Source organism: Thermobia domestica, chromosome 13, assembly GCF_964235325.1.
Source record: "Thermobia domestica chromosome 13, izTheDome1.hap1.1, whole genome shotgun sequence".
NCBI lineage: Eukaryota > Metazoa > Arthropoda > Insecta > Zygentoma > Lepismatidae > Thermobia > Thermobia domestica.
This window is the reverse complement of record NC_137466.1, coordinates 16,783,799-16,855,887: the sequence shown is the minus strand read 5'-3', so window position 1 is coordinate 16,855,887 and position 72,089 is coordinate 16,783,799. Positions and strand designations below refer to the sequence as shown.

At 35.7% G+C, this 72,089-nt stretch overlaps 1 protein-coding gene across 1 annotated transcript; it reads left to right on the top strand.

The window, feature by feature from the left end:
• The first annotated feature begins 35,071 nt into the window (after nucleotides 1-35,071).
• Nucleotides 35,072-51,606, top strand: LOC145667508 (uncharacterized). Its single transcript, XM_081734984.1, has 8 exons — nucleotides 35,072-35,213; nucleotides 38,679-38,840; nucleotides 41,630-41,788; nucleotides 44,493-45,088; nucleotides 45,336-45,393; nucleotides 47,442-47,573; nucleotides 48,337-48,571; nucleotides 50,389-51,606. The coding sequence occupies exons 1-8, from the start codon at nucleotides 35,076-35,078 to the stop codon at nucleotides 50,562-50,564; spliced, it is 1,656 nt and encodes a 551-aa protein (XP_081591110.1). The 5' UTR covers nucleotides 35,072-35,075; the 3' UTR covers nucleotides 50,565-51,606.
• Nucleotides 51,607-72,089: the final 20,483 nt, after the last annotated feature.

Below are 72,089 nucleotides of genomic sequence, written 5' to 3'. Positions count from 1 at the left end.
CCGTGTCACTTAGGATGGAGAAGATTGATGGCTCAGTAGTACATATGATGTGAGGACCACAATTCAATCCCAAATATACTAGTGTTCCCCAAATAAGATTTTCTCGTCTAGTCAATTTTTTTATAGAATTCTCGTATCGTCTCGGTTTTCGAATAATTATTTCTCTTTCGTCTCGATTATCTTAAAAAAAAATTCCGTCTCCTCTTGTCTCGTAAAGTAGCTTATGTTCTCGATTCAGAAGAAATAATCTCACTTTTATGTTGCTTGATGGTAATTGAAGAGAGTACTACAAATGTTTTGAGATCAGCCCTATGTAATTGGGAGAGAGACGAAGCTAAATCAAATAAAACGTGAATCGTAGCTTTCTTCTTGAGAACCGAGATTATATGAGACATAGATGGTAGATTTACAGATTAAAGTGAAATTCGAACCCGAGCTCTCATACAGAAAAGGTTCATGCACTAGTCATTAGACCAACAGTTAGGGCTAAAGTAATAACATATATATATATATATATATATATATATATATATATATATGTGTGTGTGTGTGTGTGTGTGTGATTATCGCGAACTTTACTAAGATTGTGGCTTAAGTCAATAAAAATTACATGATGTAACCAACACTCATAACCATTAGCGCGAACAGTGCCAAATCATCATAATCGAATTGAGAGTAGAACTAAAAAGGAATAAAAAAAACCTTCGCATTCGAATACTTTGACAGAATCCACATATACGATTGTTCATAATTATTACATAGCGTGCAATTATATATACAAAGTTGTCACATTATAATAACAGTTTTTTGTCTTTAAACTGTGGAGTATGCAAGAGAATTTTGGTGTTTAACTTCTCGTAAGATATTATGGAAAAATAAATATGTATTATGTTAGGATTATATATATTCAAAATTCTCACTTTGTATTTCACTATTGAACTTTCTATCATATGAACTACTAATTTTATTACATACAGTATGTTACCTGTCCTTTTTTCGTCTTACTCTTATAAGTTCTCCTAGTAGAAGTTGCATACACACGTTTCGTTCGCGATGCCCTTCCACTTTTCATATCCTAACACATTTGTGATACCCCGAATTATCAATCAGTGACAACACCAGAGGGGAATAGGAGGACGAGCGTCCGTCTCATGAGACGACACCTGCCCTCTGCAGACAAAATTTTATTGTGAAATAGGTAAGGTAATAAAGTAATATAAAATTACCTTTTTCAAATACAAAATTTTGCTGTGTCTGTTTTTTTTTCTGTTCTTCCGCTTACTCCCACAAAATTAATTAAAACTGCCTTCGTTACTGTTAAGAATGCTTGAGTTAGTTCCTGTGTCAATGTATCCGAATTTGAAATACTCTTCAGTGAATGTTTTATAGGTTAAGAAATAGTTACTGACTTAGTAAAGCAATCGATGCAATTTAGTTCACTATTGTTCACTGCGTAGGTATTTAAGAAAGATCTGGAAACGCCTGCTAAATCGTAGTGTGAAATATGCTAAATGAAAAGTGTTCAAATACATATCCTTACATATTAATGTCTGATAGTTGCATAAGAATTTGTGATTAATATTGAAGAGTTTTTATTTTGACTAGGGAAATAACGTAGATACAGGGAGTAAAAGCACAGATTTGAAGCATCAATGCACTGTCATCTCTGAAAAGATTCGTATTCTCAGTTTTTTTAAATTTTATTGTCTTATATGGTAAGTTAATAACTGCTAACAATTGCTACTAGCGCTTTTCACTCTTCAGGAATTTAACACGACGTGTTCGCAGGACACTTTTCTAAGTCCTAAATGTATGCGTGAATTATTTCATTCGTCTCATTGTCCTGATTTCAGAATGGAAATTGAATATGCTGAACGTGAATATGTTTCGCTGTCGTCAATCAAGGGTCGTAATAAATGTAAATAAGGTTCTTATTATTAAATAAAACACAGAAGTATCTATTCCACGTATAGCACAATATAATACAGTAATTAACCAACATGATAATCACTAATGCCCGCAGGATTTCTTCGAACGGAAGGGGGCAAAGGTCGATATATAGCGTCTTTCGATTTATTGCCCTATATATATTAAAAGTCATAGTTTATCATTGATAGCGTATATCCTCTTACTTTTTAAAATCGCCACAGTAGCCTATTAGTCAGAACATACATCTCCAGATATAAGTAGAGAGAAGAGAAGGAAGTAGATATGCTCAGTGGCCAAACTAGTTTTACTGTGCCCTGGTTCGATTCATTCCATTGGTGATCGATTTGTTCATACCTCCCTGTCCCACGCATTTCAGCTGCTGCGTTATATATATATATATATATATATATATATATATATATATATATATATATATATATATATATATATATATATACAGGGTGGTCGTGCATGAATGTCGGAAAATTCGGGAGATGAATCTCCAGGTAAAAACAAGCAAAAAATGTCATATGAACATTGGGTGAATGTGGCTTCGTTTGGACGCTAGAGGCGTCTGAAATATCACCTTCCGAGGCGGCAATTTGCAATATCTCAAGAACGGAGAGAAATACGAATGTCGGGTCAAAACATATCAAAGGAAACCCCATCCGAAGAATCCAATTATGTATAAGTGATGGCGAAACAGTGGCGGCGCCAGGGGAAGCATAAAGAAAGTGAATGAAATGCGGAGAAAGGTGAACAATTTACAGTGACAAACTGTAGGAGCGGATGTTATATGGAACATGCAGCAACAAATGTTAATGAACAAAGGCAACAATGGTTACGCTGTAGGGACACTATGAGAGGTGGGATGTTGAAATACAGTATAATTTTAACGGAGAGAAATAGAAATATCGGGTGAAAAGATATCAAACGAAATCCCATCCGAAGAATCCAATTATGCACACGTACTGCGGAACAGTGGCGGCGCATGGGAGCTGCAAAGAAACTGTTAAACATTCTTAGTGATGAAATGTGCATATTGTAAAAAACACGGATGGAAGATGAGACCCAGTGTACTGTAAAAACAAGAGGTATTGTACTTAGCATGGTCAACATCATGCCATTGTATAGCAGGTGTTCAATATGTCCTCCTTGTTCTTCGAGACAGACAGTTACACGATGGCGTAAGGATTCTCTGGCTGGTGCCAATATCGCTGGCGTTTGCCGTAATGTGGCAAATGCAGCACATACACGCTGGCGAATATCTTCAACATCATGCAGGGGCCGTGTATGCATGAGACTCTTCACGTAACCCCACAGGAAAAATCTAGGGGATTCAGGTCGGGTGAACGTGAGGGCCATGCTTGTCTTCCACCACGACCTATCCGCCTGCGTGGAAATGTTTTGTTCAGATATGCACGAATGGTGTGATATGAGTGGGCAGGGGCGCCATCATGCATAAACCACATACACTGTCGTGTCCTCAGTGGCACATCTTCAAGCAGAATAGGTAGGTTCTGAGTCAGAAACTGGAGACACGATATTGCGTTCAATCGCTGTGGTAAGAAGTGTGGTCCCACAACGTTGTCGCCAATAAAACCAGCCCACACATGCAATTGGAAACGCTGTTGATGCTTCGTCTCTACAATTGCATGCGGGTTGTTGAGTGCCCATCGATGGTCATTGTGGAAATTTGTGATGCCATCCCATGTGAATAATGCCTCATCCGAAAACAATACTAGTGTTAGAAAGGCTGGTGGCAGCGGCGGTATAACCAACGACAGAAACGTCGTCGGGTTTCATAGTCACCATCGTATAACGCATACGTTCGTTGTACGTGGTATGGTCTGAGATTATTACTATGCAAGATGCTTAGCACGACTTGATGCGAAACGTTTTCCTGCCTTGCTATTCGTCGGGAACTAATACTCGGGTTCCGGGTCACATGTCGGAGTACCCTCTCTTCCAGTTCGAACGCGTCGTCTTCTCGGAATGTCTGTGTTGGGAACGAATGACCCAGTGTCCCGCAATCGCTGATGAATACGAATAAACATTCCCGGTGCTGGAATTTGTCGATCTGGGTAGCGTTCCGCATATAACCTACGTGCTTCTTCTGCATTACCTTCCGCTAAGCCGTACATCAAATGCATATCTGCCATTTCGGCGTTAGTGTATACTGCCCTATTCATTGTGGTGCATTATACATAGCACTTGTCCGTCCCGCGCTTGTCAACATCAACACTGTTTCACACGACACAAAGTAAACCACATTCACATACATATGGATCACTGCCCTGCCTGTAGAGTTTAGCACTAAAACGCTTGTGCTGTTACTGTCATTGCCCCATTCAGTACGAATGAACTGTGCGCTGTCCTCTGCACCTTCGATGCGAACGCTCTCGTTACCCACGCTTTCACTACTCCTATAACTAACTCTACTACGCGACGCTCTGCACGCCCCCTTGTTCCACCTACTGTAGCTATTCGGTCCTCTGTCATCGGACATGTATCATATAGTAGGGGGTCTACACCTAGAGTTGTATTCCTTGTTTCCTGACTGCTTTCAAATACTTGTGTTTTCACCAATTTCAACTTTTCTCCGCGTTCCATTCACTTTCTTTGTGCTCCCCCAGGCGCCACCACTGTTTCGCCATCACTTATACATAATTAGATTCTTCGGATGGGATTTCCTTTGATATCTTTTGACCCGACATTCCTATTTCTCACCATTACAAAGATACTGTATTCCTACAATCCGCCTCCCATAATGTCCCTACAGACTAGCCGTTGTTGCCTTTCTTTATTAACATTTGTTGTTGCATGTTTCAAGTAACATCCCCTCCTACAATTTTTCAGTGTAAATTGTTCTCTTTTCTCCATGTTTCATTCACTTTCTTTGTGCCCCACTCTAGCGCCGCCACTGTTTCGCCATTACTTATGCATAATTGGATTCTTCGGTTGGGGTTACCTTTGATATGTTTTGACCCGACATTCGTATTTCTCTCCGTTCTTGAGATATTGCAAATTGCCGCCTCGGAAGGTGACATTTCAGACGCCTCTAGCGTCCAAACGAAGCCGCATTCACCCAATGTTCATATGACATTTTTGCATGTTTTTACCTAGAGATTCATCTCCCGAATTTTCCGACATTCATGCACGACCACCCTGTATATATATATATATATATATATATATATATATATATATATATATATATATATATATATATATATATATATATACTAACAGTATACAAAGTTATTTCACTACATACTTAACTCGTAACTACTATCGTGGGATCAAATTTGACCTCAGCAAACACATTTCTACCTGTGGACAAAATCTATATATTTTGTTTCACTGAGGCTTCAGTCGTCTATTCTCAGTTGACCTTGCTAGAGGGCCGCGGTGGCTCAATGGTAGAGTATTCACCTCTGGTGCATGGGGTCTTGGGTTTGATCCCAGTCCGCGCAAAGTGAAACTTGTGCTGGATAAACACCGTATGCGTGGGTTTTCTCGGGGTTCTCCAGTTTCGTCCAACTTTTATTTCTCATTATCGCCGCCTCCTTTAGCCTAGCCGGCATAATCGTGGGTCGTAAAACTTAACGGTTGCATTTTTTCAGTTGATCATGAGATCTCGTAGCGACTTGTTGTTCGTGTCCATGCGCTTTGTTGTTTCGATGGTTTCGGACCTGTGGGGTCGAAATTTTCCCCAGGATAGTACTTGCGCTATACGTTTCCTGAATTACATTTTTTCTGTGGTTTTCTTGAGGAGTGTTACAGGGAGGTGTGGAGAACTCGGAACTGGCAGATTTGCAGAAGGTGGTTTCTTGCAATTTTCTATAGAATATCAGACGTTGCATGCTTAAATAGCCTTGTTTTTTTTACCATCTTTCCAACGAACCAAGAAGACTTCAGAGACGAGACTTCATGAGAAGTATTGTGATGACTCTCATTCAAGATCACCTAAAAGTAAGAGGCGAATGCAGGACAGTCGGCAGTCATTGTTACGACTAACTGATGGGAACATCAATGAAGACCGTCCGCAAACAGATTCTCCAGCTAAAAGGAGGAAATGTGCTATTTGTCCTCGAATTGATTACAAAAAACGTTCTTGGATTTGTTCTATGTGCAACCGAAATGTGCACAAGGGTCAATCAAGAAAAATCACTATATGTACTGTCTGTCGGTAGAACAACTAAAGTGTCTATATTTGTTCTGTGTCTAATGGGTATGTGATTAAGACACATTTAGGGGTCGTCCACATATTACGTAACGCGGCAAGGAGGGAAGGGGGTTCGGCCTTGCGTTACGAAGTGTGACAAGCGAGAGGAGGGGCTTTAGGTCTTCGTTACGTAACAGTTTTTTCTGCTGTATTTTATATTTTTATTCTTAGATTTATATGCAATCTTTTAATCAAATAATTTTATTGTTTTCTTTTTATAAATTAGCTAGAATACCCGTTTTTCATACGGCGACAATACGTTTCATTTTTATATAAAGGGCACAAAACTGTCACCATCAACTTACGGACTCCAAAAACTATGGATTCGACACAAATATCGGTCATATTCGATCATTTTTATATATCTCCCCTTCCCCAAGTTGTACGGTCAAATTTTAATTTAAACGGCATCGAAACTGTTACCGTTCATCTCAGCGACCCCAAACACCATGGTCTCGACTCTAATATCGGTCATTTTCGAACATTTTGTATATGCCATCCTCCCCTTTACCCAAGTTGCGGGGTAAATTTGGATTTAAACTGCATCGAAAGTGTCACTGTTTATCGCAGCGACCCCGAAATCTATGCATTTGACACTAACATCGTTCATTTTCAATCATTTTTATATATCCCCCTCCCCCAAGTTGCACCTTCAAAGTAAAATGAAAAAAGACATCCCAGGTCAGAACTTCATCTATGTTGAAAATTTGAACGAGATCGGTCAGATGGTTAAGAGTTATTAAGTTACAAACATAGTCACTTTCATTTATTTATATATATATATATATATATATATATATATATATATATATATATATATATATATCGATATAGATAAATACATATTTCTAACGTTTTGGAAAATTGCGAACTATAGCCTATATAAATTGAATCATACAGAAGAGATTCGAAGACGCACTAGACACCAGCGTAAATGGAGGCGAAACCTGCATATATTACAATACAATAAACCTCCGTTTTGCGGCTATCGCAGCATTGGATTTAGGGAACACGCTTTTCCGGAGTTAGTTGTTATTGATCGTAACCACCGCCTGAAAATGCCCTCATGTTCCCACTCGTATTGCTATTTCTGAGAATGTTATCTGAAACCTTTGATTTGAATCATTACTCACTCTATTCTTCTAAGGGGTTTTGCATGGGAAACAGAAGAAATTCTTTTTCGTGAAATTTTATTTTCCGCGATAGAACGATCCAGGACTTGTAGATCAAAATAAGATATTAAAGAACCTAATTCGTCGGATATTATCTCGTACTAAATTTTTTGAGTTTTGAATTTGAATATTTCTGAAGAAATTGAGTTTATTCGCATTCTCGCACTGATTTAGGACAAGAAGAATATGAAAAGAGGTAAACTGAAGTCCGAAGTCCAAGAAAGATGCTCGGAAGCTTGTTCACAAACGAGATGTCCCTGCTTCTTTACATGCGCAGCCACTTTAAATCTGTTGTCGACGAGGAAGGGAAACTGGCGAACTTCAAATGCACGAAGCATCCTGGATCCCTGGAAAAGAGATCGATGATACTTCTTTAGATCGTGTTCCACCTCCATCTTCCTTGTCAGTATTTTCTCATTGTCATCATCTGACAGAAAAGGATAGGTGTGATCTCCTTGAGAAACGACAGTATGCAGTTTTGAAGAATTAGGACTGTTAATTAAGCAATCTTATGGGGTTAAAATATTATTACCATCCTACCATTTTCTAATACGTACCGGTACTTTGATTTATTGGCGAAAAACACTAAAAATATATTCAGAATAAAAGCATTTTGGAATAAAAGTTCTGCTATTAAAAATAGTTTTTATTATAATAACTCCCAAAATAAGCAAAATTGGTATTTCATATTTTAATTTCAATACAAATAATGGGGTTAAATCTGACCCCACGATTTTACTTACGCAGTATAAAAATAACGATATTAGTAAAGAGCTAATATAAATTAGGTTAATAGGAAATTAAATTAAAAATAGTTTACTCTACATAATCTAATTTAAGAAAAATAATGATAATAATAAAATAAAATAATGCAATAATAAAAAGATGGTAATAAACTTAAAAAAAATGGTAATCCTCGATTCTCTCGTGTTGAACAACATGGCATTCCTCAATGCTGCCTCTAGAAGGCGATAAATACGTATTATGAAGCACTCCAGTTCACATTTTTGGTTAGCCAACCACATATCAAGAAATGTCTCAAATTTATTTTTCAGACCTGCTTCCCCCTCAAAAATTCCTGGATCTGTCCGCGATATCGGTTGTTGCCAATTAACTGATAATAGTCATAGCGTACCTTTTGAAATGTTTTTAAACGCTCTTTGCATAAGAAATAGTTTTCCGTATTCTTTATTTTTTCCTTTCTTTTTTTTCGCCCTTTTACTGTGTTGGAAAGGGACTCCATGAGCAGTGTTTGACACGCGACCCGCTCGGGAGAGTAATCCTCATGGAAGTACGTTTTTTCGCGCTCTACTCTAGCCAGCTGTTTTACGCGCTATCCTAGCCAGTTGTTTTAAGTTGGCCGCAAAATTTATATCATGAACAAGGGGAACAAAACGAGCCCTGCGGCGCTTCTAACCCGTTCCTACTAATACTACTACTTATCTGCACAAAAGTAAGTAAATCACTTTTTTGAGTATTATTTTCATATTATTTTAATTTAAAAAGTGTTACAAAAATATAAAAAAATGTAAAAAAACTTTTCTCGAGCCAGGTTTGAACTCACGCCAAAATATATTTCCATTACTAGCATGTAGCGCTAGCCCACTCGGCCACGAAGACCGACAACAACAAACATTTCATTTCTGCTATTTAATTGCAACGTGGCAAGAAATGGATAACGTTAACCAATCAGAACTGTTTTTCGTTCTACTTCCGGGAGCATTACTCTCCTGAGCTAGTCCTTTTAGCACAAGCTATGTGCGAACAGCGAGCAGATCTCAAGTTGAATGTTTTCAAGGCCAAGGCCACCGACACATTTTGATAAGTGCACTGTCACGTGACTCACACTTAGGGAGTGAGTATGCCACAGCAGTTGCATTGTGTGTTTCCGTATGATACTGAGATATTTCTTTGGCAGGAAAATAGTTTTGTAAGAAACCAAAGACGACTGAATATAAAAACATTTAAAAGGTATACTCGGCCTGCAAGACTTACATGCCGGGCTTTACATTGATGAATAAGGACAACCACTACCACAGTACATGTTGTAGCACGAAAGTTGTAGTCTACGTGTCTGCTATGAGTTGGTCAGCTGTGTTTATACACATCAGGCTTGACTTTCGTTCGTTGAGTACAGCACCTGAAATCCATTCATAATTCGATATAAGGGTTTCAACATGTGACATTCTTGTGGATTGTTTATATCTTTTAGCTACTAAAGTAGTGTCTTCATTATTCGATTTAGAAAGAATAAATAAAGCTTTTTACTTTGTGTTTTCTGTTTTTCCAAGTCTAGAGGCATTGTAGAACACGTTATGTATGGTTTCACGCCTTTCTGCATCGAGACATAGGAGGTGGTGACGTCAAAACTTTAAAAAATATTTTGTTATTAGGCCGATATTTATCTTTTTTTATTTTTTGGCGGATTTACTTTTGCACCTAGAAGATTGAAATTTTGCACAAACATAGCCTATCGAACAGTATTTATCAGATTTTTTCCAGATGATCTCTGCGTTAACACTGGCGGTCCATAGGGGCAAAAAGGTAAAAAAATATTTTTAACCAAAAATTTTTTTCGTGATTTTCCGCCTTACACGATGCACGATGGATACATGTGAATGGTGTCGTTTGAAAGGCAGAGAATTATGAAGAGAATTATGTACGACCCACGATCCTAGGATAAATAGGGATACCTCAAGGAAATTTCTACACAAGATCCTGTTTTATACGGGAATCTGGGGTATTATGGATATATTATTTTTTTGGCAGACTTAGTTTTGCACCTAGAAGATTGAAATTTGGACAAATATTCACTCCACCGAATAGTATTTATCAGATTTCTTTCAGATCTCTGCGTTAAAACAGGGGGGTCCAGAGGGGCCAAATATTAAAAGGATATTTTGACGAAAAATCTTTTCTTCGCGATTTTCCCGCCTTAGATACATGATAGAGACATATGAATGGTACCGTTTGAAAGGTAGTTCTATTCTCAAGAGTGTGATGGCCAACCATGATCCTAGAATAAACACGGATGTCTCAGGAAATTTTTTTGCCTGCCATCAGGGTCTTTTGCGGTAGTCTGTGTCACTGTGGGGATTATTGATAAATTAAATACTTTTCCTGCCCTTACTATTCAAGATAGAAACTTGAAATTTTGTACACACATATAGTATTTTTCAGTTGATTTTAAGATGTCTGCGTTTACACGGCGGTTCAAGGGGACTAAAAACATTTTTAAAAATCAGAGAAAAATTCTGATTTCTCTCAAAATTTCTCACTTCAGGAACACAATAGGGAAATGTAAATGGTACACTCCGATTCAAAAACATTGCGACAGCTAACGCCGTGCAGTTAGGCCACCAAATATACATCTTCTTATCCCATAGTCGTGTCAGGTAAAGATACCTCTCTCTCACTTCCTTTCTTCTCTCCCATACTAAAATTAGCTAACAACATGAGCGCAATTCTTATTTCAAACTATACATGTATTACTATAGATAAAATGAAATAACAAAACCGAGACGAAACAAGATTCATAGTTTGATGTTGGGAGAAACTGAAACACCCACAATGAAAAATTGAAACCAATGAATGTCTATTACACAGAGATTGAGAAATGAAGCAGAGAGAGAGGGAGAGAGAGAGGAGAGGAGAAGAAGAAAAAGTAACGAGAGAACAGATAAAACTGTGGAATTCAAACGTAGTAAGACAATAACCTAACATTATAAAGTTCCGTTTCCAGAAATCCAACAGTAATAGAGAAATAACGTTTGTTTTTACATAGTTGTTCAGAACTATTCCAATATATAGACGATGCTTTAAACATTTATGTTACTTTCATAATGGATAGCATACCCAATTTCAAGTAGAACTGTAGATCTCCGAGACACTTCTAGGATAATGTCAAAGGTTTAACACACACGCTTTGTTTCCGCGTGGTTTGATTGCAAATTCGGTAGTGTTCGTTGGACGTAATGATCCAAAATACATTCTAATATATCCAGTAGATAGCGTTGGTCATATCCTCCATTTCAGACTACTAATGCAAACTGAACAAAAAACGAAACGAAAAGAAAAGAGAAAGAAAGAAAAAAGAGAAAATTGAAGAGTGCTATTGCTAAATATCTATCAGATATAACCTATATTAAAAGTCCAAACTGTATCGTAATGGAAAGCTACAAATGTTGGAAAGGAAAACCTTATATTCCTCATAGATGTAGCATCTTTCAAATTTCAACGTGAATAAAACACATTGAATTATAGGATGGGAACAAATATTGTGTCGAACTAGTATAAATAAAATTTTGTTTTCAAATAACCAAAGAGGTATCATTTTCTAGTCTTTTCCGAAGAGTCATCTGTTCCGAACATCCAGCATTGATTTCATCTCTTCCGAATATAACGTAATTTGCACAAAGAGAAAGAACACGCTAAGAGCTCATACGCATCATCGTGTCAGTCCTATGATGTTCGTTAGGTTATAGACCACCACTGGATCGAGGAATTTAAATCCGTAGTGACCCGGTAATTCGACTGAGACTCGGTAACCCAGAGGATAAGAAAGAGATTTTACTTATTTCCTTGCGTTTAAACAGTATTTCTGTCAGAGATGACTAGGACCGTTCATGTTATCACCAGAGCACGAAAAACACGACGCCGAAGTTAACAGTTAATTAGATTCCCCGGACCAGGTATATCGGGCTTCTGCTCCGTTTTAAGTTTGGAATATGAAGTGCATGTATGTGTGAGAGGGAGAGAGGGAGAGAAGTGAAAGATGCAAAGACAGGATAGGGAAACGTCAAGAAAGAGAGAGAGGGACGGGACGAATATAAATATGAAGCATACTTACTATTGCAGTGCATGATATAGAACGCACACACTATTTTCTCGAACTATCGCGAGTGATGCCTTGTAAGTTCTCCACCAAAAGATGAATCTCTGTTTGCAGCCATTATTTTATGTGAAAAAATCATACTAACTGATGGGGAATCGAACCAATATTTTTCATTTGGAAGTCTGACACGTTACAACTACACCACCGCTTGCTTTAGCCAAACTTTGTTTAACAAATGGTGCAGTGTTTCTTTCTCTGAGAACGATAACACGAAAAGTGCATACTGCAGATCAGTTATGTCTTTGGAATGTCCTGGTAATTCCTTTGCCCTTTCCCAACCAACATTCGTAAATCGTCTCTATCATGATACAGGTGTTTGCTTTCATATTCTTACGTAATGCTTGTCCAGTATGATAAGTCGATTCTTCACAATCACTCTGTTACTCGTAGATAGCAATATTATTCATAAGGCCATTGTGTTACCCCTACACTATCATGCCATCTAAAATTTCAAGACGAATATTACTTTCTTTAGCCCTGATCTTTGGAACGAATCGGCTTCTTCCTGTAACGTTATTTGCAACAAAGTGCACAACGAAATTGATTTGTTCGACGGCCTAGAGAGAAATAAGTGCCCACTGATTAAAAAAACTTACAATCGAGGAAAGAATGAGAAAATAAAATTGCAGTAATTTCTCCATGCAAGTTCAAAAGTACGCAAATAATAATAATAATAATAATAATAATAATAATAATAATAATAATAATAATAATAATAATAATAATAATAATAATAATAACCTATATTATAAAATTGAAAGTAACTATGTTTGTGGCTCCTAATCTCTATAAAGCTTTGAACATAGATAAGGTTCCGATCTGGGACTACTTGTGTCATTTCAGGTTTATGGTGCAACGTAGGGGCCGGTGAGAGGGTGATACATGTAAAAAAAAACTGAAAATGAAAGTGGCTGTCTTTGTGACTTCATCACTCTTGAACCATCCGACCAATCTCAATTAAATTTTCAACACAGATTAGGTTCGGGCCTAAGATGGCATTTACCTATTTACTTTGACGATATAGCTTAGGGTTGAGGAGTGGGAGAAGTTAAAAAGCATAAATAAAAGTTGATAACTCGCGAAACAAAGGATCCATCGCGATCAAATTTGTAACATAGGTGAGGTTCGGGACTGAGATGATTTTTTTTCATTTCACTTTCTCGGGAGAACTTGGAGAGGGAAGTGGGAGTGGGAGATATATAAATAAATTAATTAATTAAATTAATAAAACTTAACTCTTGAACCACCAAACCAATCTTGATCAAATTTTCAACCTAGATGAAGCTCAAACCTGAGATGGTTTCTGTCATATCACTTGGACGCTGGAAGAGATGGAGGGGGGAGCGACATTTAACAAAGAACGAAAATTTACTGGTATAAGTGGCGAATCTGCAATTTTTCGAGTCGCTGTGATTAACAGTGACACATCTGATGCTGTTTAAATCCAAATTCAGTCCCTCTACTGGGAGGAAGGGGAGACATAAAAATGATCGAAATAACCAATATCAGTATCGAATTCAGTTTTCCGGCTCGCTGAGATCAACAATGACACTGCAGATGCTGTACCCCACAACATAGTGTGGGAGGAGATATATAAAACTCACCGAAAATGACCAATATCAAAGAGGGCTTTACTAATACTAAATAGTGACTGAGTAACGGACCATATTACGAATGATGGTTGGGAAAGGGCAAGGGAATTACCAGGACATTCCAAAGACATAACTGATCTGCAGTATGCACTTTTCGTGTTATCGTTCTCAGAAAGAAACACTACACCATTTGTTAAACAAAGTTTGGCTAAAGCAAGCGGTGGTTTAGTGATAACGTGTCAGACTTCCAAATGAAAAATATTGGTTCGATTCCCCATCAGTTAGTATGATTTTTTCACATAAAATAATGGCTGCAAACAGAGATTCATCTTTTGGTGGAGAACTTACAAGGCATCACTCGCGATAGTTCGAGAAAATAGTGTGTGCGTTCTATATCATACACTGCAATAGTAAGTATGCTTCATATTTATATTCGTCCCGTCCCTCTCTCTCTTTCTTGACGTTTCCCTATCCCGTCTTTGCATCTTTCACTTCTCTCCCTCTCTCCCTCTCACACATACATGCACTTCATATTCCAAACTTAAAACGGAGCAGAAGCCCGATATACCTGGTCCGGGGAATCTAATTAACTGTTAACTTCGGCGTCGTGTTTTTCGTGCTCTGGTGATAACATGAACGGTCCTAGTCATCTCTGACAGAAATACTGTTTAAACGCAAGGAAATAAGTAAAATCTCTTTCTTATCCTCTGGGTTACCGAGTCTCAGTCGAATTACCGGGTCACTACGGATTTAAATTCCTCGATCCAGTGGTGGTCTATGCGTATGAGCTCTTAGCGTGTTCTTTCTCTTTGTGCAAATTACGTTATATTCGGAAGAGATGAAATCAATGCTGGATGTTCGGAACAGATAACTCTTCGGAAAAGACTAGAAAATGATACCTCTTTGGTTATTTGAAAACAAAATTTTATTTATACTAGTTCGACACAATATTTGTTCCCATCCTATAATTCAATGTGTTTTATTCACGTTGAAATTTGAAAGATGCTACATCTATGAGGAATATAAGGTTTTCCTTTCCAGTATTTGTAGCTTTTCATTACGATACAGTTTGGACTTTTAATATAGGTTATATCTGATAGATATTTAGCAATAGCACTCTTCAATTTTCTCTTTTTTCTTTCTTTCTCTTTTCTTTTCGTTTCGTTTTTTGTTCAGTTTGCATTAGTAGTCTGAAATGGAGGATATGACCAACGCTATCTACTGGATATATTAGAATGTATTTTGGATCATTACGTCCAACGAACACTACCGAATTTGCAATCAAACCACGCGGAACCAAAGCATTTTGTGTTAAACTTTTGACATTATCCTAGAAGTGTCTCGGAGATCTACAGTTCTACTTGAAATTGAGTATGCTATCCATTATGAAAGTAACAAATGTTTAAAGCATCGTCTATATATTGGAATAGTTCTGAAAAATTATGTAAAAGCAAACGTTATTTCTCTATTACTGTTGGATTTCTGGAAACGGAACTTTATAATGTTAGGTTATTGTCTTACTACGTTTGAATTCCACAGTTTTATCTGTTCTCCCGTTACTTTTTCTTCTTTTCCTCTCCTTTCCTCTCCCCCCTCTCTCTCTGCCTCATTTCTCAATCTCTGTGTAATAGACATTCATTGGTTTCAATTTTTCATTGTGGGTGTTTCAGTTTCTCCCAACATCAATCAAAGAATCTTGTTTCGTCTGTTTTATTTCATTTTATCCAAATTAATACATGTATAGTTTGAAATAAGAATTGCGCTCATGCTGTTAGCTAATTTTAGTATGGGAGTGAAGGAAGGATGAGAGATAGGGGTTTCTTTCCCTGACACGATTATGGGATAAGAAGGTGTATATTTGGTGGCCTAACTGCACGGCGTTAGCTGTCGCAATTTTTTGATGCGGAGTTTACCATTTGAAAGGCTGCTCTATTCTGATAAAACGAGGTATGAAGCACGATCATACGATAAATAGGGATGATGCTGAAGTCGCTTTACTGAATGTCTGTAATTTACTTTTAAACATAGGACACCCTGTAAAACAGAACATACTCTGTCTCAAATAGATGATGTGTCACAAACGAGTTCACATTCTCATTTGTAGGAATATTAAGGTCTAAGTTAGTCTAAAATCATAACCTTTTATATTTAATAATATTGTGTGATATGCAATATGGCGGAATTCAAGATGGGTTCGAAGGTGACCCCACTCCAAATCAATGCAATAATGCCAATTGTAACATATTTGCTTCCATCCACGCTCGTCGTTATTGTTGTTCTCTCCCAATACTTTTGACTGACCCTGTATACAGCTCCACATGTGTCTTCTCACTGCAAAATTAAACTAATCTTTTTCACAGAATAGTTTTCATACTATTCTTTGATCCAGGGCTAGAAATTGAATTTTAGAACTAAGGGGAAAGTGAATAATATATAAAGTTTGATTAGGCTATGTAACGAGAATACAAACTCCGAAAGACGGGAGTGCAACCTTACTTTAATGGAGAATGACTTAAGCAATAGCATTTGTTGCAGAACAATCAACAACCAAACAAAACTTATATACCATTCAAATTTCCTATTTGTTACTAATAACTACAGACATTTTTCCTTTTGCACAAACACTTCAACTTACCAAAGCGACAATATACACTTGTGTATACCTGATTTCCACTCGTGCTTTGATCTCAGGCTTTTTAGCCGTGGAACCGGGCCCTTTTGACGCGGGACCTTTTTCACTCGGAACTATTTTACGCGTGGCACTTTCTACTCGAACTCTATTGGCACGGGGCCGTTTTGACTCCGGCCATTTTGACCAGGGCACTTTTGAAATAGCGCCCTTTTTACGCGGGCTCATTTGTCGCCGACTCCTTATCTGGGCTCATTCTACCCGGGGCCGTTTTGACTTAAACTCTTTTGACTCGGGCCTTTTGGTCGCCGAGCTCTTTTGGCAAGAGCCCTTTAGACGCGGGACCGTTTTTGACTAGGGCAGTTTTGTCATGGGGCCCTTTCGACCGGGACCCTTTTGACTCGGGCATTTCGGTCCTCGCACTTCTGACATAGAATATATATTCACCAGCTGAAATGCGTTGGGCAGGGGGAAGTTATGAGTAAATAGATGATCAACGATCAAGGGCGCAGTAAAATTACTTACGCAACTGGTCATATCTCTTTGTTTCTCCTGATTTCCACTCCTGATCTTAGGCTCTTTCGCCGTGAAATTATATTTGCCGGGCTCTTTTGACGCGGAGCCTTTTGAGTCGGGCCTTTTTGACGCAGGGGTCTTTTGACTCTTCTCCTTTTAAAGGGGTCTTTCTGACTCGGGCTTTCTTTCGCGGTTCCCTTTCGCCTGTAACCCTTTTGACATGGGACCGTTTTGAACCTTGTCTTTTTTGAGGTGAGGTCCCTTTTGACCCGGACATTTTTGATAGGGTCTTTTTGTCGCGACGTCCTTTTTATTCTGGCACTTTTGACAGCGGAGCTGTTTTGATTCGGATCCTTTACTCGCAATGCCCTTTCGACCAGGACCCTTTTGATTCGGACATTTCTGTTCTCGCCCTTTTGTCCGAGCCCTTCTAACCTAGAAATATATATGAAATGCGGGCGGCAGGGGGAAGGTATGAGTAAATAGATGATGAACGATCAGGGCACAATAAAATTAGTTACGCCACTGGTCATAGGTATCTTTCTCCTGACCTCAGGTTTTTTAGCCGTGGAATTGTATTTGCCGACTCCTTTGACGTGGGACTCTTTTGACTTGGCTCCTTTTGACACGGGGCATTTTGACTCGGGTCATTTTGACGCGGGACCGTCTTGACCTGTGCCATTTTGAAGCGGGGTTCTTTTTGATCCGGCTTTTTTGACATAAAACCCTTTTGACTCGGCCTCTTTACTGGCGGGGATCTTTTGACCCGTGTCCTTTTGAGCGGTGTCCACTTTGTCCCGGTTTTTTTTTACATAGTTCCCTTTTGACTCGGACTCTCTTCCCGCGATGATCTTTTTACCCGGGCCCTTTTGACGAGGGGAACATTTTCACGCAGTGCGTTTTCGACTCGGGCACTTTTGTCGCGGGGCCTTTTAAAACCGATCCCCGTTTCGACTCGGGCCTTTCTATCCTCGCCCTTTTTCGGGCCCTTCTGACATAGAACCATATATATATAACGCAGCAGTTGAAATGCGTGGGACAGGGGGCGGGTATGAGTAATGGATTATCCAGGGCGCAGTAAAATTAGTTATACCACTTTTCATATCTCCTTCCTTCTCTTTCCTCTACATTATATCTGGAGATGTATGTTCTGACTAATAGGTTACAGTGGCAATTTTAAAAAGTAAGAAGATATACGCTATCAATGATGAACTATGACTTTTAATATATATAGGGCAATAAATCGAAAAACTCTATATCGGTCTTTTTCCCCTCCCCCCGTTCAAAAAAATCCTTCGGGCGTTAGTTATTATCATGTTGGTTAATTACTGTATTATATTGTGCTATACATGGAATAGATACTTCTGTCTTTTATTTAATAATAAGAGCCTTATTTACATTTATTACGACCCTTGATTGACGACAGCGAAACATATTCACGTTCAGCATATTCAGTTTCCATTATTTCTGAAATAAGGACAGTGAGACGAATGAAATAATTCATGCATACATTTAGGGCTTAGAAAAGTGTCCTGCGAACATGTCGTGTTAAATTCTTGAAGAGTGAAAAGCGCTAGTAGCAGTTGTCCGCAGTTATTAACTTAACATATAAGAGAATAAAATGAAAAACTGAGAATACGAATTTTTTCAGAGATGATAGTGTACTGATGCTTCAAATCTATGCCTTTACTCCCTATACCTATGTTATTTCCCTAGTCAAAATAAAAATTCTTCAAAATTAATCACAATTTCTTATGCAACCATCCCTTCCTTGGAGTACTGCGCGGTCACATACCCGTCACGGCGATGTAAAGGCACTTTTGGCGACGAGGATACAACCATGTACTTGATGTATTTGGATTCTGACCAATCAAAGATTATGGCGGAAGATTTGTACATAGTATGAAACTTTTTCATCCGGACGTTATGATGTACCAACGATACAATCAAACAAAGTTCGTGTCCGTGCTAATGAATAAGTTCCGATCACCGCGATACATTGAATTGTTTCAGTTTGCGTTCCATAAGACAGGTTACCGAACAAATTATATATCTTTTGAATCATCTGTCAAATTTGCTTTTCGCTTTGGTTATGCGAACTGTTCCGTTGACAGATGCAATGCAATTGTTCATATAAAATGTTCATGGTGCAGTTCATGTTCAGGAAATCTTTTTGCCTGCTTCATTTCTTCATAGAACAGAAAAACCAGTGATCAATTTTTCCTCTTTAACTTATCATTATTGTGAACAGTATAGTCATGAATTTTAATTAACAAACCCACTAGTTATTGTAAAACAGTATTTTTCTGTTACCACCGATAGATTTAAATTCGTATGTCAATATTTGTTGCTAATAATGTTGCACTTAACGCGTTCAAATGCGCATATATAAAAAAAAAATTATATAAATTTCCAAGTTGAATCTCTGGAAAAGTTCTAAACCATACAGGAGTTTTATTAGCTTGTAGTAATCAGCATGAATTGGTCCTTCAAATGCAGTACCGTGCCGTAAGGGGAGCGAGCGGGACGTCGGCCCCGGGCGCCGATGTAAGGGGGCCCACAATTCGAGAGGAAAAAAGAAAAGATATAATAAAATGGATGAAAAAAATGCTCAAAATCAAGGAAAAGCAGGGTCTATTTTTGAAAATTTCCTTACGCTTCGCGCCAACCTTGGCGGCGCGTTGCGGCTGGTTTGTCGACTTCACTCATATGTAGGGGGTGAGGGCGCCGTCGTATACTCTCGCCTCGGGCGCTAATTTTCTACGGTACGGCACTGTTCAAATGGCATGCTTAGTTTCTCTGCGAGTGCCTTCTCCCGAACTTCCCTTATCAGTTACGTGTTACATGAACCATTTGGCTTCGTAGCTTCGATGTCAGCTGCTAGATGGCACGCATAGTAACTAAAAACAAACAAACAAACAAACAACTCGTATCAATATTCTTGGGTCAATACTACTTTTGTACAGTCCATGGAGACGATGAAGGAACGTACAAGAAGAACATCGATCAAGGAGGAGTGTTTTAAAGAAGAACAAGAATTTTAGGAGTGATAAAAAAAATGGATCAAAAGATTGCAATCTTGGCCAAGAATTAGTTTTTTATCAGGGACCACAAAATTTTTGAAGGGGTCCTAAATCGAGTTTTCGTATTTTCTACGGAATAGGCACATCGTATAGAGTTAACTGATAGTTTGGGTTTGGCTACGCTATTTGTAGTTCTCCAGATATAAGACATACAAGAAAATTTTTGATTGAAATATATTGGATCTTTTGCTCCAAAAATAAAAGTGTCCATATTGACATTGGTCTGTGGTTTATACATTACAGTTGTTTCAAGACTTTTGGGTCGCACCTTGTATATACAGAAATAATGCTTTATTTATACATTATGGGCAGGCGTTATTTATTTATTTATTTATCACGTGTTAGTTTTGGGCATTATCTGCAGCTACGGTCATAAACCTATCACATATGAGGGAAGACGTCCCTCGGGAAAGGGAGAATTAAGGAAGCAGCCTGGGACCTTATGTTAGGTACCGTAACGGCATTTGCCTGGTGTGAATGAGGAAAACTCAGGGTAAACCTCACGCAGGATGATCGAGTGTCCCCACCGGGAATCGAACCCGGGACCGCTCACGCTTGTTCTGAAAGGATGTGAGATTGGGTGTTTCAACTCCCTCTTGATAAATTCCATAAGAATATATATATATATATCAACGCTTTGTTTCCCAGCACCCGCAGCCTGTTTCCCTGTAAATAGGTATTTCCACTAAAATACGGATTGAATTTATATTTAAATTTAAAAAAAGTAAATGTAAAACATCGATATAAAATGATAATTAAAACATTTCTTCAACCATGTTTTATTATTTGGATATATCAAGTCAAGAAATACCGTCCAAATTCTTTCGGAAAAAATACGCGATTTTATTGGTCCACTTCATAGGTGTCCTTGAAGTCGACGTCTGCCTTTGCTCACCATAGATAGTATAAAAAACTGGATAATTATATCTTTAGACGATAATGCAGACAATAGATCTAGACTATCGATATAGTTAGGGAAGAAGGATTTCTGAAAACTAATCCATCGCAATACCAGTTACTGTCGAGCGTAAATAAAATTAAGTAAATACCAAGAATACTAAAGTAGGTGTATTGGGTTCCTTACCCACACCAAGAACCGCTCATGATGAGAGGGTATGAATTGACCTGAAAAAGGTTAAGTTCCCACTGATCTAGTGACTAGTGCACGTGGTCCCGGGTTCGGTTCCCGATGGTGGAGCACAAAATTTAATTCCATCATTATTAGCTTTCAGTAATGATATGTCTCCTTTAACCTAAAGGGCATAATCGTAGGACGTTAAACTAATTTCATTTTGTTTTTACAAAGATAACCTCAGATACATATTATTATTTGTTTATCGATCTTCTTTCGATCGATCTATGACGTCATTGCCGGAACAGGTAGTAATTTGAAGGGGTAAGGTCAGAACTTTATGACGAATGTGGCATCAGTTTGATGCCATTAAGTTTCTGTAGTTCTTGTTGCGTTTTCCTAACCGAGTGTAGTTCTGCGTTACCCTTTTGCAGCAGGGCGAGCTTTCGGGTCACCAATGCATGATTTTTTGGCGTAGTGCAGCAAAGACCCGCTTTAACTGGGATGAGGGGAAATGTCCCCTTCAATCTTGAAACTTTGGGGACTGTTCCTTCCAATAATACGATTTGAAATGTGTTTTTTTGGGAAAAAATGTGAGGATTTATGTCTGATTGCCACAAAGGAAAGTAAGATGAAATTGATGTCCCCCAAAGCCTCAAATCTGCCCGCCTGCCAATGTTGAAGACAACTCTGCTCCCTGATCCTTCACAGGATTGTTTTTTCAACTTCACAAATATTTTGAGCATCGCTTTACAACAACAACAACAAAAGTCTTACTTGTGCCCCCCCCCTTCCCCCCAATGTTGAAGACAATGTGCTAGTTCCACTACACATAGAACATGACTTTATGCTCTAAACCGCCCTGTTTGACGCCAGTTCTGAAAGTTAGCCATTGCTTAACCACTTTTTTTTTTCGACATTCGGATTTCAGAGAAACCAATTTCTCGTTGCATATGACAGTCCATTTCAGGAAACGTAAGTTACATTACGCGGATTTTGCAGCACTTTTGGTAGACGTCCATTTTACTCTAGGCCTGAGCTAAGATCAACTCAAATAGAACAATTCGGCAGCTCCTGGTGGTTTTCTCCAGTTCGTGCAGGTGACACACTCCAGGGGCGGATCCAGGACTGACTTCTGGGGGGGGGCGGTGGGTTGTCATACTGCTACTTTTAAGGGGTCCAAATTTTGGGATGGGTTTTATTTATATATATAAAATAAGAAAGTTTCCTGATCTGGGGGAGGTGGCGATCGGGGCGATCGCCACCCCCTGAATCCGCCCCTGACACACTCGTAGACTGGGAAGTGCCGAGTCGGTTTGACAATCCTTTATGTTTTGCTGGTGGATGCATTTTCCTCAATGACGTGTCGTATGATCTCAGAATCTGTTACTCTGGGTGGCCGGACCTGCGCTGATCTTTGGCATTTTTACAATCTGCACAAATGTTTTGGAACCAACGAATTGCTGTGCTGTTGTCATTGTATCTTTCTCTTTAGGGTAACAAATGTTTTGGGTTGCTACCGCAGCGTTATGCTCGAGTTCGAACTCGTGGAGTAACAGTTGACATATCAGACGTTGAACATTTATTGTCACTGCGACTTAAGCGGACCGTAGATACTGATGCAGTGGTGGCCTCCTTGTTAAACAGTCCGCTTGTCACTTGGGTCAGTTTGATCTTATATTTACGCTCAATCGCGGCATATACACGTGCCTGATGTTTGGGTTGTGGAAATATTACAAGACTTATGACTTACTCTTGTAATAGGGTCTAACAAAAGTCCTGAGCCAGCTATGTTATGATTAAAGATACGAAGAAGTTTTAAGAGAGATGAACTATTGGAAATTCACGATTTTCAATCTAAAATTGTGGATTTTTTTAATTGCTCCAGCCGTTTGTAGTCAACACTGCTAAGACACCCTATGTTGAATGAAAAAGTAACGTTTCCACTTCAGTAGGATGTTCAAGAGGAATGTAATGGCACAAAAAAGTGAGACGGGGAACGTTCACGTTATTACGCGATGGAATCTAGAACACCTCTAATCCGTTTTCCAACAATGCTATATTGCTGTTATGGTGAGGGCCCAAAGGAACATTGTGAAATAGGCTACGTTGTTTGATTGTCTAAACAGGGAGAATGGATTATTTTCATAATATTAAAATTTCCCTTTCCTTGGATTCGCTATTTGAACTTTCCATTATTAAAAATACGGGAACAAGTGTTCAATCGTTTTTGACAATTTTGCTTCTAAAGTAAAATTTCTGCAATATTCAAAATTCAGATATTCATTAAAATTTATTCTTCCCATGCAAAGAACGTGCACTTGTGCTCGTAATAGAATAAAGTATTGTGCGCTATTCTGCAATAGTAGGCCCTAATGCTTTGTTTTAGCACTTCGATATTTCTTGTTATAAGCAAGGGTAAAAGTGCGGGGGAACGCGGGGAGACGGCGTCCCCCACCTCGAAAAAAATATGTACAGCGTTCCCCCAGTTCCTAAAACATTACAATGGACAAAAGTAGGCAGAGGGAACGGCATGAAGTCATGTCGCTACCTACCGTCCTCCCATCTTTTCAGATCCACTTTTACCCCTGGCTATGAGTGAAGTGGATAATTTGAGTTCGTGTTTGAATGATGAATAGTTAATTCCAAAAGATTTTTACTTGTTCATTTCAAGCAGTAATACTCTCTATGAAACAGAAGCAATGTTATATATTTTCTCTTGCATTGCGCAGTCAACTGTAAAATAATATATTACATGAATCACCACTTTCCGATAAGTTATTTCAGCCTTCCCATTTCAAAACTCCACGCTACATTACTGTTTACCAGCGTGGAGCCCAAACGGCTGGTGCGATTGGAAAAATTTCACTATTTTAGATTAAATACCGCCTATTTTCAACAACTTTCTATGCTTTCCATTTTCCGTATCTTTACACATAACGGAGTTGGTCTTTGACACCGAACTTTTGGTACACCCAGTATATCGAATGTCCTGTTTAATACGATTTTTTATACGTGAATAAAAACTATGATTATATTCTGTTTTACATAGGCAATCCTCAGCAAAAGAAATAAACCGTATGTTTGTTGCTATGATAGTATAATTTACTTTGCTAGTCTACAATTGGTTTTAACAGTTTTTATTTCAAAAATGCGTTTCATTGTTTGAGAGCTAAGAATGGGTATATCGGATATCGTTATTCTTTTATTTACAATGCTATGGAAACTACCATTGCAGTGTAACTCGCAGAAACGAACGTCTAGATGGTATCGGAATCAAGATCAGTGAGTGAAGTAATAACTTTTGTGTCTTTTTTAAAAAATGGTTTTGATAGAGACGGAAGAAGATGTTGAAATTCGTTGATAAAGGTCAGATTAAGCTAGCTGAGTATTAAAAGTAAAATGTAGATTATAATTATCTATTGAACTTAGGTTTACATGGTAGTTTAGGCCTAAAACTATAGATGAAGTACATCTTGTACATTAGTGTAATATCTAAAGCGCAACTTTTCTGCTAGTATAGCTGTGTTTAATCAGCTAATAGTCGATTCAGTAGTTTTGTAGATTAAAACTTAGCTGTATCTTACAACTATAATCAGCAGAAAATGCATTACGTATTTTCTTAGTGTTCTTTACATGTTGTAGATTTAGGCCTAATTTATGGCTTTTAGTGTGGTGCGGTGGTTATTTCATATTTCCTTTCGGTGGCAATTTACATTGAATAGGTGAAAACTTCATAGAATAGGTTAAATCAAGATTTCTTCAACGTTAGGATTGCAAGAGGCGCCTAGGAAATCAATATGGAAGGTAAAAAAATTAGTTTCTTTTTTTAAAAAATAAGTATAAATTTAGAAAAGAAAGATAGTTAGTTGCAGGTAGGGACGCCTGCTACCAGATACAATAGAAGGTGAGGGAGGGTAATTAATAAATGCTGACAATTGTAGTTATAGCCATAGTTGTTGAGATCTGCAGTTTCTGAGGTATGGAAAAGACCTTGAATTGCTTAGTACTCTTACATTTGTACAAAACAGTGAACTCTCTCGTAGCGAAGAGGTTAGCATACACGCCTTTGGCGTAGAAGACCCAGGTTCGGTTAAAAGGGAATTACCGTGACCTCGTATGTTTCAACTTTTTTGGGCTTAAAATGTAGATTTCGATGAGTTGTGTCCAATGGCATCATTTTTTGATGTCTGAAACCGATCGATTCAAGGTCAAATTAGAGTTCATAAATAAAAAGTGAGACAAATTAGGGAATGCGAACCAGTGACTAATTGGGACAAAATGCATGGCATTCGATTCGAATTCACACGTACATGAATAATTGATATGACATTTTCCCGAAAATTAACGAAAATCTGTAATTTTGGATCTTGGATTTTCCTTAATTTTCGGGATTAAAATAGAATTTTCGGTAAAATGGTATATCAATTATTCATGTACGTGTGAATACGAATCGAATGACATCCATTTTGTTCCAGTTAGTCATTGGTCCGCATTCTCCAAATGATCCAACCTTTTATTTTTTGACTCCTAATTTGATTCTGAAGCTGTCGGTTCCAGAAATCAAAAGTGATGCCATTGGGCACAGCTCATTGAAATTTACATTTTAAGCCCAAAAAGGCTGAAAAATACGGGGTCCACGATAACTCCCTTTTAACCGCGTTCGTGTTTGAGAAAAAAAAAAAGAAACTTACGATTTGTTAAATTGTAGATAGAAAAAAGTAAAGATCATATTGAATCCCATTATGGGGCAAGGGCGCAAATATCCGATTTTTCTTTCGAAAAATCCAGGAACTAGTGACACCAGAGGAGTGGTGATGAAGTCGGACACTCTTCTGGTGACTGCATCCATCCCTGATTTCTCTCCAGACATGTTGTATTGTAATGTACGTCACGTAATATAAAACTACCTTTATCGGTATACAAAAGAATATGGATGTTACAAACTTGAATTTATATATACATTAGGTGTATAAATTAGAATTATTGAAGTTGTAGATATCTGTAGTTCCTTTGCTGTTGGATAGACAACATATAAGTAGCCAGTGTGTTGATAGTTCAATTAGTTTTATGTTTCTTTCCATAAAGTAATTCTCTAGACCAAACAAAATGTTAGTGATCTTATTGATTAAGTTATAAAATAATTATTTCTCTTGTTTATGTTTTTGATTTTTTGTTCTCGGTGGACAAGGTGAAAACTGTCTCCGAAATACTGGGAAGTTTCCAGTGATTTCCAGACGGAAGGATCCTTGCAGAGGGAACGCAATGTTAAATATAAGGAGAGGTTGTATAGTCGATGGTCTTAGTTCCTTTCAATTATTCCTCCTCCCCTTTTTCATAATTTGGCCAAATAACCAACTTTCATGCTTGATTTTCTTAAAGATATAAAAGAATTTTTGAAAAAAAAAAAGTAGCTTTTAGTAGGAGTGCATTGACGTAAAATAATACGCCTCACGATTTGTAAGTGGTAAAATGTGTGACGTAAAATAATAGCCCCACTCTTTCTCCCTCCCCTCCTCAATTGCAGATCTGAGAACTCATTTCAAAAGTAAAAAGTATAATTTATTACTTCCCTAACAAATGTACTAACCTTTATTCCACTAGTTTGTTTATATATCCAGTATGTTACTAATTTCAGAATAACTTTTATTTTCCGAAAAATAAAACTGCATTTGTACAGTAAACAACATTACAAACAAACTAAATCTTATGTCCTCAGACCTGTGCAGTTGTAAGCTCTTTGGAGTTTATTTTCTTTCACTAAATTTTGCCGGTTGTTGAAAGAAAACATTTGTTGTGTGTGACACAAAATATTTTTCCTCCCTATTATCCGTATTTTCTCCTTCGACAACCAGTACTGGAATCAACCCCCCTTCAGCGGCTCATACTAGTATATATGTATGTTCCAAGTGACTTATTCCTAATGAATACAGGCCTTTCGTTTTCGTTTGGGTAACATGAAAATTCTCCGAATTAAGACATTTTATGTTTGATAGTTAACTCAAAATATTGTATTCCATTCATAACACTTGCAGTGCGCATTGGAAATCTTTCTATAATGGACGGACATCATAGTGCTTTCCCGACCGAACGCTCGAATTAACGATTATCCACAATGGTAGTAGCATGGATCGTCCTTGGTTGTACTACTTGGAAGCTGTTGTCCTTTGAAATACGTTTCATGACGGGACTGACACTTAACTGTTGTTACATTTAAAAAAGAATGTAATAGACTTTTCCCTTTATAACGAACAGCTTGTGCACATACTGAACTTATGCACAAGTATATAGGTGTTCTTTGAGTTTGCAACTATTTCTCAAGTCTGTTCATAGGAGTCCATTCTCAAAGTATGCTTCCCACAGCCCTGCGACTCCGCAAGGACTCTACTACTTCAATATCTGTACATAAAATAATGGTAAATACCTCAATTTAATTTTGAAAAAAAATCCAGGAAATCGTACACATGTTCCTCTCCGTAATAGCACTAACTTTGTTCAGGGCGAAAAATTTCCGGTCGCCAGGTCGTCATTGGCGACCAGTGTTCAGTAGGAATGGTTTCTGCTTTAACTCGCAGGCCTGCACAGTTTCTGTTTCGCACGAAAATAATTGTCACCGAGCGAGAGAATGTGAAGCCTTCACAACAGACATGGAGAGGAAGTCTTCACAACGTTGTAATTCACCCCTCCTTTCCCACCCTCAATCGAAATGATTTGCCTCCCGGCGTACCAACGCGAGGGATCATTTCCCTCGCTGTTTGAAGGTAGAACAGCTGGGGGGACAGCCCAGTACCTAGAATAGATTAACCAATCATGTTACGATGTCAGTGATAATAAATGCATAAAATATTTTTTTTTTAAATAGATATTTGCATGAAATACCATTATCACTGCAATATACAACTGGTACTTCAGTGGAGAGAGAGAGCGTTACACAAAGTCTTAAGGTAAGATATTTTTTTAACATGTATGTGAATTGTCCAGTTCAAAATTGATTATCCTGAATCTAATTGTCTGGTTTTGAAATTTTATGCCCTGATATAATCCAAAGACCGTCGAGGAGGGGGACCTCTCATAATTTGTACGTGAGAGATACTGACGACCATGATTTTTGGATTCGCAAGTGCTTCTGACTTTGAAATTTTGCGATGTGTTTTGTTCCTTTAGGTGTAGACACTAACCAACAGATTGGATGTGACTTGTAACTTAAAGTTTTCGATTTCCAATTTATATACATTACATTTATCTTATTTTTTTGGTAAGTTATTTATTTATTTATTTATTTTCATTTTACAGTAGTTTACCCACAGGTTGATAATTAGTGTTAGAATATAGCATGTAATTTCATTAGTTTTTCTTTTTCCTTTCTTTTTCTTTTTTATATCTTAAAGTTGAAATTTCGTCATGTATTTGTGGTTTATTTTCAAATATTTTTATACGTGTTATTGTTTGATACATTTTAATTCTCCAATATTGTATAGTCTTAAAATGTCATCTCGTTTAGGTTTTCCTTTTATACAGCCCAGTCATAATATCTTGGTTGCTGAAAAAGGTAGAAATTATACCTGAAATATCAAAGCAAATGGTTACCCAACCAAATTAATAAGACAGTACCTAGGGATTATTATTTATTTTCGATCAAGCGGTGTTAGTTTATAACAAAAGCTTATAAATTTCCTTGATTTTAGTATCTCAGAAATCAAGGCATAGTGTTCGATCTGTATGTAATATGAATCAAAAGGGATGTGCACGTTTCTGAAGTTGGAAAATTGAAAGGGGAGGTAAAAACTAGCTTAAGTATTTCAGAAACAATAACAACATGCTAGAAAAAAATTCACACTTGTACTCATAAATAATAAAATTAGATCATTTCAAAGTTAAAAAATGTGAAATTTTCGTATTTTAGCGGTGCTCTTATTAATATTTTAGAAAGAATTATTTCGAGAATTAGTGATGAATCAGTGAGATTAGATCCTTCATTACACGAAAACTCGATTTTTTCCCAAATTAAAATAAATAAATAACTTAAAGTTATAAGACTTCCCAGATTAACTTTTCTTTTCGTATTAACCATTGTTCAGTGGTCTAGATCCAGTTTAGATTTAAATCATTCAAGTTCGTTTGAAGTTGTTGTCCCGTTTATTGTATAACAACACGTTGTGAACTATTTATTTCTTTGAAGAATTCTTTGACAGTAAACATTAAAATTTCCGGTATACTTAACAAACGATGTATTCAGAATTAATTCTAATAAACACAACGTGAACATTTCACTTTCTGGCATTATTATATAATTGTTCATTTTATCCGTTATTCTTGTGAACTTAAGTAATGTAGGGTTTTAAATGAGATTATAGAAAATAGGACGGAAGATAATAATGGTCTAAGCAAGTCATAACCTGCTTTCTTGAATTCCAACTTACTAGCTAGCAACTTTGGTTTGTTTCTCATGCTAAAATGTCAATCTGAAGGGTTGTAGGTGTCCTCGATACATACAATGATTCCATTGATTTATGTCTTTTATTAGCAGCGAGGCTGTATAGGATGAGATCTATCATTTAAATCGTCATCATCATCAGCATCATCATAGGCATTCTGCTATTATTGGCAGGTCACTTGCAGCAACTGAGAAGCTTCCATGCTTCACACTCTTTCGCTGACCTCTTCGTCTTCACGTACGATTTTTCTGTTTTTATATCGTCCATTAATTATAGTCTCCATCGCTCCTCCTCTCTTTCCTGCCACCATACCCTCTATTGTCCCAACCATTTTTCTTCCTCTTCTTAATAATATCTAACATTGTTGTTTTCTCCCTTACCATTTCTAACACTATCTCATTCGTTTTCCGCTCGATACAGCTAATTCTCTCCGTTCTTCTCCACTTCCATATTTTGAAAGCTTTCAGTCGTTTTTTGTCATTTTTGCGTAATGCTCATGTTTCTGACCCATACAGTACAATATTCGACACGAAGCATTTTATGAGTCGTCATTCCTATCCTTGTTTTTATTTCACGTTCATATTTCATATAATTATTAATAATACTACCCAGGTATCGAAAACTAGTCACCTGTTCTATCCCCCCCCCCCCCCGTCCTCCTACTTCTATAATTTAAAGCTTACTTATCAATATTTCTGCACGTGTTCCTTAGCCCATGCAAGATCTTAGGGAGAACAATGAAGTGTATGCCCGATCGGGTTGTGTGTCATCCGACGAGTTTTCATGACTTACTTGAAACAGCTTTCTTTGACACTGTCTTTTCATACAGAATAACCAGTCTTAGATGGGAGTTGATCAGTGTTCTATGTCGTATTGCAGCATTATGTTTGCCATTTTAGAATATTCATAAGTTCCAAGACCGCTGCCAGTTCTCCATTGAATAGCGTCTCTCTCTATTGCGGTTAGGGTTTTCTGGTTATGTAACGTGAGGTACACCAGCCCACGTGAATTCCTATAAGTTTCCGTTGATATCTTATTCAGCTTTTCCATATCCTGATTGTGATGTGTTTCTAAGAAAATCATTTTTCATTTGAACTTTTCTTTTATATCTGCTACTGCTTCTAAAGATAGTAGGAACAATTATAAAATGACTGAAGGAAAGTTAGATGCGACACGATACGGGTTTATCTTTCGAGCTGTAGTGTCCAATAAAAATAGGTTGGCAATTAAATAATCTAGAAGTAATAAAATCTTTAAAAAGAAAAATATTTTTAAATGCTTTTAGGTATTTTAAAGTTTCTGTATTATTTATTACATAACGTGACTTATAGATAATTTTTATATTGTTTTTATATATTATATGATTTTTATGTCTTATTTCATTGTGAACAATACAATTTGGCTCTTTCTTCCTCTTGATTCCATGCCAACGCCTATAATTTGAGTTCTGTGTTTTCTAGTGTGAAACAGAAGAAAATATAATAGTTTACATACAGCCTGTATGTAAGATGCTATTTTCTTTTGTTGATGACTATGCATAATGTAAACATCATTTCTGTTTACATTGTATAAAGAATAAATTTCTCAAATCTGACCCCATTGAAGGGCATTATATGAATAATGTCCTCCATTCACTTGATGCCTATGAATACTTAGAACATGGCTTGAATATCCACCTTTTTAATATCCATAGATACTACGAGTAAGGAAGTATATTAGACTTATATTGCTTTTGTTATGCACATAATTGGGTTATTTTCTGTCTCTTTCCACTTGTTGCTTTAATTTTCTGTATATACTTACTTTAATAAGTGTTTATGAAGTGTGATTTCTTTAGTGCCAATTATGAACGGATTAAGTATATATATATTTCTTTTCCAAATTCATTGCAATGTTGTCTGGTAATATTATTCTTCCTGTTTTGTGTGTAAAAATTTTTCGTACTGTCCATTTTTCTGCGTTAAATTATTTACAGTATTTTTCTTTATTACCATTTCTTGTTATTGTATTTGCATTATATTTCTATCTTATTTGTATATTCTGTAATCACTAGAACATCACGTTAAATTTAAGTTACAGATATGCATAACTGTATTTATTATGAATATTTATTCAAAGTAGTTCAGTGTTCAGGAGAGGTTTCTTTTCAGCGTTTCGGATAACTCACTTTACTAAAACTTTGTACTCTGTCTTCTCGGAGTAAGGTTTCGTTTCAATACAGGTTCCTTAGGAATAAGTTGAAAAACTGATGATTTCTTATTTGTTTCTAAATTTAATTTTCGTAGTAATATACCCTTGAATCTTCTTATTATAACTTATTTCTCTCAAGTTGTGTATTTTCATGTATAATACATACCTTTCTCTGTTTCTTTTCAGTTATTGTTTTATTTTTTATAATTTCTTTTACATTTAGATATATTTACATTTCAATCTCTTTTATGTTTATTGACATTATTTTGGTTCTTTTTACCTATTTTATAACATTTTTATAATTCAATTTTTAATATATTTTGATTATACTATTCGTATGCACTTGTACATTCATGATTTTACATTTTTTTTAAAATTTTAAACCATATTCTTAACTATTATTCTTTTGAATTTTGAATTTTGTTTACAATTTTTGTTTTACAGTATTTCTTTTTTACAATCTTTTTTCAGATATACTTTCAAATTTTATATTTTATGTACGTACGTATTACTCTGTTTGTGTGTTTTAAAATATTTGTATATGTATACAGTTTTCCTATGAAACTTTATTTTCTTTCGTCGATGATTGTGTTTTATAGTTATGAAATCTCCATGTTTCTTAGCAGCTATTTTTTTTAATTATATATGTTTCCAATTTTGATATTTCTTTATGATATTTTTTCATCTTATACATAATTTTTATTCATTTATTTGTATTTTTGTGATTACTTTTTGTGTGTATTTACCTATGTTTGGAAGGATGTTTTAATGAATTCTGTATTATATATTTTTGAGTACTTATTCTCTATAATAATTTTGTTTATACTTTTTGATATTTTACAATTTACATATTGTTCATTACATAATGTTATTTTTAGATATTTTAAATTTTGTATACTGTTTTTATTTATAATTTGATTTTTATATTGCATTTCGTTGTTTACTATTTTTAAAATATGATAACTTACTATGCTTAATTCTAATTACTAAGTTTAATTCTAATTAATTATCTAAACGAAATATAACGATGGGAGGGGGGTAATTGTCGCGATCGTCGAAAGTTCGGAAGGGTACTACATTTTAAGATCGTCGAAAGCTGGGAGGGGGGTATTTATCACAAACGTCGAAAATTACTGACTCTGATTCTTCCAGTTCATCGCCTTCGATAGCCAATGTCTCCGTTACAAGTCCACGCTGATATCTCCGAATCAAACCATCAATGCTTTCAGTGAAATAAGCTGTTCCAATTCTCAGATCTCAATCAGAATGTTAATTCCTGAAGTTCTGGTCCATCTTAGCACTGTGCCATCTGCTGTATGTTCTCCAGACTTTCCACATATTTCATTTTGGCCAAGTAGCGTAGTTAGAATTCAGTAGACTTACATGTACAGTTAATTCAAGTCAAAGTTCTTGTTTTTATAAAATAGTATAAAATAATAAATATAATAATAAATATAATAAATAATAAATATAATAAAGTGGTAATAAATATAAAATATTTAAAAAATACTGTCGAAATATAGATAGTTTTTGGATATTTTATCCTTATTTTTTCGGTAAATGTTCGCTCCTAAAACTTAATTTCCAAAATACATAATTAAATAAATGAAATAAATGCATTAAATTTGTCAAAAGCCGATTTATGTATTTTACATGAACAACTCTGTAAAAATTACCAAAACTTTTTTTTTAAATGTGCTTGTAAATTGTCTTCACTGAAGATTTTTTAGGTGCACTTTCCCCCGTTCGAACCAAATTTCAAGCAAAGAATTATGTTTCCAATATGAAAACTGTTGTGCTTTATTTAGCTTCTACTGGAAATATAGTCTAATGTGATTCTTGAGGAGACACTAGAGATACTTTACTTTTTTTAAAAAAAATAATGTCCCACGATTATGTTCCAAGACTAAGTTAGACGGTGATGATAATAATGGACGAGATAGTGAAATGAAGAAAGTAGGAGGAAACGGGAGAACCTCTGAAACGTCCGTGATACGGTGTTTGTCCACCATATCAATAAGCCTAATTGGCGTGAGCTGGGATCAAACCAGGAATCTCATGCACTAAAGGTGAGTTCTCTACCACTGAGCAACCGCAATCCGTTAGAAGTGCTTCATGACAAAATAATTAGCGTTTTCGCTTTTAGTTGGAAGACCCAACTTCGTTTTCTTGTGTACTAGTGCATGTGGCTGGGACCCTACACAAACTATATATTTCCTTACCACTAAAATGGAAAATATAGCTTCGGAACAATCAACTAATGTAGACAATTTTCTAACATTGTTTCTTGACTTGAATTTGTTGTACATTGTGAGTGAAGTAGATAACGTTGCAAAGCCTGCATTAAACTAAATTGACAAGTAAAGTAGTTCATGGTATTGTAGATAATGCAGGTTCTAGAGGGCATACATCCATTAGATACGAACGTAGATTGTGAGTAGTAAATAGTTGATTATGGATGTAGCCCAACAAACCAAAATAATGAAGAAAGTAGATGTAGTAAACATTCCGTTACTGACCTACTTATAATAACAGTTACTAAATCAATAAAACGTTATCGATTATCAACTAATAACAGCTGCTAAATAAATAAAAAGTTATCCTACAGAAACTGTTAACAATTCAGCTACTGTTAATATGCCCTTCAATTTGCTAGTATCCATTAAAGTTTAAATTGTAAATGAAGTAAGATTATTGTTCATCATTTCAGTTACTTCACTGTAACATTTTAATCTATTATTTCTAAAAGAGAAGGAAAAAGACAAGTTATCTTTATTTATTTATTTACATTTATTTCTGGAATAGTATACCTCTATTTTATATTAAAATAGTAATAATAATAATAATAATAATAATAATAATAATAATAATAATAATAATAAACAATGTATATAATCTCAAAACAGAACTAAATTATTTATAAATATTTCTTAAAACGGAAAGGACAATCAAATAGCAGATATTTTCTGACACGCTAAAGTATATTGCTGTACCTTTAAGGTGAATCATGAAACCAACATGAAATTAACATTTGAGTCATCAGTCAAGCAGTTGTATTGTACAAAAAGTAGCTGTTATAACAAATGGTATAACGCAAAATCAAAAAGGTCACTAACGGATGTTGTAGATACTGGTAGACTTCTCTAGAAATAAGACTTAGCATAGGAGCGCAAATAAGATTCCGATAGTTTTTTTTCTTTTTTTTAATTAACATGATCCATTGGATTGCATGACTTTTACTCGCGCAAGATATAAATCTAATTTGCGTTCCTAAGTTGTTCGAAAATGAACAAAATTTTCCTAACGTGTTATCACCTTTCTTTACAGATAGGAGAATGTATGAGTGTATAAGAATTCTTGCGTCTGTTCGTAGACAGATAGAGGAGTCTACCCGCACATTGTTAGCGGAAGGGAGAAGACTCCAGGATGCCGTACAAGGACCAGACGAAGGCAGAAGAAATGCCGAAGGCCAGGTTAGAATCCATTTAATGACTTAGCTGATTCACAGTATAATTAATTTTCGTCAGCTTATTTACAGAATAGTATCAGAAAAAAAATTAAAAACTGTCATCTACAAATATATCTACACATATGTTTTACAACTTGAAAAAAAATTACTGTGGCGTAACACACTACTAGCACTTCCTAGGGATGGTGTAGCAAGGGATTACGTCTTTGATAAATTTAACAAAGCCTAACAAATTAAGCAATATTTCGTAACTTTAAAAAAATGATGTTGGATGCCCGCACTACAGAGGTAATGGAAGTAATCTTTCTATATATAACAGGGTTCCCACTGACCCAAAAAATCAGGGAATATCAGGGAATTTGATTTTTGTTAGAGAAAATCAGGAAAATTATTGAGAAGTTCTTTAATGTGGGACAAATTATTGAAAAGGTAGGTTGTCATGATTTGTGGTTAACTCTGAAATCAGTTGAGCTATAGCATCTTGAATGTCTTAATGTTTGGCGTGGGAGACCCGGGTTCGATCCCCAGTGGGAGCTCACGTGGTTCGGATTCCACGTTAATCCGTAGTTCGCGTCTCGTATAGCCTCGCTGCTGGAAGGGACGTTAAATTCAAAATCAACTCAACTCATACCCTTATAGCCGCTTCAAAACAAAATGATGTTCTCATTCGACCTGTTTATACATATATATGTGTTGTGCGCATAATCAAGCATAATTCATCGACACATATGCACTGACTTTAATGTTTTTGTTTGTTTGTTTGAAAGAGTATTCTTTCCCGGGTGTTCCACATAAATTTCATGAGGATCTAATCATATTCTTCGGAACTAGGTCATGAAACTTTTGAATGGCTGAGTTTTCGTACTATAATTGTGTGTACGATCGCGTATGAATTCGACATAGATGCACCTATTTTATTGATTTACTTTTTGGCTAAAAAAGTATGTTCTCATGGTTATTTTATATAAATTTTTATTAGGATTTGATGATAATCATCGGAGCTAAACCATGAAACTCCTCAATGGATAGTGTTAATATCGTAATTAATCGACTTCACTGTGAGCATGCTCACGCATAACTTCAGCACAGATGTACTGATTTTGATTATTCTTTTTTAGTTTTAAAGAATATACTTTCTCACAGACTTCATATAAATCTTTTCATGATCTAATGACTCTTTGGAGTTGGACTGGTCAACTCCTTCACGGCTGATAGTGTTATTTTCACGTGTAATTCCGTATCGCGTATACCGATTATATATATAGATAGCGTCAACTAATCCTTGAGAGAGTCCAAGCATGTTTATGACGTCATCTATTGACTGATTGTGGTTTCATGGGACCTCTTTCTGAACTCTGGCAATCATTTCTCCCGTTCCTCTGACAATAATTAAATCATTCATTTATAGAGATAAATCATACATCTGTCTTCCCCTAAAAGAGTACATACAGTATAATAAAAATTTTACAATACGAGATGTATACCAATATTACGTGCCGTTTGCCCATGTTTTCAATTTTCGAGTTACATGTCAGCTCTGGTCGTTCAGATATGAGGCTCTGAACATTAGTATGTCATTCGCGAACATGTTCATGTTAGCACAAAATTTAAAGTTTGGTGTGCTCTTATGTATCGTAGAGTAATCGGTCCATTTTTTCTTTGCTGAGAACAGGGTTACATGGGCAGCTTACTATGACATGTTGCATGAGCACCTACTCTCTCAGATGATGGAACTGAAGGCCAAACATAACCTTCCAACACGATGGAGTACCTCCTCATTGGTCTCGAGATGTTAGGAACTTTTTGAAATGACGTTTCACTGAGAGACGGATTGTGGTGGTCAAGGTTAGTGCCTACGAAACCCCTGTTCCAGATCTTGCCGCACTTCGTACACAGATTGTTGCGAAAACTTAACTGACTTGTTGATGCTGCTATGTTGCAGCATATATGGATAGAGCTTGAATATCGTCTCGATATCCTGAAGGCAAATAGATTGGCACGTGTAGAAGTAGTGTAATTGGCAATAAAACTTTGTAGAGATGTATAAAGGTAACCAAGGAAGTTCTGTCGCTTTTTCACTCACCACCTTCAAACCGATATGTCACCTAAAATGTACCTGCAAGATCAAAAATAATCCCCATCAGCATCGACGACTTTCTGCTAACTATCTGGAAGGCCATGGATCCATCGCTGTAGAATTTGGTGGATCGTGAAGCGAAGAGGATACCAAGTGCATTTTGCACCTCTACTAGGGATTTGAACTGGCGTTCTCTGAGGGATTGTCCAAGGAATGGAACAGGTGATAATCGGACGGTGCAATGTTCGAGGAATATGGTGGATACAATAGTATTTCCCATCCAAGGCGCAGAATGGTGTCCCGGGTCATCCTAGCCACGTGAGGCTTAGCGTTGTCCTGTAACAAGAGGATCCCTTTGCGATTCAGAAGTGCTGGCTCCAGAGTTTTGAGTTTTTCTTGAACACGGCTCAACTGCTGACAGTACTCAGTTACATTGATCTCTGACCAGCTAGTAGCAGTTACCGGTGCACGATGCCGCGAGCAGTCCACTAAACACACAAGAAGACCTTCTGGTGCAGTGCTGATTTCGGCTGTTTTGGAACCGGTTCATAGGATGCTAACCAATAATGACGGCGCCGTGGAGCTTTGTATAGGACCCACTTTTCATCACATGTCAACACCCTGCACAGAAATTTTTCCTTCCTCAGACTTGACAGTAAAGAAACAAGTGTCTGCTCGTGTTGCTGTCTGACAAGGAGTCAAATCATATGGGACCCATCGACCCAACTTGCAGTGCCTTCCAAGTTGAAGGAGGAGCTGCCGAATGGTTTCTCCACTCACACTGATTTGTGGTCCCAGTTCCTCACATGTCTGACCACTGTTCGCCTCAATTGCTGTCTAAAGATCTTCATATTGTACACGTGTTGGTGTTCCGGCCCGTGGTGTGTCTTCGAGTGTTTCGCCACCGTCCTTAAACTTGTTAAACCACCGCTGCACTGTCCGCGTAGTCACGACACCCTCACTAAAGGCCTGACATATCTTCCGCTCCGCTGCAGCGACGTTTGACCCTAATTTGAACTCGTACAGCATACAAGCCCTTATGACGCACTGTGGAGGTTCCATGTTCACTCTGTTCTCACGCAAGTTCACGATGTAAGTGAACTGCCACAACCAGGTAGTATGTTGGATATACCCACACCAATAACTGACCTTTGCCTTATCTCCATTGACATTCAACTCATGTTGTGAGGGCCATGGAACACAGACCTGCACGAAAAGCGACAGAACTTTCTTGGTTACTTTTATAGAACATATTGCAGAAAACCGCATGTCTCTATCTCGTATAGTTTACGAGCTATGTTTCATTGTAATGGTAGAGAACTTTGTGGACACTCCATATTATATACTTTATAAACAAAAAGCTTTACATTGTGTATTTATTTCTTTTTTCAGATCGACGAGTTCGTCAACCGTGGAATGGACTTGGAGCAGAGATTGGCCACAGAAGAGGAATATCTGATGGAAACTATAAGAAGAGCGAGGATTGATATCAGTTCCTGTGTTCTGGATCTCCAGCTTGCTACTGTAAGTTGTCGCAGAACCAGTGAACACGAGGTCAGTATACTTGAATTGTTCAACATTGTATAATATTGTTGCATTAGAAATTAGTCTTTTTATCTGGATAATAACCTCATGTTTCTCATCATAAAAGATAAATATATGTGATTTAATGACAGTAATAAGGTGAAATGTAGAAAGCGATATTTTAACTTTCTTTAGAATTGCTTTATCTGGTCATTTTTGTGTGTGTGTGTGTGTGTGTGTGTGTTTGTGTGGCGATTATTACAATAGTTAAACATATATAAACTTAACTATTGTGATGTTCTTAAAATAAATTAATACCATATTAAGAATTAAAACATCAATTAGAATCGTCAAATAGATTTTCGTAATACATTTTTTATTATTTTTAATAAATGATACATACTATTCAATTTGTCTGCTTGAGGTCCTTCGTGGCTAAGCGGTTAGCGTACGCACCTTTGGCGTGGGAGACCCTTGTTCGGTTCCCGGCGGGAGCTCATGTGGTTCGGATTCCACGTTAATCAGTAGGTCCCGTCTCATATAACCTCGCTGCTGAAAGAAACGTTAAACTCAAAATCAACTCAACTCAACTTGTCTGCGTAAATCGATTCTTAATCTGAAGACCTAAAATTTCCCTGATATCCGTATTATACATATACACGTAACTTAATTCATGACTCCATTAATTTGGATACTCTTTCTGTGAGATTTTGTTGCCTATCACAACGTTTCTATTGCCTTGGTAGCTTGTAAATTTTGATACGAAAATAAATGAAATTTTGTTTAATATTTAGAAATGATTTCTTTCATATGAACCAATTATTAAAAAATACATGTCTTTGCTTATTCAATTTAGAATGGATTATTATTATTATTATTATTATTATTATTATTATTATTATTATTATTATTATTATTATTATTATTATTATAGAAAATTAAACTAAATTTACGTCCCATGATTATGCCCTTTAGGCTAAAGGAAACGGATCATTAGTGAAACTGAATGAATATGAGAAAACTGGTGGAATGAAAATGCGGAAGAACATTATGAAACTCTACGGACACGATGCTGTCTATCATAAATTCACACAGTCTGTGATCGTCTCACCAGAGGTGAGCGTTCTATCAGTGAGCTCTAGAATATTTAATTACTATTCAAAATATTTAAAAATTCGTGTACGAGTATAGCAGAAAAATAGATGAATTCTTTCTCTTATATATTTGAACATAGGCACTTTCTCTTAAAACAAAATTGTTAAATTTCTTCAATGTTGCCACTTGTATTTCTTTCTTCTACGTTACCTTAAAGATTAATTAATATATATTTTTATTTATTTATTTATTTATAATTGTAAAAATATTAATAAAATAAAAAAATGAAATGAAATATTTGAGTTTTACGTCTCACGATATGCCGGCTAGGCTAAAGGAGAAGGTGATGATGAGAAATGAATAAAAATGGTGTAATGAAGAAAGTGGGAGGAAATGGGAGAACCCCAATGAAACTCATCCACACGGGAGTTGGGATCAAACCCGGGATCCCAAGCACCAGAAATGAACGCTCTACCACTGAGCCACCGCGGCCCCACAAATAAAATAAAATTTATAGATGTTTATACAGAGGTAATTATATGATAAGTTTCATTGTCACAGGTTTTAAGTTACTTACTCGCATTTTTAAAATATCCAAGTACTTTATTAGGGATGTAAGTGATTGGTACGGCTAAGGTTTAATATTACGAGATGCGCCTATAAAGGTACTCGAACTTAAGCAAGGGAGGCCCAAGTTCGATTCCCGCCGGGAGCTCATGTGGTTCGGATTCCACGTTAATCAGTAGGTCTCGTCTCATATAACCTCGCTGCTGGAAGGATCGTTAAACTCAAAATCAACTCAATTGAACCTAAAAAAAAGTAAAATAACACTGGAAATACTTTTGTCTAAGATTTTTTATTAGTGCCTGTTTAAACCAGTTTTGTGCAATTTGTATTTGAGTAAACGTTCGACAAATGCACATAGTGTGATGTCGTTGTACAAAAGTTTTGAACGTCAGGTTTGATCGCCCACCACAATGTACTTCAGAAAGGTGTTATCCTGTACTGCAGTAGCCACCGAATCCTCATATTATTCTTTCTTATTGGCTTTTTTTTTTCTTACTGTTCTGTTAAAAAATCAGAGACATTTGCAAAACAAACACACATCTTCCTCATTTTCAGGTCCTTCCTTAAAATTAACCAAAACTTTTCTTTGTTTATCTCGAACATGGTTGACAATTGCTGTGGAATTATATGTTTATCAAATTTCAACGATATTTCTCCATATTTACCTCATTTCTTGACGTTCAATGGAGTTGTGACCTAGTATCATCCACAACACTTTTGTATCTACATCTGCAACGTTTCAATAAAATATTTATCCAATTTGTAACAAAGCATAATGTTAGAATATTGCTCTATTTCGTCACACGTGTTTCGTACGATGACTTCACACTACATACATTTGTCACAGGCATATCCAGATACAGACTGCATCAAACTAACAGGAAGCTTAGACAAAGGTGTTTCCAGTGTTGTTATACTATGGTAATATTTTAAAGGGAGGCAGCTGTATTTGTTAAAGTTTATAGGGATACCTCGTACTTAAATCTTAAATAAATACAGATTAACTTTAAAAAAATGAGTATACACTTTGAGTAGACTTAACGCTGTAGAATTTTAAATATATATATATATATATATATATATATATATATATATATATATATATATATATATATTTACATTATTATTAATTTTCTACGTTATTATTATTATTTTAGGAGGATAGTTCAACGGAGAGTTTCCACTCAATTGATTACCTGGATATGACGATAGAAAACAATAACCCGGATTTGACAGAAGACTCACTGGAGGAAGGGATCACTGGAGACAGACGGTACTCTAGTAGTAGTACCGGTAGCTGGATTACTGTTTCTGAGGTATGTCTGCATCAGTTTCTACTACTTTAGTACCTTGTAATTTTTATCTTAACATTTACGAAAATAAATGTAGCTTTATATGAACGAATTATCAGACTTCCATACTATGCTGTGCATAAATGTTGGAGTCTTATACAACAGTTCTTTCCGTCCGTCTGTCGAAAGATATCAGAACAAAAACGGTAAGAGATATCAAGAAGCAATTTTTCGCAAACACTCCTCCCTTAACTCTTTGTTCAAACCGGAAGAGGTTCAAATTAACCATTTCCTGTTTCAACGTTGGTTGCCATACAACAAAAATGGTAATGAACAGCAATAAGAGGTTTTCTGTAATCGATCATCGTCTTAAGAGAACATACCGTCCAACCCACAACACTCTACCAAAACCACAAGTGGTTGAAATTTACAAGTACTTCCGGTTTTAATACGACTCTCCATAGAACAAAAACAGCAAGAGATAGCAAATAATGGCTTTTTAATATGGATGGAGGAACAGGTCTTATCTTTGATCTTATTCCTCTGTTGGAACCAGTAGTTATAGAGGTACTACTTCAAGTTTAAGTATTAAATTTGTATAATTTGGAAGTCTACCGTAGTTTCACACGAAACTTGTTTGTTTAATAATATTTCGTTTATTTAATACAGTGGACCACAGTTCACGACTCCCTCTATTCGTCCACATATCGGTTCACGAATGATATTTCGGGCTATGAACACACATTTGTATCCATGCTATCAGTAGTGCTTTCAAGCATTTGTCATACACATTATTTGTCAGGGTGTTGTGTCCAAAAATTTCTTTGCATTTTTTTGTATTATTTTAGTCTTCATTATATCTAATTTAGGATAATTAAGAATATTTTCATTTATATCCTTCATCACAAAAAAAAAAAAACGCTTAAAAAGATAAAAACAAAAACACATTTCTGTGGCCAGAACAGATCAATTGTGTATATTTACATTAATTTAAATGGCAAAAATAATTTTAGCTCTTAAACAGCTTACGAAACGGATTAAATTCAGGACGCAAGGGTTCACTGTATTTAATATGAATATTATTTCTTATTCAAACATTTTATTTATTATATTCTGTATAGTTGTTAAATATATTTTTCCAGTGGTATACGCAGTATAAAATCAACGGGGAGAAGGGGGCTTCAAGGACTTTATTTCATATATTTTCAGGACTAGCGTGATTTCTATATACAGGATGTTTCAAAACAACACCGACAACGTTTAGGAGGTGATTCCTGACACCAAAATAAGACAAAAGTATAGACTAATCTGGATGAACAAATGCTCCCTTTTGGAGTTATAAGCTGCCGAAAACGTGAAAAGAATGAACTTTAAAGATCCATAGCTCTAAAACTATTGGTCCTACCGTAGTAAGATCAAGACTTCACCTAGGAACTAATATGTGCGCTATTCAAAAATACATGTTTCAGAATCCAAAGGTACTCACGCAACTATTTTTATAGAGGGAGTTTAGCTACCGGCATATAATTTGAAGTGCTCACCAACTACCTCTATAAAAATTGTTGCAGAAGTACCGCACGATTCTGAAACTTGGATATTTGGGTAGAGCACATACTAGTTTCTAAATGAAGTCTTGACCCGATAGAGCTTTGAAGTGTTTTTTTTTTTTTTTTTTTTTTTTTTCACGTTTTCGGCAGCTTATAACTGCGAAAGGAAGCACTTGTGCAACCAGCTTGATATATACTTTTTGTCTTATTTTGGTGTCAGGAATCACCTCCCAAACACTGTCGGTGTTGTTTTGAAATAGCCTGTATATAGGGTGCGCAAAACAACACCATCAACGTTCATAAAGTGATACAGTATATCATTTGACGCTTTTACGTATTAAAAAACGTGAAATATACTGTGGCATATCACATCTCAGCGTACGTTATTTCTCAACACGAGTAACCACGGAGCTGGCGTTCCCTAATACGTCAGATGTCCCGCTTACGCATTCCGTATTTACTGTTGTCAAAGCTTACCTTTTCCCTACGTAGACTCACCTTTTAAGTCACAGTATATCTAAAAATTCTGGTGGTAGCATGTCTGGGATTTATGTTATGAGGGAATCCCTTGCACACACATTGTACATTACTAGAATAATGTATTTTGGATGCATATGCATAACTTCCTTTACACTGGTATGAACCACCACTCCACGGTCTCTCGTGTTCGAAATAACGAGTGTTGCAATATAGCTTTTCCATACTTTTGGGCAGCTTTAGCTGTAAAACTAAGACTTTTCTCCATAGGTCCATATGAATTTTCTTTTGTCTCGGGAATCACCTCCCAAACGTTGTAAGTGTTGTTTATTGAAACACTATATATATATATATGAAGGAAAAAGTTCGAGGTTTAACCCCCCTCCTGAGCAAGATATTACGGAAAAATTAAAATTTACTATCTATGTTGGAAGTACATGTTTTTCGGTTTTGATATAGTATCGTCAGACATTTGGGGAGTCACTTGAATTACGAGGTTCTAACCTCCGTAAAAATCACATCGGAAGCCGATGCCCAAACCATGCTCAAGCTATCAGGCTGGTAACAGCTCATGGGCTGAGGCGATTTCTCATAATTGCGCTCCAACTAGGTTTCTCAAGAATTGCTAATGTGTTTAAAGTAATGTATTGTTGATGGTTGTCCATTTTATGTGACTTACCTCTGTTTTTCTTTCTTTGATTTAGCACTCATATGACAACAGTAGTGATGAGAGCTTCTGTTCTATACTTGACACTTCGACCTCAGTCATGTCATTGCATTCGCAGCCAGTGTCTGTACCATGGCTGAGAATGTTGTATGGCTATTCATCATACACCATCTTTGCCATTATCAACATGTCTGAGGCCCAGCGTGTCAGCGGTCTCAAGATTTTGTTGATAATGACCACTCCAGAGACTTCGGTCCTTGGAGTGTCCTTATCTTACCTAATAAGTTCTGAGAGGATTCGAATTGGAATGCCATGGCAAATCGTGGACTTGCCCGATTACGATCTCAGTGGCATTCCTCGAGAACACTCTCCTATGACTAACTTCTTCAGAAGTGTGTATTGCTTGTGGCGAATCCTCCAGTTCCAGAGGTGGGGAACCCCAGCAATTGCACTTCCAGAAGTAGAGGTTCAACTAGGTGAAGCTGAGGTTGAAGTGCAAGTGGAAGAAGAGGAAGGATCACACTCTAATGGCAGCCACAGAGAGGAAGAAGCCAGTGATGAAGAGAGGAGGCCTAAGGATGAAGAGAGGAGGCGTGTGTATGGCCCAGTTGTTCGACCGCCTCCCCGTTCCAGGTAATACTTCAAAGTCTTATTTATTCATATATATTATTTCTGAAAATGGTTGTGGGTTATGCACTTTTAGCGACCGTAGTATTTCTCATGCCCAGCTTGTTAGAGACCCGAGAATTATATTAATGGACTTAATAAGACTCAAAAACTTAATTGAAATTATTTACAATAAATTAATTTATTTTATTATTTGTTAGTGCACTAAATTGAATTTATGTTCACACGAATTCTAATTTCTTTTTTATCTTAGTTTATCTAGATTCCAAAGGATAAGAAGCTTAATCTTCCGGCGGAGACAAAGCGGAACGGTAAGACAATAAAATAGAAATTAATTTATAATCAGTAGTTTCTTATTTATTTTATTTTTTATTTATTTATATTTATGAAATTTATAAATTTATTTTTTTTTTCTATTTGTACTAACGCTAAGTGTAAAAATTCTGACAAAAGGTATAAATTGTGAGTGTGAAGATATTAAGATATAACTTCTGAAGAAACTAAATTGACGCTCACAGTTCTAACTATTCGTTAATGCCGAAAAATTCAATACAAGCCGCCATCTTCTTCAGCGTATAATGGATCATTGCATCAAGAGAACCAGGACCCAAATATTCTTTGCAGATTGAAAAGTTTGAAGCAAATCATATATATTATTTCAAGCTATCAGGGAAAATGATGTTATCAGCTGAGCTTTATTAGTTAATACAAACTATTTACTGAACTAATTGGTTTTATTTTTATTTTTCACCATATTACCAGCAAGCATAACTCCACAGGTAAAAACAAAAAAAATCACAATACAGATGAAACCCCAATAATTAATTGAAACAGAAACATTTATGTATTATGAATTACCATATTTGCTACAAGCTATGTAATGTTAGATGTAAGCTTAACCATATCTGAAATATATATTTCTTTTAATTATGTGATGGAAACCATAAAATGTGATTGAAAAGAGCAATGTGTGTTTATGTAAATAAATAAGCTTCTGAAGAAAATGGAGGTTCCCATTGAAAATTTCGGTATTGACAACTGGTATTTAGGCGCATTCCGGAGTTTAATTTAATAGTTGGTTAGGATATAGTTTAACTCAGTTTTTTTTTCCTTCGCTGCTACCTCTGAAAAGGAAGAAGTGAAATTGTCATCCATACTTATAGTTCGATCTTCTATTACAGAAATAAAGCGAAATCCACTAATCAATTGTACCTTAACCCAATTCTAGAATACTCTTAGCGTTTAATGAAAAAAAAAAAAATGTTCACAGATGAGAAATACACCAATCGATAGAACAAAATGATATGTGCGACTGTAAAAGGTCATGCGTAGTTTTTGAGAAAATGGAGGGAAAAAATAATTAATTTATAAACTTAAATAATTTATCCTGTACGAGAGCTTATTGAGGTAAAACGTTAAAGTAACCTTTCATTAAGCTTTTCATTAAGACATAGATTCTTAATGAGATATAGCCCGAAATTATCATGAACTCTTAAATTTTTTATTTTTATTTAACTAATATATTGTCCAAAAATAAGGCATTGGCGCAAATCCCCTCAATCTTGGAGTTGGAGGGAATGTCCCCCCAATAATCCGATTTGAAATGTGTATTTTTGGGGGTGAGGAGAAGAAATATGATATTATTTGTGTCCGACTGCTACAAAGGAAAGAGAGATTAAATTGATGTTCCTTGCTGTATAATATACAACAGGTTCACCTCGGAAATCAGATTCATCTACCGTAATATGAGTCTCTGTCTCCCCCCACCCCACCCTTCCAGAATAAGCCTCAAATTGCCCGCCTCCCAATGTTGAAGACACTTGTGCTCCCTTGATCCTCCACAGCATTATTTTTCTACTTCATAACTATTTTGAACATCGCTTAAAAAAAGGAACGGTATTACCCGTCCCCCCCCCCCCTCCAATGTTGAAGACAGATTTGCGCCGATGGATAAGACATACATAAATCGATAGATCCCTTGGAAATGAACGAAATAATATGCTTTAAGCTAAATTCTTATGCTTAGTTTTTGGGAAAATCGAAAAAAAGGAAGATACTAACTTTTGTGGCGCTAAGAAATGTGTCGTTCTTTACCAATAATAAATGACTGTTTTTAATATGCTGGAAGAAATAATACTACACATGTGGCAAAATTCACTTGAAGTAGGAGATTGTACTTATTGTTGACACAGCACTGTTTACGCATATACTGCTGAATTCCTAGCTGTTAATGCTGTTTATATGCAACTAGAGATATTACGTAGGAAATAAAAGTACAGGGGTATTGTTACAAGTAAGATGAGTCATTGATGAAACAGATTTGGACTGGAACTAAAATAACTTGATTTATATTTCGTAGGAGGAAGCAACACGAAAACGGACCACTCCACCACCAACTGAGGAACGAAGTCATCCCACCTCTCCTCCTGAGACCTCGCAGATGGATCGTGAGACGATGGTCAAAGAAGTTTTCGTGGAGGAGATCAAGGAGGTAAACTGATTTATTATTTATTTATTGATTGATTGATTCCAATGATACTAATAACAGTATTAGATTGAAGTCATGCAAAAGCTTATTTTAATATTTAGTTTGCAAAACTCGCCGATGTTGAGATAAGCCTAGAATTAAAGTCGATGTTTAGAATACTCGGATGTTGCTTTCTTTTTAACCCAACAATCGGCACGTGTATAATACCCTTGGTGTAACCACGTTTTTACCAGTGCGTTGCATCCCATTCTTCTAAAGGCTTTCCTACAAGAAGTTATTCTCAGAGGTGAGATACGAGTTTCAGCAAGGAGGTAGTTTCTTTTATCTGTAGTTACGTTGTTTATTAAACTGAATGCCTTAACTCTCAGCAATAACTTTAATTATTTTTCTTGCCTCCTTGATGATTTGATGAATTTCTGCTTTAGGAAAACCTTGACTATCTACAAACACTTGAAAATTATTTAATGTGGTGTTAATCATCTCTTTGAAAGCTGGAAAGGAAAGGAAAATAAATATATTAGATTCTCAAGAACAATACTAATTTTTTCTTTTTCATAAGTGCTCCTCTATTAGGTGGAGAGGTGATTTTAACAACCAGTTCGGGCGAATCAGTGCGAACTAGCTGAATGACATCACTGATACTGATTTTTTTTTCCGAAACGCAAGTAGCTTAGAATTATCATTATATATAGTTTTCTATATGAAATTTCAAGAATAATAAATAATGCTTCTCTATTCTCATTAAATTTCTATTGTTTTATTATAGCACGAACGGCAACAGGAACCAAGACCGAGAAAACAGCGACAAGAGGTGACCGAGAGGTCACCGCGAGAAGTCGATGATGATAATCTGAGGGAACACCCAGTTCAGGAGCCGCCGTATCCATATCCCATATCTTGGCGAAGTAGACTTCTCTGTGTAATCAGTTGTGCAGCTAGATGCGTTGTCGCCCCGTTTTCGGCTTGTTTGGGCTATGAAGTGGACCCGTGCGACAATTGGTGTAAGTTATTTTCATATTTTAATCTGTACAAATTAGTGTTATCACCATAAGAGTTATGATCATTAATCTTTATGAGTTAATCTTTTATGTACCAGTATACAAATGTTTACTTGGTTACACGGTGAAACCATCTTATAGCACTGATTACTGATGTTATCCATTGAACTGAAATGCAACTAATTCATACCTAGTCCAGTAGATTGCAACTTTTTGTGGTAAACAAGTCTAGTTGTCTATATTCATTTATTTCAAATTATATAAATATATTTTAATCATTTAAGTTTTCTCTTGGTGAACGTGACTTCCTTCGAAATTGCAAAAGAACTTTTCGTGTTTACTGACACGTAACATCGTGACCCATATGTCAATAGAGATCAAGCAACCTACTTCTTCCACCCTCCATTTTTTTGTTGACACAATGTTGTATGTATCAAAATTCGAAATTGTCTTGATCATAGCGATAAGTAAATGGCAGTTTTCCTCGTTTAATAGTCGCAGTTGGATTTTCGCATTAAAAAATAAAATAAAATAAAATAAATAAATAAATAAATACAAAAAGTGCTACTATTACGCAAGTGAACACGGTAGTTTGATTATGAACGTTTAGGTCATTAGCGAAGCCATGACTATTTATATGTCGGTCTTACTCGACTTTTGCCCGAATATCACCTATTTTTTGTGTGATTGGATGCCTACTGTGAGGAGCGTCTTGGATATAAAAATTTCCACAAAGAAAGTGACTGTTATCTTATCTTGCCCGTAAACAGCAGAAATTTCTTAACAGGTCTGTGCAATATTTACACCTTTACTGAAATAAAATTGGAAAATGTAGCGCAGTTTTGCGGGATCTTCACGGTGCAATACCTTACGTCTAACTAACTTCATGGCCTATGGAACCCGGAGGGTCAATGCCGCGTTCACAAGCCAACTAGATCCAGCTTCTGTTTTGTATTCCTATTTCTGCGAGATCCATTTTAATATTGCCCTCCTATCTGCGCCTAGGTCTTCCTAATGGTCATTTCCCGATTGATCTTCCAGTCAAGTCTTTGAAAGCGTTCCTACTTTCTTCCAGCCTGGCTACATGACCTGTCCACCTGACCCTCTTAGATTTGATGACCCTAACAATGTTTAGTAAACCGCATAAATTATGTAGTTCCTCGTTATGAAGTTTCCGTCATTCCGCTTTCACGTTCCTCTTCGGTCCGAATATTCGTCTCAGGATCTTGTCCTCAAATATTTTCAATATATGTTCTTCCCTCAGAGTAAGCGACCATACAGCATGACAGGCATGATTATCGTTTTATATATTTTAAGCTTCAAATTCCTCGACAGAATTCGCTACGACAAGAGATTTTGAGCTGAATAATAAATAAATATAGATTTTGAACTGAATAAGTACGAATTCCCAACTTTTAGTTTACATTTAATTTCTTCGTGAATATGGTTTCCGTCTATTAATATTGATCCTAGATATTTGAAAGTATCCTCTTACGTCTATTTGTAAGAATCCCATCACTTATACATCTACTAGCTTCAACTGTGAAATGACCTTAGGCCGGACACGCTGCGACTTATATACCCAGAGACTTGAGACACTAGGCCCATTTCGTACGCGAAAAGCCTACTGTATTAGAGATACCTTATATAATACTGTGTTCAACGTGTAACCTCCCTCTAAATATCATTAGTCCCCATGAGTACTAATAGTTCCCAGATGAACCCAAGTACAAAAACTGAAATTAGAAATAATGCTATTTAAATTGTATCAAATATAATAATTCAAATCCTCATTATTTTTATATTTTTGTTCATTTTAGATCAACGAGAGGAAAGAAGAAGAAGGTGGGAAAGACAATTTGGAAACAGGGATCTTCCTCCCAACTTACTTCATCTCCGCCATGAATCTCAGTGTGGCCGCTGCTTCAAGTTTTATTTTTGCCCCTGCTGCTGCTGCATTCCTTGGTGCGACGATGAGCGAGAGTGCTTCCTCTAAAGAGGAATTGAGGTAAAAAGATAAGAATATCTAAACATAATATATCTTTCGTTTTATCAATTCGCTTTAATGTCCTTATCTGTATTATGTATTTGTAAGTCTTCGATATTTCTCTTTGACGTCTGTGTCTCGGATTTTCTGTATTACTTGTCTGCAGTTATGATTTCGGGTAATTTGACGGACTCTCAACTCGGCGACTTTTAATTCATCTTTTTCAATCCTTTAGGTTGTCATTTTGCGGAAGGGTTAAGTATTATGTTAAGAAGATTAAATTCCAACTACCTATCGTTTTACCTCAGAATATTCCATTTCCTCTTTAAATTACATCCATTAGACCAAAGGATGATATGTATATATGTGTATATAATCTATGTAATAATTGTAGTTATTCAAAATTCAATAGTAAGCTTTTGCTTATTCTCAATGAAAAGTCGTTTTGTAGAATCTAATGCAGTGAAACCTCACAATAACGGACACCTCCACAATACAGACAGATTTTTTTTTTAATCCCGTTAAAACTGTTTGTATTATAATAGGACAGGAGCCTCAGCAGTCTTCTTTTCCCCTAATGCTTTAGTAAGCTCTTTGTTCTATACATATTCAGTACAAAAAGTGCTTCTTTCAATTAAAAAATAAAACTTGGTCACGCTACAGTAAACAGAAATTCTCTTCTCTACAAAACATCTTTCAAATTCAATCTCAATAAATTGGTAAACCACCACACACAACATTCTTCATTTTCCTGTGCATCTATCCAAACTAAATTGCTTCCTGGCGTTACTCCTTCAACACTTTCTATGGTGGAGAACCAATTATAAGACCAAGAATTCTACACGAAATTTCTTTTCTTCCCTGAAAAAGTCACTACTTGTGTTTCCCTTGGCACTTGTATCTTCCCCTGCAACCCCACATAAACACATCTCTTCAATGATACTTCTATTTGTTTACAAAACGAATTCCTGCTTTACTCCCCCAACAATTGGAACATGTCTTCTCTGTAACTGTCAACTTTCATTTACAGACAAATAGTTACGTCCTATCAATGCCCGTTATTCAAAGGTGTCACTGTAGTAGGAAGATTTCTGCATGAAATTTATATTGTATTGAGTTTATAACAGTATTTAATGATTATTGTTACACTTTTATTCTTCAAGAAAACAAAAATCATCATTACTTAACCTCACAAGATCAAAGAATGTTTCAAATTCTTTCATATAAGTTTCATATAGAACCAGTAGTACAGGACTTGTTCCAACGATTCAAGTGAAAAATGTTGAGTCATCCTTCCTACATCATTGGCCTGTCACGTTGGGACCTTCACAATTCGGTCTGCTGAAGAAGCCACTAAGGTGACAGGTTTTGATGAGATGACATTTCACTTATGATGAAATAAAGGCCACCGTACAACAGTGGTTCAAAGACCAACCTCCCGAATTCTGTGTGGAGGGATTTAAACACTATCACAATTGGACAAGTGCCTGAATGTGTTGGGTTGACTTCTGAGAAACATACTGACTCTGAGTCACATTAAATATTTCAGCGACTATAGATTTTAAATACAAAAGAGGACTATAAAATTATCTAGTACATAGTGTTAAAAATTCAGGTCAATGTATTTACACATGATGGTGCTACACTTACCAAAAGAGTTTCATTTATTGTAAAAGTTAAAAATGGTTACGAATTTCAAGCCTCAGACTTAGTGATCGAAAGTTGAGAATCCCATCACTCAGTTTGAGGATAACCTAAAAGGAGCAAGCTCTACCTTGCCATTTACATCATTTTCATGTAATACAAATATTCCAACTGTTTCTTTACACAATACATATGCACTGTTATAGACTCAATATAGAAATCAGTAAAAAAAATTAAAAAATAACAAAAAAATAAAAAAATAAAAAAATACAAAAAGCAAAAAAAAATGTAAAATTTAAAAAAAATTAAAAATATGAAGTAGGTAGAAAGTAGTGTTAAAGTAGAATAGTTGTGTAGAAGTAAAACGTAGTGTAGTAGTACCGTAGAACATGTATATAATATAGAAATAGAAAATATATTGAGTAATGCAGAAATCTGAGAAACAAAAGGAAAACAAAAGTAAAATAGATTCCAAGCGAAGTAGAAAAAAGAAAGAAAGAAAAAAAATGATTAATCCTAAGTACAAGTCAGGAGAAAATGAATAATTTGCTAAGCGTCATAACATCAATTTTGCTCCTTTTTCACAACTGGATTTCTGACAATCCTACATAGAACTAAAAATTAACTGCCTTTGCATACATTCAATAGAATTCTCTGAGGCCATATTTTATTTGTTGACATAGTGCTTAAAACATCAAATATATCAGAGATCAACAACAATCAAGATAATGTATCAGAATAATGTCCTTTAAAAGTTAAAAAACACATTCCAACGGAAATGTGCTAGATGCACTTTGTGAAGCATTGCACAATGAGAGCAAATTTCTTCTTCAATTTACTTAAACAGACAAGCAGATTTATACTTCGTTTTCCTAAAATTCATCCCTCACGACGTACTTTATCGATACAACGTCTGGTGGATCTTACAAGGTTTTGTTTAAGAAATAGATCGATGTTTTTCAAGCAGTAACGGATCCGTGGAATGAGCTGATCCGGGTTTGTAGTATATCATCTCTTAGCATTGAAAGCAGCCTTCAAAACTGTCCAGAAATTTTTCGATGGGTCGAATTTCTGGAACATTAGCTGGGTTACCTTGTTTCGCTACAAATTAAGTTTCTTATGATTGAGATGTTCAGTCACAATTTTGGGTTAATGCGCGGACGCTAGATCAGGCCAGAACACATATGTCCCTGGTTCATAATTTGCACGTATGTACGGTGTTAGTCTATACTTAATGCACTGTACCAGGTACGTCTGGGCATTGATAGCAAATCCAGATCAACGCAACAACGTACCCACAATAGGGTTTCCTTTGATTCCCTTCTCACCGTCAAACAAGGTCACGATAACACCACTTGTTCCTGTATCTGTTGGTGCACTACTGGCTCATCGTCCTGATAAGTCTGCCGCATTTCATGTACCACGCGAGACAGGTGCTGTCCTCTAGAAGTTTTGTGCGTATTTATATTGAACACACTTTACTGTGTGACAGTAACATCGGCATCATTTTATGAAAACTGATAAACCTTCTCTTGACACCATTCTTTTTCTTTATGACCTCTTTCTCAAACATCGATTTCACTATCAATGTATGTAGCATATCTTCCAAATCACCTTCTCAAAATAACGGCATCTAGATATGATTCTTTTCTAAATAATTGACCTTATCAATTGGTATTTCGCATGATATTATGTCTTCCCGTCATGCTTGAAGCTGCACATGCTTCTTCAATATAATGTATTTGTAGGTCATCCTAAAAGCCATTTATCTTTTATTCAAATTTCTATTCCTATTCCGTGCGTATCGTCAAATTCTTATGCTATGCAAAGAGCTTTCATGAGAATGTCCACGTGTTCTATGGCGCTCTTTGAATGGTAGATTGGAGTACATAATACGGATACATCTTTTCTCATGATCATTGTACTCTAGGGTTAATTTCCAAAAAGCATTAGGATTAGATTGTAGAAATATAGTATAGTGTAGACTTCATATCAATATTAGTTAATTAAAGAATAAAAAGTTTAAAATTAAAGTATTTGTTGTAATAAAATAAATATTAGATTAATTGAAAAATGGAAATCATTACGCTTGGAATAGATGTGAATCATATATTTCGTAAATCTTGACAAATTTTACATTCTACACTGCTTGAAAAACTTAAAAAAATATGCTTACTAAAATTAATTGGCATATTTTTGGTGAATTTCTTTTGTTTCGATTTTCATGGTGTATATTCCATTACTTAGAATTAATTAAAGACCATAATAAACGCTGTTGTATTAAATTAAACAAGCTGAGACTGCCTTCCGTGTTCCCGCTATTTCACCCTATGACAGTGTTTCCATTTTCCATGAACCATCAATATTGCCAAGTACCAAAATTAACATCCTTCTATTTTTTATTTATCACGAGTTCTTTGTTGTTTATGTAGATCACTCTCACAATTTACCCCATCTAGCATCAACAAGAAGAGGAAAGACTTACATCTAATACTCTTTGACAGTTATGGAACGTTTAGCCTTTACTCCACGGGGAATCCAATTTTTCTTACGTAACTTTATAAATAAAACATTCATGTCGGCAATACCTTCACATATTTCTATAAGACGACTTCGTGGCCAAACAATAATAAAATTGAACTTTAAAATAATTTTAATCGAGACTAATTTACATGCAAGTTGAATATTCAAATTAATCAGACGTGTGCGATCAAAATAGTTGCACAATGATTTCAAACGATCTTCCTTTATACCAAAATGTGAATTCTTATTGGAGCTTCCTCTGCTAAATATATTTCAGGCACTCCGAGTTTACCAGTTAACCTTCCATTCTTTCTGGGATGATCTTCTTGTTCACCAAGCATAGGTTGGTGGGCAACATGTAAATTTTAAAGCTTTTCTCTCGCTTGGGATTTTATACTTTGATAATGTTTCTTCTTCGTAGCAGCATTTAGATAATCTATCCTTGGTCTTTCTCTTCCGGGTTTTCCTTCTGCCTTTTCCTCTATTAGCACGATGATCCAATCGGAGTGCCGAATAATAAGGTCAAGCATGCTGTTTCTTCTTTTTCCTATTATCTTCATGACCTGTCGTCCTTCATTAGCTTCCTTTAGTACGTCTTCATTTCTTTTCCTTTCGGTCCATGATATCCGCAGCATTCTGCGCCAACATCACATTTCAAATGCTTATAGCTTGGATATTTCAGCTTTTCTCAATGTCCACTTCTCTGATCCGTAAAGCGCCACGCTCCATACCAGAGTCTTAATAAATCGTTTACGAAATTCCAACGACATATTTCTTGAACTCCCCAAGCTCCATGATTATTTATCCAATAAAGAGCAACCGATTGTTCTGAGTTATAATATATCTGGTTTACATTTAATAAATTGAATTGTTAGTTCTGAGCTGTAAATCAGTAGCTTTTTCAATAATCTCCAACATGACAGCACACACTTTTCTTTATATATATAAAGAATGTACATACAATTTTTACTAAAATTACAAAAAGCATGTAACAGCTTGAATTTTCTAGAAAGGCCATTTACAAATAGTTTCTGATAACACTAAAAATTGTTTTTATTACTTGTTAAATTTCCTAGATTCTTTCAGAAAAGCTGATGAGTCCCAATAACTATTGCAAGCTTTCTTCCAATAATAGTTTTGGAATCACCATCACAAATAAAGATTTATGCACAATAGGCGAAATAGCTATATTTCTTCACGGATTTTTCCACTAAAAGTCTTATTTCTAAATAATAATAATAATAATAATAATAATATAAATAAAAGAATAAAATAAAATAAAGAAAAAGAAACACAAAATTAATAACTGAAACATAACGGATCAAAAGTTTATGCACAATAGGCGAAATAGTTCCCTTTCGTGACTACGTAAACATTATATAAAGAACCAAATAAAGAAATTAAAATCACACACTATCTGTAGTGCATCATTGAGCTTAGAGCCCTTACATATATTCCTGTGCTCATTACTCGAACTTGGTTTAGTTAACAATGTTCTTCTCAATAAAAGCGAACATATCCTTGTTGGCTACTGGCGTTATATTTGTTTCAGTTATTTCTTTTGTAATCCGTGGAAACATCGATGTACTTTTCACTAGGAAAGGACTGTAATTCACATCAAACGTGACTCCTATAGTCTACAGTACCATTTCGTGGTTGAGTGGTTCTTTGATTGCGCCTAATATCGGGTTCGACCCTGAGTAGTTGTTCGGATGCCTGTCTAATATTGTCCAGATGCTGCAAAGGGATGTTGATTTTCAATCAATCGTCGATCAGAGAGATGTTAAAAATCGTAATAAATCATTTTCATTCGCTGAGATTTCTTCTCCTTCTTATGTTACACATTTCACCAGGGTGCTCACTTAACCGTGGAACCGTGAATTTCATTATCAAATCTCAAAAATCTAGAAAGTTTTCAAATGAATAGGAATAGCTTATCAAAAGAAAGTAAAAGTCAAAAGAAATGCTATTCTTTTAGTATTTTTCTGTTTCTTGTATAAACAGTTAACATAAGGCTTAATGAAGACAAGTTTAGTTATTCCATTGCAACATGCCAACCTTCAGACGATTTTTGTTGACGTTGTGCGGTCAGTAAAGATTAATTTTATGAACTTCCCTACCGTAAATCTTGGACCATAAAACATGCAGAAGCACTGAATTCGATTATTTAGTTTGAATGGGAACCCTGTACGAGTGACAGAATTACTTCTGTTATAGGGCCCAGACACTATCAGTTCTAACTGATCAGTCCAACTGAGCTAGAAACTTACTTAACCGATCCTACGATGAATTAAACTGACAGTGTGTGGAGTACCGTCAGTTAATCGAGTTCAGTCCTTCAGTTTCATCGAAGGTTCTATGGAGTGCACTTCTAAGATCCCTGAAGTACCAAAGTTTTGGAACGTACACTTCCTCACCTCCAGTCCCACATTTCTTGGATTCGTTCACTTTCCACAGATCCTCCCTAAATGCCAACAGTAGGTTGTTTATTTTTTTTTAATAACAGTATCGCGTGTCTCCTGAACTTCCAACTCTTTTAATTTTGTAAATAACATATCATATGCCTCCCCTCTTTTATACCTATTCGCATAATGCATGTTCCAAAGTTCGGGATGAGCACGGTAGGCTTCAGTAAAAGCCAACAATGCCTTACTTTTACAAGCTATCATGATGAAAGAACCTGAACTGAGACAACTTTGTGTTTCCTTCAGTTAATAGCGTAGTTATAATAGCAAAAGACGGTTGGTTTGTTCAGTCCAAAATAATCGTTCTTCGGTCCAAATAACCGCATGAAGAACTGACTGAACTGAATGAATTCCTTTAGTTCGCAGTTTTTCCTTCAGTTGTGACGTCATGATCAGGTTTTCCTTCAGTTAAAGTGATATTGTATTCTTTCTCTAAACAGTCATGTTGTGAAAGATAAGCCAAATCTTGGTGAAATTTGAGTGGAACAATTCTTTTCCATTACAACCGTGAGTGATAAATTATACACTCATTCTCATTCTGTGGTAGTACTTGTATGATTCTTTCTTCTAAAAAAACTCTAGAAAATATTATAATCTTCGTCCTTCTTCTAATAGCTTCGGTTATCTTTACATGTCTAATTTCAGCTGTTTCTTTGTCTTCAAGTGGTTGCATAAGTTCTCAAACGTCCTCTTAACTCATATTGATACATAAAGTGTCTTCAAATGTCTGAAAATCTCTTGATTTTTCGAGCGTCTTAACTACTATAGCACCAATGATGCATTACGTTTCATAATTTTCACAAATCCAAAATACTATAATAAACAGTTAACCTGGAAGTCAACATTACACTTTTACTCTGTTCATTAACACAGTAATTTTGTCAAGCAGTGGCACATAAATGTACATATTTATTATATATTTTTTAAATAAATAAAATCCCCTTCCTGTGGGACGCCTACACGTGCAAAATGATATCTACTGAATTCTGTTCAGTAGAAATCTGTTGCAGCGAGGCAGTTTGTGCAGTTATTTAAAAGTAAATAAAGAAAACCAATAATCAGATAGTGGTTTCCTTTGGACAACAAAAAAGAATTTATTCTCCAGTTTGCATTCATACGTATAACATCAAAAAGTAATCTGATAGATATTATTTCGTAAAAAAGATAAATTAGTATATTCTACTACTATCTTTTGGCTGTTGCTTATTAGAAATTAGAAATTGTACTACTATCTGTTTGCTGTTGCTTAATAATAGTTGTGCAGTGTCTCGTGGCGAAGGGGGTGTCCAGGAATAGCTCCTCTTCATATGATGACGCTATCCCTGGGGCGAAGGGCCCACTAGAGGTAAGAGGTAATTAATATAGTTATAATTAGTATATTTTTAACTAAGTTTAGTTCATAAGCATTGAATGAATTTAGTACAGTGTATTTTTTTATTTTTTAATGTAAGCGTAAGAGAATTCATTGAAAATATTTTGATATATATATATGTGTACATATTTTCATGTTAGAATTTATTCTAAATATTTATCTGTGTTTGTTCTGTGAATAGATAATTATGAAATGTTCATATGATTACGCTACTGCGTAATTGTATATTTAAATGTGTTGGTTTGTTCGTTCATATTTTTTACAGTTTCAATTTGTATATATCAATGTTTTTGTTTAACTAACTTCTTTGTTAACTTTACTAGTTATCACTAATATGGTTTAGTACTTAACTCAAATGTTCACTCCTGCTTTTAAATATTGAATGTACCTTAACAGTGAATTTTGTAAAGTAAGTAATTAAGTTGGCAAAGCAGGATAGTCTGTGATAACCTTTCTGTTGGAAAGAAAAACAAACATTGTACTTACGAAGATGTAAACAATATCTTAACAAGATATTGTATTTTGTTTTGTAACTTGTTGATGTTGTGTTATTACTATATAAGCACACACGAGGGCTATTTTTTCAATCTCTAGTAAAGTACAAATAAGAACATGAATATAAAAATTAATAAAAATAAATCGATTTATCAAAGTAGTCATTTAACAAGTTGACATACACGTTTCAACGACCAAATTTGGTCATTCTCAGTACACGTTTTTTTAAGACATCAACTGCTTGTGGAACTACACATTCTGATCTACTGTAGAAATAGTGTTAATAAATTTTGAATTACTGCCTTTAAATTTCCTTGTCAGGTAAAAGATGCCTGTGAGCTATATATCTATACAATGCTACTTTGTTAATACTGCTTTACTTGATATAAAAAATAAAAACTAGTATGGATTCCCCACTGAATCACGGGTCGTTTACTTTTTAAATCTGTTTTGTTTGTTCGCCTTACCTGAATTCAAAATTTCTTCTCAGTTCAATGGGACCCTGCAACTCATATAAGAATCCTCAGCACATTTGTAAATTCATTAACTTGCTATGAAGAACCGGTACGAATATTCCACTGAATCATTTTGACGCAATTTCTAAAGTGTATTGTTTTCAACTTTGCTGATACTCAACTAAAAATTATGGCAATGCCAACCAAGATACATATCTATGCTCCAAATTTAAATATTCCTCTTAAGAAACTTATAAATCTTCGAACAACACTTTATTTTTCACTTGCTAAACATTGTCCTAATGTTGCTAACTCAAGACACCACACTGATATATCACAGGAACAATCCTATGCTATTTCTACATAGCTGCCGTTGTGATTAAAGTATTTATCATACCTTGGCAAGAGTTTCCTTATGTCCTCCGCAAAGTAGATTTCTTTCTGATCACTTAGCTATGGACGCCATAAGCCTTTGTTAGCTTTGGGATGGACTTTCATCTCTATAATTTTGAACTGCACACATGTCTCGTCTCTCGTAACAGTTTTGTTCAGGAAACCCTCTCCTTTCGCGTCGTAGCGTTCCAAAAATTTCAAGGCCGAGTCTATTTGCTGAGACTTGTGGTGATCAGTAATCAATTTTTGGAACTCACAGTGGACAAAGTTTCTTGTACTCAAGCATTACAGTCAAAGATCCATAGAGAACTGATCTTGAAATTTCAGGGAAGACAGCAGATATTTCAAAAGACGAAAATCTACGTCTTTAATCAACCACATCGTCACAGATTTCCGCCCGTGACTACCATTGCCATTTACCTTGGTACGTCCCTTTTAAAACTTTCTGTGCCCTCGTACACACAACTATCATTCATTAAGTCCTCGCTGTAGAGATCAGTCATTCGATGACAAATTGTGGCTGAAGCCTCGAGAAAGCGATTTACAGCATTAGATCACACCTGGTGAGCTCTACGGTTACACTTGATGTTTCTACGTTTTATTCTCCAAAACTATTAACCTAGAGGTTGAAAAAATAGACATAGGGCCAAAATAAGATATACCATACATATAGTTTGTAAGTGTGTTGGTAGGTAGGTAAATACAGAGACAATCTTAAATCCTAAGAATTGTTTACTCGGGCTAAAATAGGATGTAGTGTAGAGGTAGGTAGGTAGATAGATGTAGAGGTCATCATAAGAATCGGTTACTTGGAATAAAATAGGAAATAATGTTGAAATTATAGAGACACATAATGCTTGTAAATGAAAAAGTATCCAGTAACATTGGAGCAGATATAAAAATATGTTAATGTAAAAGTGAGTTATTTGGTATAATGTTGTTTGGCGCACTTTTAAAATTAGTATTAAAACAAGTAGTCTTATGAATGAATGAACTGGATTTTGTTTTTTGCTTTCATAGGGTTGTAAAATTAGAACAAATCGCAGTTATTTCCAGGTATATGCTGCTTTTTATTTCGTGTTGTAAAAGAGTATGTATTTTTTTTAAAAAATGTTAAGTGGGTTAAAGTGTATATGACGTGGTTTGCTTAAGAATACTAACAAGTTAGTGTGTGTGTGTGTTTAAAGTAAGATTAGATGGTAAATGAGTAGCTACTTCATCGCTTTCTACGAAAAATTATATTCTCTCTCTCTTTTTTCCTATTGAAGAATAATATAATAAGCTTGTTTAACTAAATTTTAATTTCGTTTCAGCAGACTGGTAATTTAGAGGTAATTTTATTATTCAAATTTCATTTATATTGCATATCAGTAAATAAGGTTACATTTGTTGTTTTGATGAAAGATAAATTGTACAAGTTTTTCAACTATGTTTATATTTTGATGGTTTCCAATATTGATGAGGTCATTATGGGTATATATATAAGGTTGTAATAAAAGTAATATTTCACGTAGAAGGTTTTCAACATAATAAGTAATAGTGTGGTTTTATTCATATTGTTTAAATTATCTAAATAATATCATAAAAGTAATGTCCCTATATGCTACTTTTAAAAGAATTTAGTTAGTAAATTTTGTCACTTCTTAATCCATTATATTGATTTTATACAATACTCTTATGCTGTCAAATGGAAACCTATTCTCTGCCTTGTATCTTTGATCTGTGGTGCATAAGTTTAAATGTGTTTTGTGTATCTTCAGTCTAAACTTTTGAGGTTTGCCCAGTTTGCATAAGATGTTTGTCGCCGCATGTTGAGAGTCCGTCTATGTTCGTCATTACATATTCTGTGTATTTGTTCAGTAAAACTTTCAGTTGACGTATTGTGTATTATAGGTCTCATTTTGTTCCGTTTTTGTCTTCAAATAATCTTGCTTTACTCCTTGGCTATTTAAATAATTAATTATTTTTTTTCGCTGAGACCAATTTTTCAGTTTGATCTGGAGTTCTTCATAGGAAGAAGCTATTTAAAAGGTATATTTATTGATGACTGATATCGTAAGTATTCTGATCTTCTTTAATTTCCTACTAGATTGGTGCACAGTAATGCAGGATCTTGGTTCACAGGTTCAAATGGCCACAACTTACATGAAACTGAACGAAATTTATTGAAATAAAAACTAACATCATCAATATAGTTCTGCCAACAAGAAACAACGTTATTTATCCTAGTAGCTTGAGAGTCTGCGGTTATGGATCTAATAAAATCTCATAACACATTCTGAGCACTGATTTGGTTATTGAAAACGTGTTCGTGCAAGAAGCAGTCCAAGTGTAGAAAAATATGATAAATAATGGGCGAGAGGTCTGACGAATATGTTGGACAAGGCAGTTTCGTATCCTAATGAGTGTTCAGCAATACAGTGTGCATAGCATTATTATCATTAACATGATTTGAGCCTTTTATGTTCAACAATGGTGGCCATAGACGTTGTAGATTTGATGCATTTGGTAATTTCCTGATAATTTTAGATCATAATGGATTCGCGTGGATTGAGGGCTTCACTCCATCTAAAGATAACTACACAATTGCCATGATCTTCGGGTATAACTGTTGTTTTAGAAAGTGTTTAGGAGCAGAAGCGCAATCTAGCTATCGCGCGAAATGTCATACAAGATCTTCAACGCGTTCTAAAACCGAATCTGTTTTATTGTGCAGGAGCAGCGTTTACCATCATAATCAAGATTCAGTGGTAGAGCGTTCACCTCTGGTGTAAGGGGTCCCTGGTTCGATCCCAGCTCACGCCAAGTGAACTTTATGGTAGACAAACACCGTGTGTGATTCTGCTGTTTCCTCTCACTTTCTTCATTCCACCATTCCATTCATTTCTCATCATCACAGTCTCCTTTAGCCTCGCCGGCACATCCGTGGGACGTAAAACTGAAAAATATTTCATTCATTTTATTTCATAATCAGATATTCTACCATTATTGTAGATAGTTTGCTGCAACAAAGAAGCTTCTATGCATCACGTTCTTCAGCTAATCTCTTCATCTTGACGTAGGAATTTTCTCTTTAATACCGTCCATCAGCTGTAGGCTCTTTCGCTCTCCTTTTTCCACTTCACTTTAGCTTCTATCATGTCCTTCTCATCGAATGTCCCAACCAGTTTCTCTTCCTCTAAATTGTACTTTTCTCCCTTCACTATTTCTAACACTTTCTCATTACTCTTCTTCCAGTCTTTTGTTTTTCTTAATTAAAAGTACCAATTTGTTCGATTCTTTGTACATTCTTGTGCTACGAATGTGTCCATCTTTTAGACATTTGATAATTTTTCCAATGCCATGCGACGGAAATCCCGTACAACTTTTCGCATCGTTGTCCCTGGGTCTGGATGTTCTTTACTTTGTAACCAGCATTAAACCAATGTTCGAGACTTACTGTATCTTGAGGCTGAAATACCGATGACAGAGCTCACATGCTGCTCAGCTATCTATGCACGCTACAGTGAAGTTTAAATTCGTGGAGATAGATTCGACAGAAATGATTTCAATACACAAAACGGAAACAATCCATACTTTCTACGAGGTGTATAGCTAAAATAAGTAACACAAGTTGTTGAACGATATATAACACGGTATATATAGATAACATCACTATGATCACAGTCATGTTTTACATTGAGGTACTCCAAATCCTGCATCACTTGTGCAACAACTCACTGCTTAGCAAATAGTTATGAAGGTACAACAGTTAAAATATTTTGTTAAAACTAAAATTAAAACTAGTAGTTTAGCAAACATTTCTAACTAAACGTTTCGTTAAGTGTGATTTTGCTATAATCTTGGTATTTTTGTTTCATGTTTGTGTTTTGGCGCTTTTCCAGGATTGAGAAAGAAGAAAGATATCATCATAGCATTTATCTAGTATATAGGGGAAAGAAGGGACATGTTTAATCTGGTAATAGATTAAGTTTAATAATAATTATAATAATAATAATAAATAGCGATTACCAGGTTCTTTGTGATCCAAGATAAACCTAAACTCACATTTTCTAGTAATTACTGAGTTAAACCGTTGATTTGTAGATTCAGCATCCATTTTCGGCACCGGGGCTATATGAGATGTAGACTTATAAGGTGAAATACACATTTACGTAAAACGATCAAATTTCAAAGCCCTCCCACCGAGAATCGAACTCGAGATCACATGTACTAAAGGCGCGCACTCTAGCCGCTGACCAGTGGAGATGGCTAATAAACGATTGAGGGTTGGCGATTGGTTGCACTCTGTGCATCAAGTAATTCTTCTTCTTTTTGTCCTTAACCATAGGCTCGTTGTCAACATGGAAATTTTAAAACTTTTCCCTCCTTTGAAAAAGCTGTTTTATACTTTGATAAGGTCTCTTCTTCGTAACTGCATCTAGATATTCTATCCTTGGCTTCCTCTTCTTGGTTTTCCTTTTGCCTTTTCCTTTATCAACGCGGTGATCCAGAGTGCCGAATAAGATGGTCAAGCATGCTGTTTCCTCTTTTTCCTATTATCTTTATGATCTGTCGTCCTTCATTATCTTCCTTTAGTATGTCTTCATTCCTTTTCCTTTTGATCCATGATATGTGCAGCATTCTGCACAAACACCACATTTCAAATGCTTCGACCTTGGATATTTCAGATTTTTTCAGTGTCCACGTTTCTGATCCGTAAAGCACCACGCTCCATACCAGAGTCTTAATAAATCATTTTCGAACGCCCAACGACACATTTCTTAATGTTAGGAGTCGTCGTTTTATATTGAATGCTTGTTTAACCTGCGCTATTCTTGAATTTACGTCTTTTTCACTTCTTCCATCCGAGGATAATAGACTTCGTAAATAAGCGAACGTCTTAACGTTTTCGATTTTCTCTCCATCTAGCCATACGCTTGCCCCTTCCTTTCAAATAATTAGACACCATAAATATAAGCAAGGATAGGATTTTTATTTTTACCTTTATTTGAAGGTGGATTTCCCAAGTAAGGAAAAGAGTCTTAAAAATATACGCCGATCTCTGTGTATATATTAAAAACCTCTGTTATATTTCATAATTTTAAATCTAAAAAAAAAAAAAAAAAAAAAAAAAAAAAAAAAAAAAAAAAAAAAAAAAAAAAAAAAACTCCGCGGTCGTCGTCTTAGAGTTTTCGGTTCAGTTTTTATTTATTATTATTATTATTATTATTATTATTATTACCTAATACATAGTGTGTAGTATATTATGTCTATAAGGAAAATAGATGTTGCAAAAGAATAGGATCAGTTGTATTGTACCAGTAATGAGATCTGATGGCATGAACTGATGAATTATTATGAAGGTTTCCGAGCTTGTACCTTATTAATATTTCACTTTTTTAGCATTAATCAATGAAACCAATTCAGTAACATGGATGAATAGTTAATGTTCTTTAATCGGAATTAATTTGGCAAAATTTAGTCTACAGTTGCACCGAAAACAACTTAAGAGTTGAAACACAAACAAACAAACACATACTCTATGAATAAAAATACATAAATGAAATATACGTAATATTCTTTTGTGACTTCTATTTCATTTAGTGTTACGTTAATGTATGTTTTATTTTTAAGGAAAACTGCAGAGGTGACTGCAGTACATTTTTAACTCGCCTAAGCCGGTCCCCAGCCCGGTTGCAAAAGCAGGAGGGAAAATGTACGGCCAACTTCACCTGGAGAAAGATTCAACGGCACATGGAGTCAAATTTTACGAAGAGGACTAGTCTGTGTAAGTTGAGCCTAAAATCAGTAAAGGTATAACAAATTAAAATATACATAATAAAATTGTTATTTACGTTGACTGCGTAGTTATTTTAAATATTCAGCCATGTTTCGTCCTTATACTAACATGGCAATGCCTACAAAATAGTGTGATAACGGATAATAGATAAGTTGCGTATAAAGAGAACTATGCATTCAAGATAAATGACAATGTTACTGTTTATTATTATTAAAGGTATATGCTCATTTTAAGTAGCTTTTACCTATGTTTCAAGGGACTTTCCACTATTGTAACTTATATTAAAAATATGAATCCATCAGTCGAGAATCGAATCGAACCCTGTGTAATATGCGAAATCAACTACTACTTATAATATATAGGTAGATAGATTTATATGTAAAACTTACTAAAGAATTAGTTTAACTCCTTAAGCTAATATTATAGTTTAATTCAGCCATTAAAAAATAACATCGTTATTTTGATGTCACTTTTATCTAGGCTATTGCTTTTGTTTGTCTCTTGAGGCAAGAAAAACAAAATAGTCTACTTGATAAGAAAAGTGGCTCACCTTGTGCTCTGCGTTTATTACTAGAACGGAATAGTTTCTTTTTCTCAGGGAATATCAGCACCATTTTTATTACTGTATAACCGGTCCATATCAGGTTCTGACTTGTCACACAATGTGTCCTCTTTTACTGGGCCGTCAGCATCGGTGGCACTCAACGTGCAGAGATTTTTTTCATTAACAAATGTTTATGTAGAATGGAATGCACACTGCCAGTTGAGATGCCACATGTCTCAGCTATATGGCAGACAGTCACTCACCGTTCTACTAAAATCACGGCATGCACTCTTGTAATCATTTCTGATGTGGTCACGTTGCAGCGGCTCATCTTTACAGGTCAGTCAACCACATTAAAATTCATGGCATCATCTCTTCACTACGTCATATATAGGACTAGAGTCTCCAAGAGTTCCCACCATATCTGCATGTCCTTCGGTGTTAGATTTTTCTTGAGTCAATATTTTATCACTGCTCAGACCTCTGATATTTCCATTTCTTCAAATGTGGCTACACTTCTTACTGATCACCAGCCTGTAACAAAAAAAGAGAAATTGTTATAAAGTCTTGAAACTTTGTGGATATTAGTCTAAAGTATGCTCAATATTATGTACAAAATTACAAGTCTTTATTATCACTAGAAATGGGTCAGGAGCGGACCATGCTCAACCACCGTCGTATATTTCCTATCGTAAATCTTCTTTTCTTTAATTAACAATTAGTGCAATGTATTCAGTGACTTAATTTTAATTTTTTAATTACCCTTAATAATTGCGGCAAATGACCTGCCGATAAGGGCAGAATACCTGTGATGATGATGATGATTAATAATTGTGTATTTTACGTCAATTCTCTATGTTTATAAAAAAAATAGCATTTACATTAACAGCGGACTTCCACAATATGTCTTTAATTTATGTTCAATGTGGATGTTCCTCAGTTCATTTTCGGCTGTTGTAAACACTAATTCCACTGGCAGATTTAACATTCCGCAAATTTAGTGAATTTTTATACTAAGGTCATTGAACACTTATTGTAGCTTGTGTAGTTTGTCAATTAGATTTATTCTGAAAGCTAGTTTAAATTTTTGTTGGCATCAAAGTGTGAATTTGTGAAATAATTTTCAATTGACGATTCAACTCCAAGTGACTGCAATGTTTCCAGACCCAGTGTTTGAAGTAATGTAAAATATCCTCAGAAAACATTTATTGAGATCCTGTTTAGGTCTTTGATAAGACTGTGAATCTTAACGGTGAAGTTGTGTAAACTGGAAACAATCCGTGACAAAAATATAAATAATGTAATAAAATATAAATAAATATTTCCATTAATTTTATGTTTTTCTTGAGATGTTGATGAGAAGTTGTTGTTTCATCTGTGATCTAGGATGTCCTTATCTAAGCTAAGTTTAGGTTTTTTGGGTCTGATGAAAAAGAACTCAAAAACATTTCTTTCTGTCTTGTTGGAATAAGGGTATGAAACCGTGGTGCGTTCTATGTTATGGCCTGTATCGTGCAGATGATTTGAGAGACCGGAAGTGGGAGGGATCTCCCTTTCTTGATATATTCTTTAACCTTGGTTGAAATGTTCCTTTTGTCATACCAATATAGGATTCATTACATTCACACGAAATATTGTAGATCCCTGAAACCAATTCACCTTTAAAATTATTTTTGTATGTTGATGAGAAACTTTCGAAAGTGGTACCAGATTTTACGAGAAACTAATTCCAAAGGCATTGCCTGTTTTCTTTAACCTTTCAGAAATGCTTTGCCAGAGAGATAAGAAACAAATTTTTTGTCAACTTTCGTTTTTTTTTTTTTTAATAATAATAATAATAATATCCCCATGCTCAACTTTTCCATTTTCTAGTCATTTTTCTTCCTTATTCAAAAAGTGTTTCGATCTTCTCATTGAGTTCTGTTCCTTTTGTAGAATACCTGAAGACTCTCAAAAGAAGTTTTTTCCAAATAATCTCTTTGATGGGGTGCAAATGTGGCGATTCTTTGTGAAAAAAGAAAAATAATAAAATCTGTTTTTTTCTTCATGGACCGAAATGAAGAATTTGTTGTGCTTCCTATAAATGTGGATGTCCAGAAAATTAATGCTGTTTTCTGACTTTTCTTCTGTGATGCATTTTATACTATTGTAAATGTTCTTGAATTCTTTGATTAGGTCTGAGAAAGTGTTCTTATCTTTGTAGATCAAAAAATTCTCAATATACACTATCTACCAAAAAGTCACTGGTCAGTCTGCTAGGACATCACCGTAAGGAATTCAGAGCAACTTGCACGACGCCAGTCATTTGTTTCGGTGCAGAACGCACTATCAGTGATTGTGCGTCATGTGAGGAGTCAATTTGACTGAGAATGGCGCATAGGCAAGAACTTAGTGCATTCGATAGGGGAGTCATCATCGGTTTTCATATTGCGGGTGCGTTAGTGCCCAATTACGCCACCCAAAATCAACGGTGGGTTGATGTAATTCTGAAATGGAAACGTCACGAAGTCATCAGTGTTCCTAAACGGCCCCGACGACTCAAGAAATTGACGAACAGGGACCGGAAATTGCTGAAACGAGTGGTATCCAGTAGTCGCCGTCAAACTGCATCTGCCATCCAGCCGGAGTTTCACACTGCATCGGACACATTAGTTTCACTGAACTTCTTGCACTTCCATGGTAGAGCAGGTGCCCGATCACCACACACATCACTCCAACGAATAAAGCCAGGAGGTTGGCATGGTGGAAGGCTTATCGAAATTGGACCCTAGAAAAGTAAGAATCCGGTGACACAGTAATAAAAGTGGCGCTGCTGACCTTCCCAGAGAGGAAGAAAATATTCAATTAAAATATTAAACATGGAGGCACAAAGTGAGTCACTTTTCTTATGAATACGTGCCCTATAGCTTCTATAAATACGTGGGTCAGTCAGAAAGTTAGTTGCACTCCTTCGTAAATATTTTCAGTCAAAGGCTATTTTGATGAAATTGTGTGGCAACACTGCAGACATGTAGCTGTTTCGTGTGACATAGCGGCTTTCACGAGGCAAGCAGAGGTGCTCTGATAATCAGTCGTAAACATGTCTCGACAGCTGCAAGTGGCGTCCAGATTGGAAATGCCTGCAGTGATTCGTTTTTGTGGGCGAAAAGGTGTAGCTGCACTGAAATTTATCAGCATTTAAAAGTCGACGGCCAAGTAAATTGTCCAAAGGCATTGTACAACACAACAAACGTGAGAACTTGTGACAAAGTTTAAGTGGGAAGTGTGGGATCACCCTCCTTATAGCCCAGACCATTCACCCTGTGATTTCCAGTGTTTGGTTCCATGAAAGCCGAAGTTTCAAAATTACGATACCACTCGGATGACGAGGTGAAAGCTACAGTCCAAGAATAGTTACCGGGCATTGGATAGGATTTCTTTGCAGAAGATAGAGAAAAACTTGTACTACACCTCGACAAATACTTAAACAACGGAGGTAATTACGTTGAAACGTAGACTGTGAAAGGAACTTTACGATGCAAATAAAGTTATTGTAAAATTTCTATCCAGTTTTAATTTCTGAAGTAGTACAATTAACTTTTTGACTGACCCTAGTAGATAGTCTACTTGATATTTTATAACCACAAATCCGCGATTTCTGTTATATCTGTCCATGTTGAATCTTGATATGTCTTTCTATTTTTAGTTTTCAATTGACAACTATGAAACTCACCATAGAGAATCTTACAAGTATACATTTCCCTTATTTGATTGACTTGTTGGAATTTAATGTCTTCAGTACCAAGGCTGTAGGTGACTGGGAGTTACCTCTTGAAGTAAAATCCGAGCCATTCCTCCGATTTATATGTGAGACTTCGTAACCTGACCAGGGTACAAACCCGGGACTGTGTGCATTAGCTATTTGGAAACAGGAAAAAAAAAAAAAACGCCACGTTTGAATATAGAGAGGAAAACAACTGGCAGTCTTTCACTGAGTTCAGGGCTAGACAGTCTAATAGGTTCTAGAGCATATCATCCGAGTGTACCAAAAATCATGTGACTAGGCTCACTAACATTCTGCATGTAGGGTGGAATTTGCGATGGATAATAAACGTTTTTAAAATAGTGATTTTACTATAAAGGGGAAAACAAAATTTTAGATTACTTTTTCCGATGTTGTTAATATGTGTTTAGTGTTGAAGTAGTTGTGATATTGATGTAAAAGCTAGAATAATTGTATAATAATTGATTAAGGTTTATTATCAGAAATAGTAGCTGCCAGAAGAAATGGAAGCATGAATAAATATAGTGGAGATAACGTGAGGTTTTCTATTAGTTGATGGAGTTGTCCTGTTAACACATGAGAATTGTACAGTAGCAGCTGGCATTTAGGTTATTAAGACACTAGAAGAGTAATCACAATATTAAGACCAGAGACTCCATCTTAAGCCTCGTGTATTATCTAATAAAAGTATCGATAAATTCCCTATAAAAAATTTACTAATGATCAAGACACTTTGGCTAGACCAGTTACACACAGAAGGTATAATAACAATAACACTGAACTATTGTAGATTTTTTATCAACACCTGAACGCAGAATAAAGGCATCCGAATGATAGAGGAAAAAAAGAAAAGAAAAGAAAGAAATTGTATGACGAAGAGAAACATTGAATCTAGAATGTAACATATTCATATTAAAGACTCTAAGATAAGAATCAGGCGGTTTCAGAACTATCATAACACCTAAGTGAATCTTAATATTCTATTAAACAAACCAACATTTTGCACAAAATTTCTTTGTTTATAGAGAGACGTAAACGTTTATAGAAAAGAAAATTCATCAGAACCAAGGACTCAAATTAAATTTAGATAAAGGTAGTATAGACAAGCAATGGGATGAACAAAAAGGAATAGATTCGGTATATATTAATATGCAGTATAGAATGCAAGTCGGAAGCAAGTCTCAGTCTTCCGAGAAGTAAATTAGTTTGTAAAAGAGTCAAAGTATTGTACACTCGTACACTCGCACAGTCATGAGATCTATGGTGGCCTATGGGGCAGAGATATGGGTTTACATAAGGAAATACGAAATGAGCTTGAAAACATTCTAATGAAAATATATAAATCTGTGAGGCGGCGCATAAGATACAATGAGGAGTTAGATATATTTAAAAAAGGAGGGGATATTGTAAGGCAAATAAAGATTCAAAGAGTTGAGTCACTGGGTGACCTGCTAAGACACATCAATGCCAAAAAGAATATACTGTGTGCGAAAAAAGTCCCGAAACAGTATATCTCACGAAATATACAGATCAGCAAAACAAACAAAAACACGTGTTAATTGTTTTGAAAAAAACTATCCAAGGATACCAAACGCAACCTCCTGTCCCCACCCCTTTCGGAGGTACCGGGAGATAACTTTAAAATTTTAAGTGGGAACCCCCATTTCCTATTGCACATTTGGATTCTTCAGAAAAAGAGACATTCAGAGAAAAAGAGCGATTTGACCCAGAATTGAAAACAGTGCCTTCACAAATAGCGCTTAAATCGACACACAAAACAGGGAGGTACCAAAACGTTATGGAAATGGGAATTGTAAGACCTGTACTCTGTGACCATACTGTTAGCGTACTGAACTGCGGAGTCAGAGGTCCTGAGTTCGATTACCACTCACAGTAACATTTTTATGTGTATTTTTTGTACCCAAATAATGAGTTCGTTTATTTTAACTGCGATAAAAATAATGTATTTGTTCATAATTTATTAATTTGCAAGGTTTATTTTTGTTGTAAATAATTCTATGAACTCTAATGCTAATAACACTATTACAAAGAACCACCTCATAAAGCTAGTTTGCAAAACATTTATCGAAATTTGTAT

Coding starts and splice junctions, on each gene's coding strand:
- LOC145667508 (XM_081734984.1), top strand. CDS start 35,076: ATGTATGAGTGTATAAGAATTCTTGCGTCTGTTCGTAGACAGATAGAG. Junction 35,214..38,678: donor GAAGAAATGCCGAAGGCCAG/GTTAGAATCCAT, acceptor TTCTTTTTTCAG/ATCGACGAGTTCGTCAACCG. Junction 45,394..47,441: donor GGCGGAGACAAAGCGGAACG/GTAAGACAATAA, acceptor TATATTTCGTAG/GAGGAAGCAACACGAAAACG.